The 72089-nt window shown below is 41.0% G+C and overlaps 3 protein-coding genes and 1 long non-coding RNA gene across 4 annotated transcripts; 1 reads left to right on the top strand and 3 right to left on the bottom strand.

Annotated features, from left to right (window-relative positions):
* The first annotated feature begins 7827 nt into the window (after positions 1 to 7827).
* On the top strand, positions 7828 to 9045 carry LOC134220583 (uncharacterized). Its single transcript, XR_009981965.1, has 3 exons — positions 7828 to 7968; positions 8045 to 8320; positions 8402 to 9045. It is a non-coding gene; the product is annotated as an uncharacterized LOC134220583 (long non-coding RNA).
* Positions 9046 to 42996: 33951 nt separating this feature from the next.
* On the bottom strand, positions 42997 to 45117 carry LOC134221526 (uncharacterized). The gene has a single exon (XM_062700716.1). It carries the CDS (start codon positions 45115 to 45117, stop codon positions 42997 to 42999), a length of 2121 nt encoding a protein of 706 aa, XP_062556700.1.
* Positions 45118 to 45125: 8 nt separating this feature from the next.
* Positions 45126 to 48197, bottom strand: LOC134221525 (uncharacterized). Its single transcript, XM_062700715.1, has one exon. It carries the CDS (start codon positions 48195 to 48197, stop codon positions 45126 to 45128), a length of 3072 nt encoding a protein of 1023 aa, XP_062556699.1.
* Positions 48198 to 48316: 119 nt separating this feature from the next.
* LOC134221524 (uncharacterized) lies at positions 48317 to 49642 on the bottom strand. The gene has a single exon (XM_062700714.1). The coding sequence runs from the start codon at positions 49640 to 49642 to the stop codon at positions 48317 to 48319; it is 1326 nt and encodes a 441-aa protein (XP_062556698.1).
* Positions 49643 to 72089: the final 22447 nt, after the last annotated feature.

The following is a 72089-nucleotide window of genomic DNA, read 5'->3' as shown; positions in this document are numbered from 1 at the left end:
CCTTCCAAGGGTGATTTTCCATTTTCTTTCTTTCGCCATGTCGTCCAAAACAAATTATTTCCATGGCTTCCTCCATCCGTTAGAAAATGGACACATCCGAAGAGTAATCGTTCCATTTTCTTTGGGATTAATTGTAATCACCTTGCTGATGGTTTAATTGTAGGAATTTTTCAAGCCTGTCGTGATTTTCTCTCATAAAACAAAATTCAACTTAAAGTAGAAACAATGAACAGTTACTGTTCTATAAACGTCCTCTTATAACAAAAATATGCGAACATACCTTCGGTACTTAAAACAAAAATGATGCTTCATACGAATTAAAATTACCCTCCCTCGTTTGCACTCGAATTTCAATTCGAGGAATTTTGTAGATTCGAAAATGTAGGTTTTGAGCGGGGACCCGAAATATCAGAACGAAATGGCTCTTTGTCATAACACTAGATGCATTTTACACCAAACCATTACTTTCAATATGTGGCAAATCTATCGAATCTTGTCAGATAGCAAACCAGTACTTGCGCCCAAAAAATTACACAACCTGCTTGTCTCCAGTTGAATCTGTGGAAGTCACCAGATTGCTTTTGTTTATGTTGATTTTTTTTCGAATGATGGTGTAATGTCATAATAGTGATTTTTGTTAGCCGTGCGGTGCAATAGACCAATGCAAGATCTTGATCTAACCTCACTTATTTGACAGTTCACAGAGCTTGTTTACAAGGTGTTAGAAGAAAAATCGATGAGGAGAAAATTAAAATTCATATTTTTAATTTAAAATTGCTGCGATCCGAATATTTCAATGATATTCTTTGCATTCAGCATGAAATCAATCGCAAAGGACATCTACATGCGAATAAAATGATGAAACAATTTTATCGGAAGCTTCGCCAGAGGCTAAGTCCCGGTGAAAAAGCTCTGTGAACTGTCAACCTACGTCATCATGCACTGGTCTATGCGCGGTTTCAAAGCAAGACCATGCTGAAGGTGGCTGTGAGCAAATGTGGTAGTGTGATTATGATTGCTGCGAGGCGGCAATATCATATATAATAAGAAAAAAATAATATAGTTAAACATTTGAGACTGACATGTTGGTCAATTGTGTAATGCATTGCTTCAAGTAGAAAAAGTGAACTCTAAACTGCGAGGCGGCAATGCTGAATACCTCCTTTCCCTTGTAGAAATATCGTGAAAGGTTTATGAGACAAGTAATTGTACTAACTTCAAACAGTGGCGTAGCCAGAAAATTGGTCTTGGGGGGGTTTTCTGAACATTTTTTTTTTCGAAAAAAAAAATTTCTTACAAAAATTTTGTCTTTGGGGGGGGTTTTATACCCAAAACCACCCCCGTGGCTACGCCACTGACTTCAAATATTAATGACGTATATTTACTAGAGAGCAGTGTATTGTTTTCATACCTACTCGTTCCATTTCCCGACATTTTTCAAGTGGCAGTCAAGCGATTCGGCTCGACAGCATATTGAGTTTCTTATCGTACGACGGTCGATTAGGAACTGAGCAAACCCGTAACCATGGTGGTTTTATTCAACCCATCGTCAACGCCACCACCACCGCCATCGGTTCAGTCACTGAACGATGGGCATTTGAGTGGGTACTTGAAGCAACTGATGGAAGATGTGCACATTTTTTCTCAAACGTAACGACCTGGTCCTATACCGGCGATAAATGATACAGATGAGAAACTTTACGGATATTGCTACAGTTGCGATTCGCTAATTGGGCTATTTTCTCTCATATTCAACTAGGGGTGGCATTGTGCATCTCGATTCGAACGAAATTCTATCGAGTCGAACATGTTTGGCATTACGGCTTTCGATTCACTCTCGAAAACGACTTAACGTTCGAGTATGCTCGAGGAGGTACAAGAATAACGAGATGTTTTGGCAATATGGATACCCGATAGCACACGGAAAAACGACTCAAGTCGAATGAAAAATGCTCGCCACCCTAACAGCTTTCGAATGTTGTTCGAGAGTCATTTTTTGCTTAAACTTTTTGATTATAGGGAAACTGCTCCTGAAGGGCTTCGATATTTATCCCATCAGAAACAAAGCAATGGAAAGGAATTTGGTATGTTTATAATTTTTGTGATTTTTTTCAGCAGTGAGCATGTTGACAAAAAGAAATGGATATATGTTCAGTGAGATGGAGATCGGATCAGTTCCCCTATTTGTTATTATTTCTGTACGTGAAAAGAGGGGGCAGCAGGGACTATGTCCAAGGGCTTGACGATCCCTCCCCAGGCCATCTGCGAGTTGTGACGCCTGCCTAGGATGTGGTGGGGTTTGACAGTGGGCCCTGTTAAACCTCTATAAAAAGCTGCATGTATCCGCAATCAGGCTCCGCCAAAGCGACCGTGTGCTAAAGTGGGAAGCTAAACAGCCGTGACACGACGGCCCTCCGACTAGACAGGAGGTTTGCGCAGGCCCAATAAGCCGCCTTTAAAAACAAACAATACCGACAAAATAGAAGATAATACGACTCCATAAAATCGGCAACGACCTACACGGAGAAACACGTTTACTCATTAATGAGTACTTTTTCTTTGCTATCTCTTTCCCTCTGCTGAAAAATTTACCCATTTTGAGAGAATAAGTGGATCTACTCATTTAAATGAGTAAATCCACTTATTCTCCCGAAATGGGTAAATTTTTCAGCAGGGAGAAAGAGATAGCAGACAAAAAGTACCCATTAATGAGTAAACGATTTTTACCGGGTAGGCGACGAATAAAGGATCACGATTGGAAGCTTGGAACATGGAACTGCAAGTCGCTAGGCTTCGCAGGTTGTGACAGGATAATCTACGATGAATTACATCCCCGCAACTTCGATGTCGTAGCGCTGCAGGAAATCTGCTGGACAGGACAGAACGTGTAGAAAAGCGGGCATCGAGCGGCTACCTTCTACCAAAGCTGTGGCACCACCAACGAGCTGGGAACCGGCTTCATAGTTCTGGGAAAGATGCGCCAACGCGTGATTGGGTACCAATCAACGCAAGGATGTGCAAGCTGAGGATAAAAGGCCGTTTCTTCAACTATATCATCATCAACGTGCTCTGCCCATACTAAGGGAGACCCGATTACGAGGAAGAAGCATGCTATGCACAGCTGGAGCAGACATACGGATGGACACATGGATGCCCACTGCGGGACGTCAAAATCGTCATCGGTGACATGAACGCGCAGGTAGGAAGGAAGGAAATGTATAGACCGGTCATCGGACCGGATAGTCTGCATACCGTATCGAACGACAACGGCCAACGATGCATAAACTTTGCAGCCTCCCGCGGAATGGTAGTCCGAAGCACTTTCTTCCCCCGCAAGAATTTCCACAAGGCCACATGGAAATCACCTAATCAAGTAACGGAAAACCAAATCGACCACGTTCTAATCGACGGCAAATTCTTCTCCGTCACGAACGTACGCACTTACCGCATTGGGCGGCTACAAGACGGTAGGCTAGCCCAAGACTACGCGCAGCAGCTGGAAGTGGCACTCCCAACGGAAGAGCAGCTAGGCGCAGCATCTCTTGAAGATGGCTGGAGAGAAATTCGATCCGCCATTGGAAGCACCGCAACCACAGCACTAGGCACGGTGCTTCCGGATCAAAGAAACAACTGGTATGACGGCGAATGTGAGCAGTTAGTTGAGGAGAAGAACGCAGCATGGGCGAGATTGCTGCAACACCGCACGAAGGCGAACAAGGCACGATATAAACAAGCGCGGAACAGACAAAACTCGATTTTCCGGAGGAAAAAGCGCCAGCAGGACGATCGAGATCGTAAAGAGACGGAGGAACTGTACCGCGCTAATAACGCACGGAAGTTCTATGAGAAGTTGAACCGTTCACGTAAGGGCCACTTGCCACAGCCCGATATGTGTAAAGACATAAACGGGAACCTTCTTACGAACGAGCGTGAGGTGATCCAAAGGTGGCGGCTGCACTACGAAGAGCACCTGAATGGCGATATGGCAGACAACGGTGCCGGTATGGTAATGAACCTAGGAGCAAACGCGCAGGACATGCGACTTCCGGCTCCGAATCTCCAGGAAATCCAGGAGGAGATCGGCCGGCTGAAAAACAACAAAGCCCTTGGAGTTGACCAGCTACCAGGAGAGCTGTTTAAACACGGTGGTGAGGCACTGGCTAGAGCGCTGCACTGGGTGATTACCAAGGTTTGGAAGGATGAGGTTCTGCCGCAGGAGATGATGGAAGGTGTCGTGTGTCCTATCTACAAAAAGGGCGATAAGCTGGATTGTAGCAACTACCGCCCAATCACTTTGCTGAACGCCGCCTACAAGGTACTCTCCCAAATACCAGGCGGGATTTATGGGTGAACGCTCCACCACAGACCAGGTGATCGCCATACGTCAGGTATTGCAGAAATGCCGCGAATACAACGTGCCCACACATCATCTATTTATCGACTTCAAAGCCGCATATGACACAAACGATCGGGACCAGCTATGGCAGCTAATGCACGAAAACGGATTTCCGGATAAACTGACATGGTTGATCAAGGCGACGATGAATCGGGTGATGTGCGTAGTTCTTGTTTCAGAGGCATTTTTGAGTCCCTTCGAAACGCGCAGTGGGTTACTGCAAGGAGATGGTCATTCGTGTCTGCTATTCAACATCGATTTGTAGGGAGTAATACAAAGGGCAAGGATTGACACGAGTTCCGTCCAGTAATTTGGTTTCGCCGACAACATTGATATTATGGCACGTATCTTTGAGAGGATGGAAGCTGATCGAATTGGACTAGTCATCAACACGTCGAAGAGGAAGTACATGATAGGAAAAGGCTCAAGAGAGGACAACGTAAGCCACCAAACCCGAGTTTGTATTGGTGGTGACGAAATCGAGGTGGCTGAGGAATTCGTGTATTTGGGCTCACTGGTGACCTCCGATAACGATACCAGCAGAGAAATTCGGAGACGCATCATGGCAGGAAATCGTACGTACTTTGGACTCCGTCAGACGCTCCGATCGAATAGAGTTAGCCACCGTACTGACTAACTACAAAACGTTTATTAGACCGGTAGTTCTCTAAGGACACCGAGCAAGTAGTGTCCGCATATGTAGTCCAGTTTTCTCCGTATTTTGGTATTCTGTCCACCTACTGTGTAATACGCAGCCAACGCTATCTTACTTGATACTTGATGGGCTACAGCTCTACGATGAACCTACGCCGAATGGAGTATCCTTCTGCACTGGACTCGATCCTGGGCCTATCGCTTCCAGTCGCCCTGAACATTGAGCGCCCTCAGGTCCTCTTCAACTGCAAAAAGCCATCGTGTACGCGGCCTTCCACGGAGCCTGCGGTCTCTTCCGGGTTCTTTACTAAATATTATCTTCGATTGACGTTCTTCCGGCATACGAACAACGTGACCAGCCCACCGTAGTCTGCCGTGTTATATAAGATTAATAATATCCAGCCCTTTATATACCTGGTACAATTCGTGATTCATGCGACGCCGCCAGATACCGTTCTCCTGTTTACCGCCGAGTATTGTCCGCAGCACATTACGCTCAAAACTACGAGAGCTCTCCAATCTGCCTCCTTTAACGTCCATGTCTCATGGCCGTATAAAGCCACCGGACGAATCAGAGTAGTATACAGCGCGAGTTTTGTTTTCGTTTGCAGACTACGGGACTTAAGCTGGTTACGAAGCCCTATTTGCAGCTGCAATACGCCTTTTCACCTCGCGGGTAACATCATTATCGCACGTCACTAATGTTCCAAGATACACAAATTCTTCTACCACTTCAAATTTTTCACCATCCAGCACCATTTCGCTACCACCACCACTAATGAACCCACGTTGATTGCCAGCGACCATGTACTTAGTTTTGCTGGTATTGATCGTGAGTCCAATCCTCGCTGTCTCCCTCTTGAAAGGCACAAAAGCCTCTTCCACGGCACGGCGATCAATTCCGATAATATCGATATCGTCCGCAAATCCCAGGAGCATATGCGATTTTGTGATAATGTTACCGCTTCTTTGCACACCAGCTCTCCTAATCGCTCCCTCGAGCGCTATATTGAACAGTAGATTCGAGAGTGCATCACCCTGCTTTAATCCATCTAAGGTAACAAATGACGTCGATATTTCATCCGCAACCCTTACACTTGATTTCGATCCGTCGAGCGTTATACGAATTAGCCGTATCAGTTTCGCCGGAAAACCTTGTTCAAGCATAATTTTCCATAATTCATTCCGTTTCACTGAATCGTACGCCTTGAAATCAATAAACAGATGATGTGTCCGCAAGTTGTACTCCCAGAATTTATCAAGGATTTGTCTCAGGGTAAACATTTGATCCGTCGTTGATCGGCCCTCACGAAAACCTGCTTGGTATTCGCCGACGAAGGACTCTTCAAGCGGTCTCAATCTGTTGAACAGAATATTGGACATAATTTTGTACGCCGAATTAAGGAGGATTATTCCTCTGCAATTGGCGCACTCCAGTCTATGCCCTTTCTCAATGAAAGGGCAAATAAGGCTGTCCAAACAGCTAGCAGGCATTTCCTCGTCTTCCCATATTTGCGACATAATATGGTGCAGAGCTTCATAAAGCTGCTCACTGCCATGTTTGAGAAGTTCAGCCAGGAGCTGTGACTTTATAACGTATTGAAATTTCAAACAGCCATTTGTTGATTTTTTTAGCATTGAAATGTTCGTTAAATTAGTATAACGATTTTTTACAGATAAGGGGGATCCCGTAGCGTAGTTGGCTACACGTTCATCTTATAAGCGAATGGTCACGGGCTCGATTCCCATCCCTCAACCAAACCCTCGTCAGTCGCCAGATGCGCAGCCCATTCAGTGGCGTTTTGGCGCCTTAACGTCACGACTGTCTGATGACGACTGATGAAATATTCTAGTCAGAGGTAATCCTCCAACGTACCCGAATAAATGGCAACCGAACAATGCCATTCGACTCACGACTAGGACAAAATACAGCAATACGACAACAATAATCAGAATCGGAAATCTGACAATAGATACTCTCTGTAACACAGAGTGCCTACCAAATAAAGAATGGAAGTTTAAGACCGTTCTCCTTTATCCATGTTCCCCGTCAATCAATACCACCTATGCCTTGGATAAACCAAATGGATCGGTAGAAACTGATAGAGTAAAAGTATGCGATAATTGACTGATTTTGTGTGATAGTGTTTGAGAATAGAGCACATATCAGTTATTCCCTATTAAAAATAATAAGATTGTAATTTTCAAATTCTCAAATGTACACCATACCTACAGAAAACAAAGACGTAGTCCTACGTCAAAAAAAATGTTCATAGTTCAAAGTAAAGGTGTCAGTCTTGTTTCAAATTGAGCACAAAATATCGTGTTACTATAGCAAACAGTTGACAGTTGTCAAAATGACAGATCTGCCGTAATCTGTGAAAATGACGTAAGCGCCAAATTACAACATGCATGTTTTCCATTTTTCTGTTAAAAAGCTTGATGAATACTACTCGATAACACTATTTTTTAAAAATGGCGTGTACGTCACTTTCTCAGATTACGGCAGAGCAACTAGTTTCCAAAAACTTCGGAAAAATATTTTTTAAAAAACATTACATCACTACAAAAAATCCAATATTTGTAAATATATGTAACGACACATAAAATAGCCAGAACGCCTCATCCATGAAGTTTATTTGGTCTTCATGGATTACAAAACCACGCATATACCCTTAATAAGGATAAATAATTATTCTCATTAACATTACGATTCGAAAATATGTGTCTGGACTAATGGTTAAAATCCATAACGTCTCACACATAAAATGAACAATTTATGAACATAACGATACGGATACGAATCATGCGAGAAAGCACGACAAAGTGAAAAAAAAAAACAAAATGACAGCACTCGTCAAAGTGGAGATGTTTTAGTATTTTTGATCAGACTTTTTATCCGGAAGATTTTAACTAACGTGAGTTGTTAAATTCGTAATAATAGCCCCAATTAATTAGCTCTTATAATTTTCATATTTCATGCATTCATCACAGATTCAACTTGGAAGTATCCAGCTGCTGCTCCAGAACCCAAGCGTTCAAGAGTGGATGACGTCGATTCAATTGCCTTATCGGTGCATCTATTTGGGAAGTGGCAATTACCGAAGTTCCAAAGTTCCATTCGTCTTGATCTCTTGATCAACAATAATCGCAGGATCAAATTCAGCAACAGACTAGCCAATAACAGCATAATATCTCGCAGCCTTTAGCTAAAGATGGTTTTATGGAGCCGAAATAAGAAGGTACTTTGGGACCCGAAAATGAACGACGGTAAGTAGATTGCACTATACCAGAAAGCAGTTTTTTTTCTATGGTTGACCAAATTTTAACCGCTAATGTTTTGTTTTTTAGACAACGAAGATGCTTCTGCAACAAAGTTTATACAAACACGAAACTGAATGTTTTTAGCTAGGCATGGCACGCATATCAAGCACGACCGCTTCAATAATATTCCAATATGTGTGTCATTCCAATAATTGCTCCGTCAAGTAGATTGTAAAAAAACACAGTTAAACAATGAATTAGTAGTATCTAGATACCACCAGGCAACTGTATGCAGTGAATCAAAAAAAAAACCTAAATAGCAGTACCGCAAATCTGCTGGAGAACGTCGACGAAAGTCTTCAACCGGTGGCATCAGGAAGGACCCAATCAAAACCATCACTTCAAGCGAACACACAGCGAGAGATCTTCATAAATAATAGAATAAATATTGCACAAAAGGTAGCTCACCAGGTGCTGGCAACAAAAAATGACGATGCTGTGGGAACTGGATCAGAGTAATGTCCGGTTACAAAGCTACGACTGTAAGAAAGCCATCGACATTGACGAAAGCCATAACGTTCTACCACACCGTAGTTGGATACAGAATATGATCGCGCTGCCGCATCGCGAAATGGATGGTCAATATCTTTCAGGAGGTTTACGGCAAGGAACCACATCAGTTGCAGTACTAAGTTCATTCGTGCGATAAAGGTGAGATTTTCAATGTTTATGTTATTAGCTTACACAACATATAATTTCATTTTTTTTTAACTATTCCTACTAGGCCTACAAGAGAAGAACCATCTTCAGAAAACAGGAGCGGTACTATAAAACTGCAGACGTTGAATGCTGTTGAAAACCCGCTGTGCATTTTCCATCACCGAAACCGAAACCGTAGCCGCCGAGGCTACGAAAACTTAACATCCGGTGATAATACCATTTTGTATTTACCAATGAAAAAACCACCACCGCAAAGCCATTATCAGCTGTTATGAGGATGTGCTGCACATGTATAACATGCGTTACTCATATTACGGAATATGATTGAAGTTCGACGTTTCGCGAGTGATTTTCTTCAATTCGTCCGTGATTGTTGAAATAGTGCATTCCGGCAGTATTAGGCGATTATTTGTACCGGTCAGAACAGTAAAGTCGACAACAAATGTAAATTTTAATAGTCAGTATAGGAACTCCATTTCATGAAAACATTGCTTGTAAATACTATTAGTACAATTTATATGATAATAAATTCAAACTGATGAAAACAAAATATTTCACGCATGATTTAGTTTTAATGCTTTCATAATTATATGTTTCATTGAACAAAATTCATGTTATTTATGAATAAATTCTTTTAGAGTTTATGAATGTGTCTAATAAGGCATATCGCGGACAATAATGCATTTTATGTTTGAGACTTTACATTTTTTTATAAGGCTCACACATAAAATTTATTGTTATGGTCTAATTGCAAATATCTATTGACCTCACACATAAACTGAATATGGATTTTTCTGACAGTGATCAGTTATCAGAATGTCGGCTCAGGAGCACTTTCACTTCAATTTGTGAAGTTTTTGCCAGCGTAAACTTAAACTTTCTGCCATCCTCAGGCGATTAAGATTTGCACCTTGAGGAGAATTCGTCTCGACCCAATTTTCTCTTGTATAAAACTGTGGTCCTGGAAAAATTTGATTTATTTTTGTATAATTTGCACTTCCATTAGTATTTGGACCATTGGACAGCAACAATTCTATAGTTTGAATTTTGTAAAAAAAAAATGTGACTTGAGAGCTGCTTCCATTGACGATGGTTTTTCAGACAACACCGTTGCGAAAATGACATTGTCATCGCTGCGGCAGCTGTTGCCGATACCGATACCAGACGCCGGCCATTGTCCACTTTCCGTGAAATTATGCATGCGCAGCGCCGTAGCGTGTGGTTGGCCGGGTTGGCCTCCGCCAAGGACGCCTGGCCTTAGGGGGGCGCCAAAATCCAGAATTCCGCTATCACTTTGTGTATGGTGTTGGAATGCAGGGAAATAATTTGTCAAGTTAGTGGCTAATCGTAATTTTAAGGGGGGCAAAGTGGGTGGCAAATGAATACGGATATCAAAAATATGTGCTCCAGAGTCTTCGATGAAGAAATGAATAAAGCGATCAGTCGAGGTACGAGATACTAAGAACCTACAGCCTACGAGCCATCTTGCAAATCGGCGTCCTGTTGCTGGTAGTTTTCCGCGTGTCTAAGTGCACATCCGGAACGAGGAATTACCATTTGGCTGGCCAACGTTTGGTTATTCGTTTCCGGGGTTGACAACTGTTGGCCCCAGTTCTGCGAGACGACTTTCGTGGACCAAAGCTATCCGGTCGGCAGACGACTTCCAGTGAGCGGTGCGTAGTGAAGAAGCCGATCGTCCCCGAGCTTGGCAAGATCACCGAGATTGCTAACATTCTGCCCAGAGGTGCCGGGACTTCACGTATTCTCGTATTCTCGTAAGGTACTTTCTCGCCCGAACCGACGGGCGGTTCGACGACCATCTGATCAAAGACCATCAAGCTACACGTCGCGCCAGTACCTAACGCCATCTGCGATAGTGCCCCTGCTAACTGACCAAGCCATTGCCACTGTATCTCATCGCCGCCCATACCGCTGAATAAACCATAAAGGTAAAGTGTAAAGAATAAAGTCCTTGGGACCTGGCAGATAGGAGGCATTTTGCGCCCACCCCGGAAGCTGCCGTTGGTCAGATCAGCAGCTTGGAGTCTAGGCTAATCCCTTTCTGGGAACTCCCGGGGTCATAACATTTCAATGTATCAAAACGTCGGCATTGTCGGCATGCTCCCCTAATTTAGGAATTTCTTTTTCATTATTTACTTGATGGAAAAGAAAGTGGAAAGAAAAGGAAGGAACAGGAAATGCAAATGGAAAGGAACATAAAACAAGCTTCTGTGGAAGCAGCCCCAGATAAGGACTTCAATAAGCCAAAAGCGAAGCGTAAATCAAATACATATAGTTTGTGTTCGCGACTAAAAAATTCAAACCGTTATCTAATAATAGATGTACGGAAGTACTGATAAGAAATTTGGGTGAATTTGAGATAATTTCCTCATTTTATGCCGACAAACTATGCGATCGCATTTGATCCAGTGTAATCTTTATAAACTGGTAAAGCTTTCAGCAGGGAAAAGTATTTGAAATGATGGTATGCTGAATATGAGAATATTCATCGAGGGATTTCAGTAACGATGGCTATATTTTTATAGCAAAATTCTTCAGACCCTGCCAGCAAAAAATAATAATAATTTAAATCTCCCTGCTCGTTGCCCAGAGAAAATAAAGCGGTGCGCTCAAAGTCCTGTAACTTACATCAATCTGATGTCCGTGTTGGGAATGCATGAGCGGAATTGGTTGGTTCTGAAATTGTACTCAGTTTGGAAAGAATTGAACTTTTCAATAGTACCTATAACGTTAATAAATCTAAAGTTGCAATGAAATTGGAAAATTGGTGGAGAGTTTACGAATCGTATGGTAAATAAATCTTCAAAATCCATCGTAAGATAAGGGCGCTATTAACGTTTAAAATCTTACATAATGTCATGACGGACCCCGATTTTATATTTTGATTTGACACCAACCACCCTCGGGAAGACGTTGTCCAGCGTCAAAAGATATGAATGTGGATAAGAGGAAAAAATAAAGCTTTCAAAAGGGGCGCATTAGCGATTCAGATTTCTGAGGTCAATTTTACTTAATTAGTGTTTACCAAATAATTGTAAATCCAGTTGTGCATAAACTTTATAGTTACATTTGAGATGACACAGAGTTCAGTTTTCCAAGCATTTCAGACAAACGAATCAACGCATTGAATATTTGTTAAGTATGTGATAGTTCAGTCGGTAGTAACCTGTCAATGCTGACACCAGGGATTGAACTTATCATTTCATTATCATTTAGTATTCAGCCAATAACTCATTCCAGAGGCGGAAATCCAAAAAGTGTTGTATGGCGGACTTCTAGCGCTATTTCCTCTCTACGACTTTGTCTAAGGGTATATTGCTCTATGTCTCATATTTACATCGTTAAACGCTAGTATCCCTTAATATACTAATTGATAATAAGTCTTATTATCATTTAGTATGTTTAATCATTCTAGCGTCTCAAGCTGTAAACATTACACATAGAGCAATGTACCCTTAGGCAAAATTGCAGAGGGGAAATAGCGCTAGAAGTTCGCCATACGACACTTTTCGGAATTCCACCTCTGATATAAGTTATCTGCTGAATACTAAATGATAATGAAATGATAAGTTCAATCCCTGGCTGACACTGCAGATTCTTTATTCTAAACTACAATAATCATAAAACAATACATCATTGAAAGATGGGGTTAAGTTTCTTTCACACATAAAACATAGTTTTTCGAAGAGGATATTCACTCTGATGAATCACACGATGGCGGACGTGATGCCATTACCGGATGGGAAATCAACTTAACTATACGTTTCTACATGCTCTTTTGGCGCAGGAAACCCAAAGATATACTGCCCCTCCAATGATAACCTGTATGCTGGGAGGATGGAGGATGAAGGTCGCATTTGTACTCATATTACATAAGTTCGAACCAATGTCGCTGGTGCGGTGAATGCTCCCGGGACATTAGTTGTGGTAACCGAATGAGCTATAATTTACATAATTTACCTGTTCCATAACATCGGCTCGGCACCTAAACAACGGTAATGTGGTCATAAATTTCCGGCTACTTCAAGCGTTGTTGGTTCAGCTTCGCTCCTGGAGTCCCTTAGGTGGACATGGAATAAATCTTGTATTTATGAGGCAGGATTCCCCTCCGAAGTGCTCCGAAATGAAAAAGATGCCGATGAATGACAAGCTTATTTAAACACAAACTTTCATCGTTCATAAAATTGAACGGGTAACGGGTAACAGGATGGGTCCTTTTCGGATAAATAAACATCCCAAATTGGACACTACCTGCATTGAGTAGCACACCGGGTTGGAGCCCATCTCAGTCCGTGATAGTTCTTCATGTTTAATAGATGAGCTGCCACCCCAAGCAATTCACATGAAATTGGGGTGTTTATTTTGCATATTGATGAACCCATTTGAGATGATGATAGGAGGAAATTTACCTTCCTTCGAGTGAAGCCTAAATAATCCTATTGATTGATTGTGCAAGTGTAAGTGTGCTGCGAGAGTAGCAGATGACAATGCTTAATTCTAAGACATGTATTTTCTTAGAACAGATAATCACGTGTTTCTCAGCCTGTGCTGTTGACAAAGAACTCCAACCTGGTAGAATGAGTCGTATTACAGAATGGTAACCACCACACCAACTTCACAAGAAACCACCCTTCCGAAAAGCGGCGTGCAACCACAAGAGAAGTTTGGAATTCTTTTACCTAAGAGCTTATCGTATTTTTGCTTCCCTTCCTGTTAACCAACATGTATGCGGAGAGGGTTTGAATTTCACACCAGGAAACAAATCGAGTGCCCTTTCATCTTCCGCTAGGTGAAATTTCAAATTTGTTGGGTCGAGCACTAATTTGCTTGTGCGTCGGTTGTCGGCTACGCAAATATTAATTATATTGATTTATAGAGTAGTTACTTCAAGTTTAATGCAAGTATTCAATGGCAATCTATTCAAGTAACACTGGTAGAGCGATTCCAATTTTGACTTTTTCGCTCCTCTATACTTCAACGAAGACATTTGCTAGTATTCCTTCCAAATTTTTAGCAAATTTGGCTGTTAATTGAAGTCTGTTCGCATTGCCAAAAGTCTGACTAAATCGTATAAGTTAACATTGGACAGGGAAAAAATATTATTTCCAGAACTGTAGTAGATGCAACAAGAAGGCTCAAGACTGCGACATAGCGTGTACTGTACATTAGACGTGTCCGATAAAAAACTCACCGAACTGTTGCTACATTTCATGAAAACGAAAATTTTATCCCAACGGTTTTTGTGGTACCTCTGCACAATTTATGTTTTCGTTAAATTTGATAAAAAATACAGCGCGAAAAATGTTGCATATCTTTTTCAAAATATGTATTGTTAATATTCATAATTAAAACATCAATTGAGGTTCTTTAACTTTTGAGGATTTGTTGATTTTTTTATTCATTCGGAAGAATACCTTTTTCTGAGTCAATTCTCCCAATTCTCCAGATGTACGACCACTTTAATAATATTGTAGAAAACTAGTTGACCCGGCAGACGTTGTCCTGCATAGTAGGCGAGAATGTGCATTCCGAACTGCCCATGTAAAGTTCGCATAGGAATCACAATTTTAGTTATTCACGGTTTGCTCACCTTTACTCGTAATTTTCCCATTAGGAAATATCATATAAACCCGTCGGAAACTATAACGAATGTTTCTGCTGAAGAAATGAAAAAAATCCATCCAGCCGTTTTCGAGTTATGCGGATACGAACACAGACCATTTCATTTTTATATATAAGATTTGTCCTTTCTCGAATTTTTGTCAAATAAAAATGTGGCCCATTCTAGTGTTTACCGCACATATGCGGTACAACGGATATTATGCTCGGTGCTTGCTAGCTAAACCTGTTTCTCGCTTACCTTCCCTTCTATGGAACGATTCTTTTAGCTACTCTAGCAATTGTTGCTCCGCCAAGCTCCAAAAATTTCATCGGTATTAATTTCCGCATTGCACCGCCGCGTGCACAAAGCTCGTAAAAGCGAATAGATCTGCGGGGAATCCCGGGTGACGGGTTATGGTGGAATTGTACTTCGCTTTTGGAATGTACGCCAGGAAAAGCAACAGTCTTGCAATAAGTATGTTATTTACGGAAGCGGTTGAAATGGATTTATTGCTGCACTTTCAAGCATTTCCCCTAGCTATTTGGGATCATTTGATTTTGTTTTGCAATTTATAATAATGAATGGGTGTGGTATTCGTCGGAGAATGTGGATATGAATTGCACATATTAACAACTTTAATTTTGGGGGAAAAATATGGATATTAGATGTTTTAGCAAGCTTTTGTCAAAATATTGTAGGACTATCGTATAAGAGAACAGCATTACGATATCTGTTTAAGTCACGTCTTCGCAGAGCATTATAAGGAAAGTAATGATATTTAGCTGGACATCTACTTTCACTTTGGAAACATGCCAAGAACTCTACGGCTACTAATGAGCTTTGGTATTGCAAATAGGGTATTAATACATAACATATTTCTACATTAAAACCATTAAAAAAATGGACTATTTCGGCTTGATCTGATCTTGATCTCAAGTCCCGATGCCCACGAAGCGTCTTTCCAACGCTGCGTTTACATGGGCAGCGTTAAAAAACGGTGACGCATTGTTGTATCGTTAACAAAACGCTACGTGGTCTTTGACTCAGAACTAATTTGGAAATGCTCAATCTATTTCAAATATCGGAGACGTTCCCGAGGATTATGAACGGTGTTGATTTTGTTTAAGTATGTCATTCATAAACAGCTTCTCAAAGCTCCTACACTTGTTGCGCATTTTAATATTTTGCATGGCAGCATGTCGATTTAGTTATGTTATGATTATGTTATCATCATTCCCTATATTGACATGAAATTCTAAGAACCTTCAAAATGAGGTATGATTAATTTCTGTTGGGGAAACAATTCTTTGTGGGAAAATTAAAACAGAGGATCACAAGGCACACTCGCTCATGTCCCTTATTAGATTCACACATCAAAGAAGTTGTTATCATGTACACAGAGCTTTGACGTTCAGCCCATGATGACATGGGTGAAATGCGGCGGTTCCCGAGAATGGCTTATTAATCAAATTCACAAAACCATACATACATTTGCCCCCTTTCGTAGCGTATGAAACCCATACAGCAGATAGCATTTTCCATTTCAAGTGCGTGTTTGAGATGCAAATTCTCATAGCATGCTTTGATCCTTTTTTTCACCAGACTTAATTCTCGTCATCAAAGGATTTCGATGATGGTTGAGTTTTGACGTAGAACTACGTCTGTCTTTTCAATATTGGGGTACACTTTACGATTTCACAAAATCGAAAAACGTCACGAAAATATGATAGACTTTGATCGTTAATATCTCAGCCGTTTCTCGATGGATTTTCAATTTTCTTGGACCATTCAATCAAGGAAGAATCAACGTTTCATACCCAATGTACACTGAATTCGTTTTCTACGCGGTTATTTTTAAACAAATAATTTTTTATGCGATTTTTTTTCACACGAATTTTGGGAGTTCCGCGATTTATTCAGATTTATTATGGAATTTAACCAGTTTTGCCTTTATCGTATACTAAGTATACGGTAAAGGCTATATGATCGCTCCAAAAACAAACTTTTTATAGAAGGCCCGGAGACCCATAGTGTTATATACCGATCGACTCAGCTCGACAAATTGAGGTGATGTCTGTGTGTATGTGTGTGTGTGTGTGTGTGTGTGTGTGTGTGTGTGTGTGTGTGTGTGTGTGTGTGTGTGTGTGTGTGTGTGTGTGTGTGTGTGTGTGTGTGTGTGTGTGTGTGTGTGTGTGTGTGTGTGTGTGTGTGTGTGTGTGTGTGTGTGTGTGTGTGTGTGTATGTGCGCATTCAACCCAAAAATGTCACTCATTTTTTAGGTACTTATCCTTAACCGATTTACTCGCAACAAGTTGCATTTGACGCAGAATCCTGTCACATTATTTCTTATTTGAAATTGGCCAGATCGGACTATGGGATCGAAAGTTATGGCCAAAATACAAATTCATACGAAAAAATCATGTAAAAAATGTCACTCATTTTTCGAGCACTTATCCTCAACCGATTTGCTCGCAACAAGTTGCATTCGACGCAGAATCCTGTTCCATTGTTTTCTATTTGAAATTGGCCAGATAGAACTATGGGATCGAAAGTTATGGCCAAAATACAAATTCATACAAAAAATCGCGTAAAAAATGTCACTCATTTTTCGAGCACTTATCCTCAACCGATTTGCTCGCAACAAGTTGCATTCGACGCAAAATCCTGTTCCATTATTTTCTATTTAAAATTGGCCAGATCGAACTATGGGATCGAAAGTTATGGCCAAAATACAAATTCATACGAAAAATCACGTAAAAAATGTCACTCATTTTTCGGACACTTATCCTCAACCGATTTGCTCGCAACAAGTTGCATTCGACGCAAAATCCTGTTCCAATATTTTCTTTTTAAAATTGGCCAGACCGAACTATGGGATCGAAAGTTATGGCCAAAATACAAATTCATACGGAAAAATCGCGTAAAAAATGTCACTCATTTTTCGGGCACTTATCCTTAACCGATTTGCTCACAACAAGTTGCATTCGACGTAGAATCCTGTCCCGTTGTTTCCTATTGAAAATTGGCCATATCGGACTATGGGATCGAAAATTATACCATTTTTGCCTTTCTCGTATACAAAGTATACGTAAAGGCTATATGTTCGCTCCAAAAACGAACTTTTTATAGGAGTCCCGGAGACCCATAGTGTTATATACCGATCGACTCAGCTCGACGAATTGAAGTGATGTCTGTGTGTATGTGTGTGTGTATGTGTGTGTATGTGTGTGTGTATGTGTGTGTATGTGTGTGTGTATGTGTGTGTGTATGTGTGTGTGTATGTGTGTGTATGTGTGTGCGCAAAATAATCTCACTCATTTTTCAGGCACTTATCATTTACCGATTTACTCGCAACAAGTTGCATTCGACGCGGAATCTTGTCCCATTGTTTCGTATTGAAAATTGGCCGAATCGGACTATGGGCTTCGGAGTTATGGCCAAAATATATTTTTTTACAACAAAAAATCTCACTCACTTTATAGACACTTACTCTTAGCTGATTTACTCGCAACAAGTTTCATTCAACGCAGAATCCTGTCCCATTGTTTCGTATTGAAAATTGGACAGATCGGACTATGGGTTTCGAAGTTATGGCCAAAATCCACTTTTTCACATGATAAACACGTACAAAATTCTCACTCATTTTTCAGGCACTTATCCTTAACCGATTTGCTCGCAACAAGTTTCGTTCGACGAGAAATCCTGTCCCATTGTTTCGTATTGAAAATTGGTCGAATCGAACTATGGGATTCGAAGTAATGGCCAAAATACATTTGTTGACAAGAAAAATTCTCACTCATTTTTAGGCACTTACTTTTAGCCGATTTGCCTGCAACAAGTTGCATTCGACGCAGAATCTTGTTCCATTGTTTCGTATTGAAAATCAAACAGATCGGTATTAAACAGATATGGCCAAAGTTTATTTTTTTGCCTTTTTGCCTTTCTCGTATACTAAGTATACGGTAAAGGCTATATGATCGCTCCAAAAACAAACTTTTTATAGAATGCCCGGAGACCCATAGTGTTATATACCAATCGACTCAGTTCGACGAATTGAGGTGATGTGTGTGTGTGTGTGTGTGTGTGTGTGTGTGTGTGTGTGTGTGTGTGTGTGTGTGTGTGTGTGTGTGTGTGTGTGTGTGTGTGTGTGTGTGTGTGTGTGTGTGTGTGTGTGTGTGTGTGTGCACAAAACGACGCAAAAAATGTCACTCATTTTTCGGGCACTTATCCTCAACCGATTTGCTCGCAACAAATTGCATTCAACGCAGAATTTTTTCCCATTGTTTCCTATTGAAAATTGGCCATGTCGGACTATGGGATCGGAAGTTATGGCCAAAATACAAATTTATACGTAAAAATCGCGTAAAAAATGTCACTAATTTTTCGGGCACTTATCCTCAACTGATTTGCTCGCAACAAATTGCATTCGACGCAGAATCCTTTCCCATTGTTTCCTATTGAAAATTGGCCAGGTCGGACTATGGGATAGGAAGTTATGGCCTAAATACAAATTTATACGTAAAAATCGCGTAAAAAATGTCACTCATTTTTTGGGCACTTATCCTCAACTGATTTGCTAGCAACAAATTGCATTCGACGCAGAATCCTTTCCCATTGTTTCCTTTTGAAAATTGGTCAGGTCGGACTATGGGATAGGAAGTTATGGCCAAAATACAAATTTATACGTAAAAATCGCGTAAAAAATGTCACTCATTTTTCGGGCACTTATCCTCAACTGATTTGCTCGCAACAAACTGCATTCGACGCAGAATCCTTTTCCATTGTTTCCTATTGAAAATTGGCCAGGCCGGACTATGGGATCGGAAGTTATGGCCTAAATACAAATTTATACGTAAAAATCGCGTAAAAAATGTCACTAATTTTTCGGGCACTTATCCTCAACTGATTTGCTCGCAACAAACTGCATTCGACGCAGAATCCTTTCCCATTATTTCCTATTGAAAATTTGCCAGGTCGGACTATGGGATAGGAAGTTATGGCCAAAATACAAATTTATACGTAAAAATAGCGTAAAAAATGTCACTTATTTTTCAGGCACTTATACTCAACCGATTTGCTCGCAACAAACTGCATTCGACGCAGAATCCTTTCCCATTGTTTCCTATTGAAAATTGGACAGGTCGGACTATGGGATCGGAAGTTATGACCAAAATAACTTTTTTTTTATAAAAATCACAAAAAATGTCACCTATTTTTCGGACACCTTACCTTAATCGATTCACACGCAGCAGTTTGCAGTCGACGCAGAATCTTGTCCCATTATTTCCTATTGAAAATTGGCTATATCGGACTATGGGATCGGAAGTTATGGCCGAAACACCATTTTTGCCTTTTTATACGAAAAGGCTGTATGTTCAATCCAAAACCAAACTTTTACAGAAGGCCTGGAGACCCATAGTGTTATATACCAATCGACTCAGCTCGACGAACTGAGATGATGTCTCTATGTGTGTGCGCGCACGAAAAGTGCGAAAAGTTTAGCTCACTTTTTTTGAACTTATCCTCAACCGATTTAATTCCAACAAGTTTCAGTCGACGCGGAATCCTGTCGTATAGGGCACTGCACGGACTGCTTTGTCTCTTTTTCGCTGCAAAGAAATTAGAAAACAACAAGGCCAGTAAACGTCAACATTTATGAGGAACGAAAGAGAAAGAGATGTTTCCGTGCAGTGCCCTATTGTTTTCTATTGAAAATTTGGAAGATCGGACCATGGGCACAGAAATTATGGCCAAAATATACTATGTGTTATAAAAAAGCGAGTAAAAAAGTCTAGCTGTCTTTTAATGGACTTACCTTCAACCGATTTACTCACAACAAATTGCATTAGACGCGGAATCCTGTTCTATTATTTTCTATTGAAAGTTGGCCAGATTGGACTATTACCTTAGAAATTATGGCCAAAATACTTTTTGCCTTTCTTGTGCAACAAAGTTGTACCGAAAGGCTATAATTTCTTTCCGAAAACGAACTATCGGATGCTTCCACACTGATACACTTCCCTCCCTCTTCATACGGGAGTTTGGCAGAAAGACGGTCATGAGATTTATATCTTAACAAATATTGCCCTCCGCTCGCTTGATGGGAATGACATTTTCGTTTTCTTTTTGTGTAGTCGGAACTTCAGTTCAACTAACATCCAAAAGTGATATCCTTAAAATATATGACTGTGTAAAATAAAACAGGGGTATGTACGTCAAAAGATTGGAAAAGAAAACAAAAATGTCGAAATTCTTATTAGCATATTGTAGATCAAGCTGAAAACCGAACCGAGGTCTCGCGACAATCGCATTTTCTCGCATTTCCGGATGTTGCAACTGCATCGCGAGTAGTGCGCAACTGTGCCATAGTCGGGCACCACTCGCGATGCAGTTGCGGCATCCGGGAATGGGACAAAATATGATTTTCGGTTTTCAACTGGATCTACAATATCTTTGCCATAAATAATCTGATTTTCATAGAAAGGACAAAGAAATTTGTCTTTTTTACTCCTAGCTACTAGCTCATCTATTTTCAAGCACACACAATTTACGAAGGTCGAGAAAGGCACCATCACCGCTAGGTGGATTAATCTGGGTTTTTATGGAAAAATCGCTAGAGAAAAAGTCACATATTTTTCAGGCACTCTTCCTCAACCGATTTGCTCGCAACAAATTTCATTCGACGCAGAATGTCTCATATTTTCTTATTGAAAATTGTCCAGATCGGACTATGGGCTTAGATGTTCTGGTCAAATTACTATTTATTGTGAAAAAGAGTTCAAAAAAGTCTAGCTCACTTTTTTAGCACTTGGACTTCATCTATTTCCCAAGCAACACAAGTTCAACAAATCTGGTTGCAGTAACCATAAAGTGACTGAATCCGGTCATATATAAGTTACTGTGATTGATGTGCAATATGTGTGCTTCTCAGGTCGCTCGCAACAGATTGCATTCGACGCAGAATCTTGTCCCATTGTTTCCTATAGAAACTTGGCCGGATCGTACAATTGATTCAAAAGTTATGGCGAAAATACCAGGGGGGTAATATGCGGTGCATCGCGCCTTCTCTGCATGTAGTATGAAGCAAATGTAAATAAACAATCCCACATTTTTTTCGTTAGTCAGCAGTAGTGTGGGTTAACCAATATCCTATAAGATTCCAGTTCGAAAAATGTTACACTTGCCAAGCGGGGTGGCCCAGGGTGGCCCGCCTTTCCCAAGCGGCGAGGCCCGGATAATACATCTTACACGGTTAGATCAGACAACCCAAAATGAAGTTGAAACAACTCAAAATTAAGTTCATTTCACTTAATTTGGACCGTTGGTGGGGGAAGCCAATTTTGAGTTCGATGGCCCAACTCGGATTTGAGTAGTTTCCGTTTGATCCCGTGTGAAAAAGTACCTAAATATTAAGTTGTTTCCACCTAATGTCAAGTTCAAATAGGTTTAAACAACCTAAATTTGAGTTCAACCCCTTTAACCTAGCGTTGGCTTCCCCCATCGAACTGCTATCGTTGGGTGGTTTTCTTTCTCTGTTTTTGACATCAAAGGATGGAATGAAAGAGATGCCAGATCGAAAACAACTCAAAATTTGGGTTGTTTGATCTACCCGTGTAGGTAGGCTTGATTTGTTCGTGGATGACAGGCTTACTCCCCCCCTGGAAAATACTAACTTTAGAACTACAAAATAAAATGTCATTTTTTGCTCTTATGCTCATCCGATTTGTTTGCAACAAATTGCGTTTGGTGAGAATTTTTTTATGCATATAAACAAATATGAAAAATAAGACCAATCCACATATTGGAGTTATTTTAGATTTTTCCAAACCTTTTGAACGAACGAGAAAGGCACCATCACCGCTAGGTGGATTAATCTGGGTTTTTTTACTTTGTTTTAATTCACGCGGCCCATATCCTCCGCGTAAAAACCGACTCCAGTGTGTTACAATATTTATGTAAGATAATATTTACTATTGAAAACTTGCTAACAGTTTAGCAATCGGTTTCGGTGAATTAGTTAATCTTGTAAGTGCAGCGCAAGCTTCTTCTTCCATAGCACTACATTCCAACTGGAACTTGGCCTGCTTTTTAACTTGGTAATCTATTAGAATTTCTTTAGTTATTAATTGAAAGCTTTCTATGTCCACCATTGCATTAGTATGCATCTTGTGTGGCAAATACAATGGATACACTATGCCAAGGGTGTCGAGAATCTTCCTCACCCGAAAACATCCTAGATCGGATCGAGAATCGATCTCGCCATCTCCAGATTTTTCGCCTTTGTTCGCAAGGCTAACTGGAGACCTCAAGCCAGCATAGATGTCAAATAATGTTACAGGGTTTTTAATTACAGGGTTTTTAGTTGGTGCAGTTCGTTTCTGCTAACTTACATGCGCATTTTCTCTCGAAAGCCGGGGGCGTTTGACGGCAGCTTCCCATTTACGTCTATTGATGCCATTAGAGGGGCTCGTAATCTTCTTCGCTGCTGCAGTGGATGCGTTCTGGGAAACTTTCTTCAGCTCGTTTATGCTAATTCTAATTGTCTGCCGGAGTAAACGCAAAGCCCGACGCAACTCACGTGAAGGAATAATAATTCTTATGAATAAACTGTCAAATTTCTTTGACGCGTCTACTCTGTCTTCCTCCAAAGGGTGACCATCAAACGCCGTTGGCAGTCCAGCTTTCACGATGGGCTTTTCTGTAATGAGCCACGGGGTGTTTAGACAGACTTAGTGGCGGGTGCTTAGTCTAAGTATCTGCTCCAGTTTGCGTCGGTTACGATTGCAGCAGTACACTATAAGCCAGGGTTGTGCAGAATCATTCTCATACGGTAATTATTGGATTTATCATTTGATAACTTCTCAGGTGTGAAACGTAGGCGAGTTGTTATCGGCGATAACTTTTCAAATTTTGGAATCGATTCATTTTAATGTAAACTTAACTAAAAACAATTTAATGTGAACAATGAAGTTCAATTGGAATCGGATGATTGGCATTGTGTTTGTGTTTTTTGTGTGAGATTCACCCAGGGCTTGAAAAATTCTTGCTTTGGTCTCATCGAACGGAAGAGTCGAAAACCTGTACATTACACACAGCTACGTAGTTCAACGTCACCTTTGCGTATAACCCGATTGGGCTGGACCTTGGAGTTTTCCAACGCGTGACATACGTTCTAACATGGTTTCAAACGATAATTTAAAACTCAAAATATTCCATGAAAAAAGCACTACTCGAGCTAAACATAATTTTTATTGATATCTTTCAACTAGGGGAACTGTTCCGTTTTCCATCTCACTGAACATATATTCATCTCATCGCGAACCAAAGAAATACGGATTTTTGCTTACATGCGTGATTAACTTAAGCTCACTGCTGAAAAAAATCACAAAAATAAGAAAAAAAACAAATTCCTTTTCAATGCTTTCTTTTCTTGGGATGAATATCGGAGCAATGAGATGAAGTCCAGGATCGGTAACGCTATCATATTTAATTATTATTGCAATTAGTGCAATTTCGGAAAACTATTTTATATAGAGCAAATTAATTATATTATGACCATGATATCTAAATATTTCTATACCCCGCAGGCTAGAGTGATTCAAATTTTGACTTTTTTGCTCCTCTATGCTTAAACGATGGCATTTGCCATTTTAATAAGCGTTCTAAATTTTCTAATTTGGATGTAATTTGACTGAGAACAAGCAGTTTGAAGCTTGTATGAAAATTACTATGAAATCAGTAGCTTTTGTGAAAAATCGTGCCCCATGTTTGCCCATTAAGCTCTAAAAATAAATGAATACGTTAGCAACATAGAAAATTTAACAAGGGAAAATATCGTCGTTGTTGCTAAACGATTTGATGCTGGCAACAAATGTTATTAGGGAAATACTGAATTGTGGGAAATTCAATTTAACACGTAAAAGAATAACATCAATATCAATAATGAGCATTTCTGTTTTCTTTACAATTTTGCTCACAAAAGTCAGATTGCTTCGCAACAACAACTGACTTTCAGCTTAGGATCTATTCTATGATGGCGATGCGTTAAATATATTCAACTAGATTCTGGGCTGCTTCACGGAACGATCCTTTACATAAGTGGCAATTCTCATAGTAATTTTCATATAACCTTCAAACGGCACGTGCACAATCAAATTACATCCAAAAAATGTAAAAATTGGGAGGACTATTAAAATAGCAAGAACAATCGTTTAAGGATAGGGGAGCGAAAAAGTCAAAATTTGAATCATTCTACCGCAGGCCCAGGAGCTGGTTTGTTTTTCTGACGAATGTTGAGTAATGCCTGTGTCAAATAGACCAATCCATTTAGTTTATTTGTTCTCAAAAGATTAAATAAAAAGGCAATATGACCAACACCTAAAAAGTACAAACCACGAAGCAAAAACTCTGAAAATTTTGAAACGATCACCACTGTAACCATGACAGGGCAGGTGCCATCTGTCCGCCATGGTAGGTAATTAATTTCGCCCATCTGTTTCCGAATGAAATAGTTTTTCTTGGGGTTGTAGATTTTCCGTGCCAGGCCCGGACACATAAACTCGGGCATTACTGACAGAATAAAAGCTACAGAGAAAAAAAAGGTTTTCATGAGAAACATGTTGGCGGTTGAACAAGACGCAGAAGAATGAATAACATTTTTCATGAGACTTAGTTACACTTTTTGTGCTTGAGTTAGAGGTGATTAAATAATAGGCCAAGTTAAAGACTTCTTCTTCTTCTTATTGGCATTACATCACTGGGACAGATCCGCCTCGCAGCTTAGTATTCATTAAGCACTTCCACAGTTATTAACTGCGAGGTTTCTGAGCCAAGTTACCATTTTTGCATTCGTATATCATGAGGCCAACACGATGATACTTTTATGCCCAGGGAAGTCGAGACAATTTCCAATCCAAAAATTGCCTAGACCGGCACCGGGAATCGAACCCAGCCATCCTCAGCATGGTCTTGCTTTGTGGCCGTGCGTCTTACCGCATGGCTAAGGAGGCTAAGTTAAAGACTAAAAACCCAAATTAATCCACCTAGCGGTGATGATGCCTTCCTCGCTCATTATAAAATGCATCGAGAAAAGTTCCCTAGAGAGGTCACGGTGTCTCTATGGGGAAATATTATTTTTCAAAAATCAGTATCTCTGAATCACACATATTGCGAAAGTTTCTGCTCTATTTCAACGATGTGAATTCTGTTATCGAAGGTCCACCTCATAATTTATCTGAAGATCCGCTCATATGCAGATTGCGTAGACCTGCAACGCCAACTAAACGCCGTCGCAAATTGGTGTTCATTGAATCGAATGGTGATCCACTCGGCAAAGTGCTCCGCTATCACTGTTTTTTGAAAGAAAGAGCCGATTATGTTTAACTATGAATTGAGAGGAATGACAATCAAACGCGTGAATCACATGAAGGATCTCGGGGTAATCCTGGATTCAGAAACTGACTTACAAGCAGCACATCGCATACGTCGTCGATAAGACTTCAAGAGCTCTTGCAGTTGTGTTTCGAATCACGAAAACTTTCTCTGACATATATTGCTTGAAATCGCTATATTGCTTTTTAGTGCGCCCCACTCTAGAGTACTGTTCAGCCGTTTGGAGCCCATACTACAACAATGTTGCGGAACGATTGGAATCCGTCCAACGTCTTTTTCTTCGGTTCGCACCTCGGAGGCTGCCCTGGAGTGACCCTTTCCGGTTACCAAGCTACGAGAGCCGCTATTGCCTGATCAACCTAGGCACTTTGCAAGTTAGAAGGAACGTCACCAGAGCATTGACCATTGCTGACGTCGTATAAGGCAGGGTTGATTCAAAGGTTCTTCTTGAGCTTATCAACCTGAACGATCGTCCGAGAGCTCTTCGTAATTGGGGTAGCACACCATTGGGGTAGCAAGAAGCCTGTTGATGTCCCAGTAAACCACATATCGTATAACAAACAGCAAATAAAGTCGAATTTGCGTCCATCAAAAATCTGAATCGCATTGTATATCAAACTTTGTCAGATTATTGTCAAAGGATGTTGTATTGAATGCATCGTATACGATAATTTTTACCGTAGTGAGAATCAATCGTAATTGTGTGAATAAAAACTCGTAATGACTTATACTCCTTGCAATATCCTGTATGAGTGCGAGTGAATGCGTGTGTGAATCGTAATACAATCGAAACCACTTCAGTCCAAACGGCTTGTTGATGTTTCAAGCAGTTGTAAAGATATAAATTGTGTAGCTTATGTTGGACAAAAATCCGAATCAGTTCAAGATGTGCAGTATGGTGCAGTGGTAGAGTATATGCCTGCAAATTCAAAGATGGCATGTTCGAGACTTGGGTGCTGCTAAGATTTTTTTTAATTTTTCATATTTTTATGTGAAATCGTAATACTGTTCTCAAGATGTCGGAAAAAATCGTATAATAAAACTCGTATGTACCTATATCGCCTCCACTTTGGTACGTATATAGCCAATGTGTGCATTATATACGATTAAGTTGGTTCTTATATAATAACCTATATCAAGAGATATAGATACCAAAATGTTGACTGGGGTATGATAATAATAATAATAAATACTATAGATAGTAGAATCTATAGATGAGCGAAAGCATGGCTGAGTCGATTTTTTTGCCCGTGCACACGCGCGTATGACGTCACAGCCCTTAACGTTTCCATTGAAATCGTGACGTCATGCTCGTTTGGAGACACGTTTGACAGTTCGTTTGGAGACAGAGGATTTATCTTCGCTCATCTATATATTCCACTATCTATAATAAATACATGATCTCCTCTCTCAAATGACAGCCGACTAAACCCACCAAAAATGTATGGGAAAATGACCCCCGATAGAACATTTTAAAAATGCACCTACGTGAAAGAGGAAAAACTATGCTTTCGTGTAGTGGATGTTTTAGAGATACTGATTTTTTGAAAATAAGCTTCTTCGGACAAAGACACCGTGAGGTCAAAACAGCACCAATAAATAAAGCAATCGATGGATTAGCGCTGAAAATGTATATTCGGTGCATGTTTTTGATTGTCATATGGTCGGGGTTCAGCCAAACCGCACCGAGCGGCTTTTCGACTGACTTGTGATATTTTGATCGTACAAGGACAACGGAAATAGTTTTATATCAATTTAAGCGTACATTTGCAGTAGGATACCTCAGTTATGGGGTTGAGGGATATCCGATACGATTTGCGTTCAAATAAATCTGCTAAACGAAACTTTTAGCAGAAAAATCGGTAATTTTTCGTTGGCGCTTGGTGCGATTTGGCTGAACCCCGACCTTATAGACATCCGAAATATTTGGAATAATTTTTCATCGCATTCTTTTTTTAAACTTCCAAATTTATTACAATCATTATTTGTTTTCAATATTATTTCTGTAAAAATGAATGTTGCAGAACCGTGAAGAAATCGACAGGCTCAAAAACTTGTTTGACCGAATGCCATGTGGCCGAAAGGTTAAAAAATAGCCCTGTGGTTGCGTGTAGAGAAAAGTGAAAAATTGGAAGTGAGTGACGAGAAACACATTTATCCTCGGCAGCAGCGTAAATCAGCGTAACGATGCTTTTCTTGATTTTTTTTTCGTAAAATGCTCAAACGAATTTTCTTAGTTATTTTTTTTTAATTTGCCCAGAAAATTGTTTTCTGATTTTCTTCCTGTTTCTCTCCGATATATGTAGCTTATAAACTAAATTTATCTTCTAAACTTTAAACATATGGAGTGGATTGGTACTGTTGATGCGAGGCTGGATGATATGCGAGTCGGTTGGATTAATTGGCTAGACGATTCATCGATCGACAATAGCGAACGGGATTCTAAGCATACAGCGTGCGGAATTTTTGGATATCGGTTGGCGGAATTTAAAAATAATACAAGTTCTATTGATGACAGACCTCAGGTGAGTGTCTGTCCAATATTTTACATTAGCTTTTGAGGTGTTACGTGGTTCTTACTTCTATGCACGTTGCTGGATCGATATCGTAAGCGTTTCGCAAGGATTAGCTAATACTGTCAAACTGGATCGGTGGCTACTACGGTTTATACTAGGAGGAAATTCATCGGAAAACGATCTACGGCTTTCACAATCAGGATAATCTCGGAGTCGGTGCTGTTGCCACTAATCGCTGGTGGCTTTCAATTGTATGGTGTTGTTCCACCAAACAAACTTAAGGAGCAAACTTAAAAATACAAGGCCTATACTCGGTAGGCCACAGGTGAGTGGCCTTCCAAACAAATCATATTGGTGACTGGTGCGTGTAGGATACTTGTCAACAGGGATGGGCTAAATACTAAATTTATAGTTGAAAACTAATTACTAACAAAAATGTGTTGAAATAATTATGTTTTCTGCATACACAAGAAAATAAAATTTATTATTTAATATGGGCGCTAAGCAACACTTTAATTTTATATAGGTTGATTCGTATGATCATAAATATATAAATGTATATATCTAAATAAGTAAAACATTGATTATGAATTAAATTAATGCAAATAAAACGATATAATAGACTTCAGTAAGTTTTTGAAATGTACTAGCAACATAAAAACATTAATTTCAACATTGGAATTTGAAATAGACATTTTGGTAGTTTGACTACCATAATGAATGGCAGGTAATAATAGCGAATCTAAAATTTCAATCGCAGTTAGCATGGAGAATGCCAGCATGCAAATAAGAGCAAATTTTAATTTAAACACAGTAGGCTGACGGGCGCCAGTATACTACAACGCAACATCGACAGGAAAGGTCTTCAAACAGATGATTCATGCAGCTACAGGAAATGAACGAGAACGGATGTCTGTATCGGTGGCGTGCTCATGCTGCGGGGAAAATCACTACATGGCTCGATGCGCGAGTTCATTAAGCTGGGTCTTGAGGAGAAATTGGATTTGGTGAACAACAAACGATTATGTAGCAATTGTTTTCGGACTGGACATTGGGTGCGGGAATGCAAGTCTACTTTCAACTGGAAGAAAGCATCATTCGCTGATTCACCCTGGATTTCCTCCAGGTAACAGTAAACCGAGCCTTATGGAACAACATCAAACATCGTAATTAACGAACAATCATCTGAGAATTGCGAGGTGGCGTAAGATGACCCAGTTGGGACGTATAATGTAGGAAGATCAGGAGCAACTTCAACTGTCTTCTTGTCAACTGTAGTACTGGTGATTCGGGATCAAAGCGGAAACAAGCAATTAGCTAGGGCCTTACTCGACAATGGGTCACAAGCGAATTTAATGAGCAAGAGAATGTGTCATATTCTGAAGCTGAAGCGACGTTCAGTGAATGTTCCAGTTTGCCGAGTTGGTGAGTCTGAAACGAGGGCGAAACATGCAGTTAGCACCATCATCAGTTCTAGAGTGACAGAATTTTCGGTGGGTGTGAATTTCCTAATACTAAAACGGGTCACTTCTAATCTATCTGCTGCAACTGTATCAACATCACAATGGAAGATTCCAGAGCATTTACGCTGGGCTGATTCAAATTTCAACGATGCAAGTGGGGTCGATCTTTTGATCGGAGCGGAACATTTTTATCAATTTTTCTATGAACGTGAAATGAAGCGAGTCTCTCTGGGTCCAAGCCTTCCCAATTTGGTACAGACAGTCTTCGGCTGGGTAGTTTCAGGAAGGTATTCAGCACGAGGTAATCAACCGATCAACTGTTGTCTAGCAACATTGCAGGATATTTTAGAAATCGCACTTCAAAGATTTTGGAAAGTGGAGAGTACGGAAGATCAACCCCTGTGGTCTAAACCGGAATAAGACTGCGAGACACATTTCTTGGCAACTCATAGCCGTTTGGAGGACGGTAGATACAATTGCCGTGCTCCTGATCAAAGAAATCGCTCTCCGTGTTTGACTGTAGAAGAGATTTCTGCTGCTAAATTAGCCTTGGTCAAACTAGCCCAAGCTGAGAGTTTTGAAATCGAACTTGAACATTTGGAGAAACATCGGAATGTCAATCGCAAGTCTTCACTTAGACGTCTCTCACCTTTTCTCGACAAAGACAGAGTGATTAGAGTTGGAGGACGTTTACGTCATGCAAATCATCCTGCAGTTCTTCCAAGCATGCATCCCTTAACAAAGTTGCTCGTCGACTATTATCATCGGCAAACAATTCATGGAGGACGCCAGTTGGTCGGGGTTCTGCCAAAACACACCAAGCGCCAATAAAACAAATTTTAGACAAAGTTTTCGTGTAACAGATTCAATTAATCACAAATCGCATAAAACATCGTTCAATGCCATAGCTGAGGATATTCTACAACAAATGTACGCATGATTTGACATAAAATACTTTCCGTTTTCCTTTTGCGAACAAAATATCACAAATCAGTCGAAAAGCCGCTTGGTGCGGTTTGGTTGATCCCCGACCAGTTAACACTCTCTATAGTGACAATGAGGCAAGAATTCTGGCCTATTCATGGAAAACGCGTAGTCGAATGCGTTCTACGAAAGTGCTACAGCTGCTTCCGCATAAACCCCACACCGGTACAACAACCAACAGGCCAGCTTCCGGGCACGCGAGTCCGTCCAAGCAGGCCTTTCTCCATTATAGGAGTGGACTATCGCGGTTCATATTATTTGAAACCACCGCACCGTCGTGCAGCAGCGCCTAAATCATACATTTCATATGCTTTTCAACCAAAGCCATACATTTGGAGATCGTGAGCGATTTCTCCACAGCCGGCTTTCTTTCAGCCCTTCTTCGATTCTCAGGACACCATTGCATTCCAACTGAAATTCATTCAGATAACGCCAAAAATTTCGCCGGTGCCAAGAACGAACTGCACGATTTGTATCATACCCTGAATGATCCAGTCCAGTCAAGAACGTATCGACAACAAACTCTTGAAAGGAGGTTTCCAGGCCTCTTGCAAGGAGGCTTCCGGCCCTCTTGAAAGGAGGCTTCCAGGTCTCTTGAAAGGAGGTTTCCGGGCCTCTTGAAAGGAGGCTTCCGGGCTTTATGAAAGGAGGCTTCCGGGCCTCTTGAAAGAGGCTTCCGAGCCTCTTGAAAGGAGGCTTCCGGGCCTCTTGAAAGGAGGCTTCCGGGCCTCTTGAAAGGAGGCTTCCGGGCCTCTTGAAAGGAGGCTTCCGGGCCTCTTGAAAGGAGGCTTCCGGGCCTCTTGAAAGGAGGCTTCCGGGCCTCTTGAAAGGAGGCTTCCGGGCCTCTTGAAAGGAGGCTTCCGGGCCTCTTGAAAGGAGGCTTCTGGCCTCTTGAAAGGAGGCTGGGCCTCTTGAAAGGAGGCTTCTGGGCCTCTTGAAAGGAGGCTTCTGGGCCTCTTGAAAGGAGGCCTGGGCCTCTTGAAAGGAGGCTTCCGGGCCTCTTGAAAGGAGGCTTCTGGCCTCTTGAAAGGAGGCCTGGGCCTCTTGAAAGGAGGCTTCCGGGCCTCTTGAAAGGAGGCTTCCGGGCCTCTTGAAAGGAGGCTTCCGGGCCTCTTGAAAGGAGGCTTCCGGCCTTTGGGAAGGAGGCTTCCGGCCTTCTTGAAAGGAGGCTTCCGGCCCTCTTGAAATGAGGCTTCCGGCCCTCTTGAAAGGAGGCTTCCGGCCCTCTTGAAAGGAGGCTTCCGGCCCTCTTGAAAGGAGGTTTCCGAGCCTCTTGAAAGGAGGCTTCCGGGCCTCTTGAAAGGAGGCTTCCGGGCCTCTTGAAAGGAGGCTTCCGGGCCTCTTGAAAGGAGGCTTCCGGGCCTCTTGAAAGGAGGCTTCCGGGCCTCTTGAAAGGAGGCTTCCGGGCCTCTTGAAAGGAGGCTTCCGGGCCTCTTGAAAGGAGGCTTCCGGGCCTCTTGAAAGTAGGCTTCCGGGCCCCTTGAAAGGAGGCTGCCGGCCTCTTGAAAGGAGGCTTCCGGCCTCTTGAAAGGAGGCTTCCGGCCTCTTGAAAGGAGGCTTCCGGCCTCTTGAAAGGAGGCTTCCGGGCCTCTTGAAAGGAGGCTTCCGGGCCTCTTGAAAGGAGGCTTCCGGGCCTCTTGAAAGGAGGCTTCCGGGCCTCTTGAAAGGAGGCTTCCGGGCCTCTTGAAAGGAGGCTTCCGGGCCTCTTGAAAGGAGGCTTCCGGCCTTCTTGAAAGGAGGCTTCCGGCCTTCTTGAAAGGAGGCTTCCGGCCCTCTTGAAAGGAGGCTTCCGGCCCTCTTTAAAGGAGTCTTCCGGCCCTCTTGAAAGGAGGCTTCCGGCCCTCTTGAAAGGAGGCTTCCGGGCCTCTTGAAAGGAGGCTTCCGGGCCTCTTGAAAGGAGGCTTCCGGGCCTCTTGAAAGGAGGCTTCCGGGCCTCTTGAAAGGAGGCTTCCGGGCCTCTTGAAAGGAGGCTTCCGGGCCTCTTGAAAGGAGGCTTCCGGGCCTCTTGAAAGGAGGCTTCCGGGCCTCTTGAAAGGAGGCTTCCGGGCCTCTTGAAAGGAGGCTTCCGGGCCTCTTGAAAGGAGGCTTCCGGGCCTCTTGAAAGGAGGTCTTTAAGTGTTGCTTCAACGCGACATCCTCTTCGGTCTTAACTGTCTTAACTAAATTCCCTTCTTGGGCGTTGCACAGAACGGGAGATGGGAGATGGGCTGTAAAATGGTTTCATCTTACACTTCCACGGGTCGACCAATGACAAAATAACAATGACAATGACAAAGGGCTGCTTTCTTAACTGGTAGTGCACCCTGGACACTGTTGTCCTTATGACATTAACTAGAGTGAGAAGACCGTTCTGAACGTCTGTCCACCACGAGATGCAACTCAAACATCGTTTCCCTGGTTAATCCAGAGGCGGATTATTGGAACGCTGTATTGCATCAGCTATAACTTAACATATTGAACAAATAATAGGAGTAACAGACAAAAAAAAACAAACACCGCTTCTGAAATTTAAATAAAAGTTAGCTTCCCCCTAGAATTTTTCTCTGGTTATGCCAATGGATGTAGGTGATGCAGCTCGGTGAGGTAGCTTGCTGTAAATTACAGATGGGGAACCAAACTATACGGCTATCAAATCACAGAATCTGACAAAGTTTGCATTCCGTATGCGATAGAGATATACTAACCCATTTAAAAATGTGTTGCATAAATTTATGATTGCAATTAACTTCACACATGCTGAATGACTGGAAGTCTATCACAAGAGGTGTGTGCCGATCCTTAAATCCTCGGTGATGGTGTTTGTCTTATTTTTATTCGGAGGTAGCGTAAATCAGAGTAACGATTCTTTTCTTAATTTTTTTCACGTAAAATTCCGAAACAAATTTTCTAAGTTATTCTTTAAATTTGTCCAGAAAATTGTTTTCTGATTTTCTACTCATTTTCCCAAAGAAAATTCTTTGGTTTTCGCTGGGAATTCTTTTGATACTTTACAGAAATCTTACACAGGACCTGGTAGTTTCTGTTATTTGATATTGCATAATGACACCTACACAGATTTTGAATAGTAGCGCACCGGTAAAAAAATCAACGACGCACAGTGGCTAAGATCGTGTTTTAAGCGCGATTGATCAATAGTACCTTTATTATCCATTCTAGCGTAATGGTGTCTTTCATAAGTAATTTAATGCGCTTCTTTGGAGGTATTCAGCTTAATGATCAATCCCCCCAAAACTGAGATGAAAAATTTAATTTTTCCGCTTCACAACTTATCAGGTTTGATTCTTCATAAAAGTTGTAGCAAAAGTTTTCCTGAAAAACTTTGTCGAAGACACCAAGTTCGTAATTATGTTACTTTTGGAGATTTTTTACGTTTTATGCTGACAAACCCTTAAAAATGTTTTTTACATCATATCTTTTTCACTTGAATTTCTACATTTTTGCAGGTTCTAGAAATTTTTAGATAATATTAAAATACGTTTTGCTGCTATTGTGACTTAAAAACTGAAACTGAAAAAGTTATGACAGTTTTGTTGGATTCTTTAGTCATATTTTATTTAGTTGCTAATTGGCAACGGACAAATTGTGGTAGTGTATCTACGCATAACAAAGTACAAGTAACGAACTTTAAATTAATACCTGAACTGTTTAGTTGTAAGCGAATGTAAGGAATGTTTCATCAAAAACCGTTTCCTACTATGCAAGGTAGAAATCAATCACCCATTACAAGGAGTTGATTAACCAATACACCATGCGTCTCCATATGATTGTATGCTTGTTGGCATAAAATGCAATAGGGTGGGTGTACCAATTGTCGCCATACTTAAGAACAACTATTTTTTTTTTAAATATTTAAAAGACATGTGGGTGGACTTTATATATCAAGCGAAAGGTTTTGCTTCATGCTCCTTAGAACAGCTGTGAAAACCACAATAAAATTTGTTATTGTCCTCAAAATTGATTAATCCATAATAGGAACGCATGCACCAGTTGTGGCACTATTCTTAATTTTGGTTCCTTATTTGGCAAATCCCATTGTTTTCTTATGGGACTGGCCAAATTGGGACCACTAGTGCGACAACTGGTGCAAAGGACGTCAAAAATTAAGCAAAATCAATTTTTACAATTATGCTTTGCTTGTTTTGAAGGAAATCAAAGGTGTTATCGTATCATATGAATATGCTTTATCGATGTGAATTTGGTTTGCGGTGATTTGATTGGTTATTTGGCATATAAAGCACTAGTGCGACAACTGGTGCTATAGCCACAACTGGTACATATAGCCTAAATCTTTAAAAGAAGCGCGTCGATGAACTGATAAAATGTCTCGAAGACGCCATTATGATAAATCACATGATAAAGATACTAGGCGCTAAAACACGATTTTTGCTACTGCGCGGCCGTGATTCCAAAAATGTCGGTGATAATGGCGTAGCGGCGTATACCTCTAACCGCCTCTTCCTGACTCAAAATCAGTTAATCTCCAGCATAGAATAGACTCTTGGCTAGTTTGGTGAACGACAAACTTTATGGGAGACCGGACTAAATTGCGTGTTCAATAATTCAGTTTTGGGTCGAAGTATACATAGTGCGATAATGATTTGTTAAATAATTGAAGAATAGAAGATACGCGGTACATATACGAAGTTGTGGTGATTTTAAAGTTTAATTTAACCAACACCTGGCAACATTATAGTTCCAATCTGCTAATATTCAGATGTACTGGACCTGGACGTTCAACTGGACTACAAAAACCGATAGAGGCTCGCTGTAGCATAGTCGGCAAAGCACCTGTCTAGCGTACAGAAGTCGTGCGTTAGATTGATTCCTATCGGAGGATATTTATTCGAGCTATTTATTTATCCCAAGCGGCTTGTGGCTTTTCCTATGCATCTAAAACGAAAATATATGTCAAACATAACATGCTATCAAATATTATAAATTTTGTGTAAAAGTGTATGCGAACGATAGATTTGTTGAACACATTCAAATAAGTACTCCTTACAATAGCAACAACAGTTAACCACTTCAACATTCTACACTGTTCGACTCAAAAATAAGCCTTCTGAAATTGACCGCCCTACTACCATATGTAGAACGACCCCGTTTTGGTGTTGATGGCCCAGAAGCGTGACCACGATGTAAGATGGTGCGGTTTCTGCCAAGGGTTTGCCATGCTGATGGTGGAATTCTCGTGAACTCATGAAATGTAGCTCGTCCGGCGAGAGGTCGAAAGCCATTAATCACGTTCTCGTCTGGAAACAGAATGTTTCTCGTTCACACGGGGCGATAGGACGCACTTGCTCTGACCACAATCTAATTATCTGGAAGCGGATTTGGTTTGATTGCAAATTGATTAACAGCGCGCCGCTACAGGTTCGGCCGACTGTTGGATGACGTTGCTGGAGGATAGCTTGAATTTTGAAATGGTTGTGATCTCAAACTTCTCACGTTATTAAATTCGACGATTTTAAGTAAATGTGTGCTGCGCCATTTTCTTTAAAATCTCTTTAGCTTAATGGATCACACCAAAAAGTAATGATTCCCGATTATCGGTGTATGTATGCGAATAAGCGCAAACGATTGCTTCCTGCCATTGCTTCCATGTATCGCACGCAGCAAATCAAATTCAGCCGGTATCAGCGGGGGTGCTACACGATGCTTGTTCAGAGATCATACAGAGCATTTGAACAGCCCCTCTTCGCTTGAAACAGGGAATCAAGTTGTTTGCCTGGTACAAACATACCTCCAACTCGTTCATATCCATTGCATCCATAGCCGGGAGAGCAACTGCATACATGTTTGACTTTTCATTGCCTTCGGAGCGGGTACCTCCCTTTGATGCTAGTTTTTTGTTGGTGCTCCTGTGAAATTTTGCTATGGGTCCTTCGTGAAAATTTATTGATATAATCCTTCACATTTATGATCTGATGGGAACAAATTCATAAGAATTTATTAAACATTCTGTTTCAATTTTTACGATTTTGATAATATGTAATTCTGCATTCAATAACTGGAAGATGGGACAGAGCCGCCTCGCAGCTTAGTGTTCATTAAGCACTTCCACAGTTCTTAACTGCGAGGTTTCTAAGCCATGTTACCATTTCTGCATTCGTATATCATTAGGCTAACACGATGATACTTTTATGCCCAGGGAAGTCGAGACAATTTCCAATCCGAAAATTGTCTAGACCGGCAACGGGAATCGAACCCAGCCACCCTCAACATGGTCTTGCCTTGTAGCCGCGCGTCTTACCGCACGTCTAAGGAGGGCCCCTTCTTGCACTTATATTTATTTTCTCAATCAAACGAGACAGTCCGACAGCTGGGGTTGAAATTTCCCATTTTGAAGACTTCTGTCCAAATTCCATGCCGTGGCCCGTAGTGCTATGACATGATTCGCATACCCACCCAATCCAGCATGGGCTTCATCTTTTTGCTGCAGCACCGATTCAGGAAAACAATGACCGTTGTCGATTATAACCAAATGGGATGGTCGGTTTTCTATTTCCGTTCTTTAGTCGTGGGCAGTTTCCCATGGTTTCAATGCAACGAGAAGCTCAGAAAAAAATAGTCATGCGTGTGTTATCTTCATTATTAAATTTATGCCGATTGTTACCCAATAACTTCTAAGCATTTTCGTAGCATATTGTTGTACCTTTGAAAACTCGATTTTTTTAAAATGAGGTTTTCTGCTATTGCATTGGATGACTCTCGTCAAGAACATTTGATGTACATAAGTACACAACACAGCATGTGGATACATTGAATCGAAAAAAGTACTAACTGCTATTTTTTGGATTCCTGCCGAAAGCGAAATGGTACTCTTCAATTTATTTCTCGATGAAAATCGACTATATGCTGTGCATATCAATATCAATTTTTCGAATTTATAAAACGTTACGGCGGCTGATCAATAATTGTGAGGGTGGGCAATTAACAATGATCTATTTTTTATTTTGGTTTATTTTTTGCCTGCAATCTGAATAGGATGGATTGAAAGTTCTGTGACATGGGTACTCGAAAGATTCGCATTTGTCTAACGACTTCACTTTTGTAATTTTCAGTAAAAAAAAATAGCAGTGATTAAGTACGGTTTCAATTCCAGGTGATGCATCCCTGGAGGTCATTATCGAGGTTTTAAAAAGAGAAACGTTGTACCGGGAAATTGCGCGTAATTCCACCATCATTAGTTGACCACGATTTCGCCACATCATATGAAGGAGAGGACGATAACGAAATTGCTTAACCCTTTTTTACCAAAAGGTAAAGTATCTAATAAGCGTGGTCTCACATCATGGATATATTTGCATTTATTTTTAAGCTGGCCTAATGTGTGATGACAGCAGGTGTTAGCCTAATCAGAATACTTGTTTATAAAATGATAACATACGTGGATAAAAATCTATTCACCGCACAGTACCCAATTACAGTACATTAACAGTACCACCATTTTCTAGGAGTTTGACAAATTACATATGATGTCCTTCTTGTGGAAAAATTAGTTCGGGGTGAGGTATTGGAACCAAGTTTATTTAGGCTTCAGGATTTTTCAGGATAGTTCAAGAATGTTTCCTTTGGAGAATTTTCTTCAAGTGGGTAAACGATTTTTACCGGGTAGAGCTAGTCTTAGAAAGTAAATTTAAATCATCGAAACCAGGAGCCTTTGCGACGTGAAAGGTTATAAGTGAGAAGTTATGAGTGACGTGAAGTAAGAAGTAAAAATCGGGAATTTTAAACAAGAGCAGAGCATAAAATATTTAACTTCACGACTCAATTTTAGCCCGAACTTTGACAACTGTCGCATGCAAGCAGCAAAATAAAATTTCCATAAAAAATTAGAAATTTTCCATGAACAATTAGGAAATTGCCAATAAAGAAATCAGGGTATGAGCAATAAATAAATATAAAATTTCCACAAATAAAACAAAATTTCCATAAACAATTAAGAATTTTCCACAAAACAAAAATAAATAAGCAATTTTAAAAGCAAAAATTGCAGTTATAAAAGAAGTATTTTCCTTAAAGAAATCAAAATGTTCCACAAAAAAAATACAAAATTTCCATAAATAAATCAATACTAGCAATGAACAATTACAAAATTTTCCACAAAATAAATATTTTTTTCCATAAAAATATTGAAAAATTTCCACAAAATAGTCAATAAAGAGCAATAAAAAAAATAAGAAATTTTTCATAAAAACTCAAAGGTGCAGCCCAATCGGGTTGTACGCAAAGGTGACGTTGAACTACGTAGTTGTATGTTATGTACAGGTTTTCGACTTTTCTGTTCGATAAGACCAGAACAAGCATTTTTCAAGCCCAGAGTGAAACTGTTTTCGTTGTTCATCCTGTGCTCCTGAGATTGAGTAAGCTTTACGGTTTTGACTCAAATTCCTAACATGACTCATATTCTGAACATTACCTTTTTAATGGCCATTTTGGCTTCATTCGTGTAATTTTCTCCACAGGAGTCTAAATTCGTTTTAAATCGTGATCATCAGTGAAGAAAACCAATTTTAGGGCGCTAAAACGCCAGTGTTCGGAATATGAGTCATGTTCGGGATTTGAGCCAAAACGCTACGAACCCTGGTGATGTATATTATTTTTAGCCCAACATTTGAAAAGGATGATAAAAATAAAGTTTTCAAATAAGGATGAACAACACTCGCAAGCGATCACATATCCAGATTATCAATTGATAATCACTCGCTAGAGAGTAAGAATTGTTCGATAATGAATTATTGGCAGTGGCTGATTTTCTACCCACCGCTTCCACATGTTACATTTCCAATGTTCCATAGTAGTTTAAATAAAACCAATTATTAATAGGAGCTAGATTTATATTTATTAAATCTGCCCATCGACACGCCGTCGACAATTCGCAATGGTTAAAGCACCTTGACGTGATATCTGGCGACAGGGTAGAAGAAAAAGAGGAGACGAGTCCGGCTTCCTACTGAGATGTGCTGATCGAGGTCGGGCTCTTGTGTCGTGGCTTTCGATAGAAGCAGTCGATTCCCGCGAGTGAGAAATCCAAAAAATTAAACTGTGAACTCGGTGAAAAAGAAACAACTGTCTAATTCCCCGAAAGGACGATTCTGTGGTGTCGTGTCGTGTCTGGGACTTCCGTGAAGGTCGAGGGTTGTGCTGCAGTTATTCCGGTTTTAACGGGCGAACAATTAAAAGTTATCCGTCCTCCGGACCGCGTGTGATTAAGTGAGCCCGAGGTTGTCCCAAAAGAACCCATGTGAATAACACGACAATTGTGGCCAACGTGCGTTTAAAGACCCGCCGATTAAGAACCCGCGAGTTCTAGCACCCGTTTTCAAGGGCGTCCGTCTAAAACCCAGTCCGAATCCTCTAGTGTTACCCATATCGCGTGTGCACCGCGTGGAGGCTGTGGTTAACCTCCAAAACCCGCCCCAGCTCAAGGAGTAGAGTGAACCAGGCGTCCAGCATTCGACGGCGTAGGGCCATCGTAACAATAATTTGTAGGCTAGGCAGCCCCTGGGATGAGATTCCGGTAAGTCTGCATGCTTTGTTTTAGCCTTGGCAAACCCCTAACTTATACACATCCAGGCGTTATCGTATATGCGCCAATAGCCAGCATGAGTTAACTGCCAGAAATTTGGATGGTGAAATAGATCTAACGCGGGTTTTCTCAAAATTAGGATCTTTTCATGAAAAACTATTTGGTACCGGTTATGTAGGAAAGTGTCCGCTACAACGCGTACCAAATATTTTTCGATGAAGGTGCTTAATTTTGAAAAATCGACCTTTAGATGCCTTTCGCCATACTGATTTCCAAAAGTTAACTCTTAGTGTGGCGCTGTAAGCACGCTCAAAGCAGGCGATTCATTCCAATAATTATCGTATGAGAATGATTCAACACAACCCTGGCTGATAGTTTACCGCTGCAACCATCACTGACACAAACTGGAACAGAGACTAAGCACCCGCCACTAAGTCAGTCTAAGCCCCTGGTGGCGATTCTTAATCGGATCAAGGATATTTTCGGGTGAAAAACATTCTCGACACCCAGGGCATATTATATCCATTTTATTTGCCATTCTCGATACACTGGGCATATTATATCAATTTTATTTGCCACACAAGATACATATTAATGCAATGGCGGTCATAGAATGCTTTCAATGAATCGACTGCTTTGAACGTGCTTACAGCGGCACACTAGGAGTTAACTTTCTGAAATCAGTGTGGCGAAAGGCATCTAAGGTTCGATTTCTCAAAATTAAGCACCTTAATCGAAACAATATTTGCTAGGCGTAGTAACGGACACCACCCTTCATAACCGGTACCAAATAGTATTTCATGAAAAGTTCCTAATTTTGAGAAAACCCGCGTTAGATGTCTTTCGCCATATAAACTTCTGGCGGTTAACTCATGCTGGCTGTTGTTGCAGTTGAAAAGCAGGCCAAGTTCCAATTGGAATGCAGTGCTATAGAAGAAGAAGCTTGCGATGCACTTACGAGATTGACTCATTCACCGAAACCGATTGCTAAACTTTTAGTTTTTAGTTTTTCCAGAGGTGAACCAGTCAAGAGCTGAAAGCCTCTTTAATAAAGAAAAAAAAATAGTTTTTAGTTTTCAGTATTTTAACAAACTGTAGTCAGTTTTTACGCGAAGGATATGAGCCACGTGAATCCAAACAACGTAAAAATCGCGTAAGTCCTAAAATATGTCTGAATAAACTGCGGGAATCCCGAAATACGAGTGTAAAAAAATCGCGTAAAAAGTGATTTGTGTAAAAAAAATCGTGTAAAAAACGACTTTAGTGTACATCGGGTATGAAGCGTTGACTCTTCCTTGATCGAATGGTCCAAGAAAATTGAAAATCCATCGAGAAATGGCTGAGATATAAACGATCAAAGTCTATCATATTTTCGTGACGTTTTTCGATTTTTTGCAATCGTAAAGTGTACCCCAATATAGAAAAGACAGACGTAGTTCTACGTCAAAAATAAAAGAAAGCAATAAGGCCGATACAAATATTAAAAACTATCTTGTCTACCACCACCCCTCTCTCCTCTCGCTCGGATTTTTTTCCCAAAAAATAATAATTTGCAGGGGCAACAAAATAAAATTCGGATAATTTTTAAGGTTGTCCAAAACATAACAAGTCCGAAGAGTTTTTTCGATTTTTTCCAATTTAATATTTTTTTTTTATTATCCCCCCCCCCCCCCTTGACCTTTCGGAGACCAGTGGGGCAAAATGTTAATCAAATATTCATTTATTTATTTATTTATTGTCGTCAATCATAATTGTAGACCTATTTACATTTGTATTCTTAACTATTCTAAATAACATTAAATAATGTTGATACTGTTTAAACTTATTGTAAAGTGTCATTAGCTTATAATACGAGAGAAGATCTGTTTCAGCTGTGTTTTGGACATCGATAAGTCAATAGTGTCACAATGTTTATTATAAGTGATCATCATTTGATTCATTGGGCCATTTTTTGCATAGTTTGTTCGATGATAATTTACGAAGTGTTACGAAGACGGTCACGTTTCGGACTCTTAACCAGCAAACTCGTTATTGCTTTGAGTAGGCTTTAAGCTGAAATTGTTATTTATTGTAATTTCTTTTTGCATGATTAATTTTAAGCTAACTTACATTTGTTGTCTTCTACGTTAACTGTCCGTCTACTTGTAACAAAGGTAATTCGTGGTTGTGAATGTCCCTATTAAGTTAAGTATTACAATTAAGATCAAATTCATAATTTTAAGCATCAAAGTACTTACTTGTAATATTAGGAACAAATTCTAGTTTACCACTTTAGAATATAAGATTTTAGGATAACTTTAACTTTAGAATAATTGTTTTAGGTTTAGCGAATCTAATCTTCTCTCTTGACTATTATTCTTCGTATTGGATAGCTATTTCTGCCAATCATTTCCCGTGACGTTTACTCTTGACGTTGTCAGTTTATCATTCGCTCGGTTGATTTCAGGGATGAGCTAAACGGTTTTAGCTGATGGCGAGGGGTCTTGAATCGTTGTGCACATACCCGGACCCGTATTGCTTGAAGTTCTGTCTTCAGCCATACAATCTTCATCTAGCACGTCCAAGACCGCCAGCTTAGTTACTGGACGAAGAAATACGCCTGCCTTCGATTTCACATCCGCGCTCCGTATGCGCCCGTCTTTTCCAAGGTTCACCTTCACAACTACTCCTCGTTCCCAGCTGTTCCTTCTTGCCTCATCCACCACTATCACCAAATCTCCCACTCGTACGGGCTTAGTTTCCCCGAACCACTTCGACTGCCTTGCAATGACCGGTAGATACTCGGTAACCCATCTTGTCCAAAAACGGTCCAGCATTACGCGCACATGGTTCCAGTTGGCACGAAGCGTGGACTTCACTTCGACCGGATTAGCGACTGGCTGGCATACTCCATTCGAGCTAAGAAGCAGGAAATGATTAGGTGTCAGCGCTTCACTCTCTGCGGAATCCAAGGGTAGATATGTAAGCGGCCGTGTGTTTACGATGGATTCAGCTTCTGTCAATGCGGTTTGAAAGGTTTCATCATCAGGGTTTCTCGATGTCTCCATGGCTGCCAATGCCAGTTTCACTGAGCGTACTAACCGCTCCCATATACCTCCCATATGAGGAGCATAAGGCGGATTCATCTTCCACTGTGTGGCTGCGTTTGTGAAGGTTGAAGCCAACTCTTGATTCAGCTTTCGAATTTCTTCGCGCAACTCCTTCCTTGCTCCTTGGAAATTTAGTCCTTGATCAGAGTATATCTCCAACGGTGCACCACGGCGAGCTATAAACCGACGAATGGCAAGTTTGCATGATTCGGTCGACAACGTAAAGGCTACCTCAAGGTGAATTGCCCTTGTTGTGAGGCAGGTAAATAATGCTGCCCATCTCTTCACGTTCGTGCGCCCTACTCGTACAGTTACGGGACCGAAGTAGTCCAACCCGGTAAAAGTGAACGCCCTGATATAGGGAGTTAAACGTGCTTCCGGGAGAGGGCCCATACGAGGTGGTCGTGGAACCGCTTTGCGTACCTTACACAATGTACAGGACTTCGCTACTTTCCCCACAGCTACTCTTATCTCCGACACATGGAATCGTTGCCTGAGCTCATTCACGATGGTTTCATTGTTTGCGTGTGCAAACTTTCGGTGATATCCGTCGATAATCAGCATTGTTACGTAGTGGTCTTTCGGTAGTATCACCGGAAATTTTGCGTCATCTGCTACTGCGGGAGCTGCACCAATTCGCCCGTCCTTGCGGATCAATCCATCTGCTCCGATGAAAGGATTCAACTTGTAGATACGGCTTTTCTTCTCGATTTGTTTCGGATGATGCGACGAATCTTTCTGCAGCGCTTCAAGCACAGCAAATTCTTGCGGGTAGACCTCAAGTTGAACCAATTTCAACACCATAATCTCTGCTTCCTGCAACTCTTTACTGCAAAGATTCTTTGAAGTCAGGCACGGCAAGTTGTTTCTCTTTCTAAGACAGTTATTTAGGAATCGTCGAACATATCCCATGGCTTGCACCAATCGTTCCCATTTGGAAAAACGCTCAAACTGCACCGTTCCGGTTACGCTGCATCGATGGATCGTTATTATATTCCGCATTTCTTCTGCTGTACTCCATTCTTCTTCCTTATGACCTGGCCATTCTGCTTCATCTTGGTAGAGAAACGATGGTCCACGAAGCCACCGGGATTCTTCAGAGGCATCTGGACCATTACCCCATTTTGTTGCTTCGTCGGAAACATTCCATTTTGAGGGTACTTTCCTCCAATCGTTTACGTCGGTGGATTCCAAAATCTCTCCTACCCTGAACGCCACAAACTGGTGGAACCTTCGTTGATCCGCTCTGAGCCAGGCTAACACGGTGTTAGAATCAGTCCACAGTATTTTCCTTTTTATCCGAAGGGTATGACTTGACGCAATTGTCTTCATCAACCTTGTACCGATTACAGCTGCTTGGAGCTCAAGCCTTGGCACTGACAGTTGCTTAAGGGGCGCCACTTTGGTTTTGGACGCTACAAGAGTACACCGAACGGTTCCACGGTCCACAATCCGAAAATAAGCAGCTGCAGCGTAAGCAGCCATACTTGCATCTACAAAACGTGCAATTCTAGTGTTTTCAAGGCTTCTGGACCATATCCGGGAAAATAACATCTTTGTATTCGTACTTGCTCCAGGCTGTGTAGTGCCCGTACCCAACGACTCCACGACGCAAACAGTAACTCTGGAATTTTGTCGTCCCAAGTGCTGCCGGATCTCCAAACTTCTTGAACAAGAATTTTTCCGTGTATCACAAAGTTAGCTACCAATCCAAGAGGGTCGAAAATACTCATAACCAGGCTCAACAACTCTCTTTTGGTGGGATACGTATTCCCGTCCAGCAACCTCTTCAGATTTTCGCGGAACTGTATTGCGAACGTAAAGATGTCTTCGTGCGGCAACCAACTCAACCCCAATACTCTCTCAGTCCCAACGTTCTTGCCCATCACGAAATTTTTCGGAGTTTCTGACGGTTTTTCTCCGATTTGCTTCAACACATCCACACTATTGGACAACCAGTGTCGGAGTTCAAATCCGGCGTGTTGATGTAACGTTTTGACTTCTCTTGCAAGCTCCACTGCTTCGTAGACGCTATCGACACTATCGAGATAGTCGTCCACATAGTGGTTCTCCAAAACCGCGGTTGCAGCTCGAGGAAACTCTCTGGACAATTCAACTGCATTTCTATTCTTCGCAAACTGCGCAGAACTTGGGGAGTACGTAGCTCCAAATATGGCGACGTCCATAACAAACACTTCCGTTTGCTCCGACGGATTTTTCCGCCACAGAAATCGTTGTGCCTGACGATCCTCCGGTCTGATAATCACTTGGTGGAACATCTCCTTGATATCCGCATTGATGGCCACCTCCCTCTGTCTAAATCGACAAAGTACCGTTGGTAAGGACTGTAGAAAATCCGGCCCTTTCAGCAGAACGGAATTCAGCGAAACTCCTTTTACCGTTGCTGCAGCGTCCCAGACAACTCGAACCTTTTCCGGCTTTTTAGGGTTTACTACTACACCCAATGGTAGATACCATGTCTGATTTTGCACGGTATCTTTCAACTCCCGTTCTGTTGCTTTATGGGTGTAACCCTTGGACAGATAGTCATCAATTTGTTCCCTCACCTTGTCGTACAACGTTGGGTCCTTTGATAGTCGTCTTTCAAGGCACTGCAACCTCCGCTCCGCCATTGGTTTGCTGTCCGGAAACTCCACCAAGTCGTACCTCCACAACAGCCCTGTTTGAAACTTTCCCGACTCGGTCCGAACCGTGGTATCCTCCAATATTTTCCGTGCCCGTTTTTCGCTAGGTGATTCTACCATTTCGTTAGATTCTACACCAGAACCTTCGACAGTGAAAAACGATTTGACGAGCTCATGAAGGTCTTCATTCGTTGACCGATTGCATGCGTGCAGTACTCGGTGGACCAGTTTTAAATCCGATTCTCCAGACCTTCCGTACAGCAGCCATCCTAGACGAGTTTTCGCCGCCACAGGTTGACTTCCGCTTCCTTCACGAAGCTTCAACGTCGTCTTCAGCTTGGTGTTGTCCAGTCCAATTAATATTCCCGGAGTAGCATCATCATAACTTGCGATTGGGAGTCCTTTCAAATAAGGGAATTTTGTTTGAAGTTCTTCGAAGTCAATTGTTTGTCGTGGCAGATCTAAACTAGAGACAGTGTGGACATCTTTCATCATAAAACGATTGCCGTTGTTACCGGAAATCTCCAGCATCACTCTTCTTGATTCTTCTTCAGTACGCCTCACACCATTAGTCCACTGCATACAGAGAGGAAACACAGCTCCAGTGACCCCAAGTTTCTTGGCAATGGAGTCTTCTAATAACGTTGAATCCGAACCGCCATCCAAGAAGGCAAAGGTATGCACCGATTTCCCATGGGCGTGAAGACTGACCGGAATGACGCGGAACAGGACTCTGTGCTGCATATGTTGATGCACCGTTACTACCCCTGTAGTCGAATTTGATACATTCTCACTCGAGCCATTTCCGACGTTTGGATTACCGGGATGGAGGTATTTGTGGTGATTTTGTTGGCATCCATTTGTCCCACAACCAGCAGCCTTGCATGGCCACTTTCCATGAGGGTATAGACAACGTTTGCACAGATGTGCATCTTGCACGGCCTTCCAGCGTTCACCAAGTGTTTTCGCCTTGAAGATCGGACATTCTTTTGGTTTGTGCCCATGTACTTGACACACTGCACAGGGGCGCACTTTAGGAGGATCCGTTGACTTTGAATCCATCACACTTTTACCCCTACCAGTGACCTTTTCGGGATGACGTTGATCATTCCGACCACAAGATTCCGAACGAACGGAATTGACGAACGCCTTCCCTTTCTGTCGGTCCGCCTTGGTACTTTCTGTAACCCCACTCGATACACTGCTAGCTGCACTGATGATGACGTTCATGTAATTTGCAAACGCTCGAAGATCTGCTACCGCTATTGACTGCTTATGCATCGCCCACCCCAATTTGATATTGGCCGGCAGTTTGTCGACCAGCTCTTGGAGCAGAATCGGGTTGGCCAAATGCATTTGCTGCCCAGTTGACACTAGATGTGCACAGAGATTGCGAACTACCAAACCAAAGTTTACCAGAGAATCAAGTTTTTCTGGTTTCGGCGTTGGGGTACTCCTGACATCGTTTAACAGCGTGTTAATGATGATATCGGGACGGCCATACAATGTGCTTAGTGTCGACATAATATCACCCACGTTCGAAGGGTGTAGCAAAAAACTGTTCACTGCTTTTCTTGCTTCACCTTTCAAACTGCGTTGCAAACGGAGGAGATTTTCTGCTTCGGTGTACCCGCACATCTGCGTTGAAGTATTGTAGCTACTCCAAAACAGGGGCCATTCCGCAGGATTGCCTCCGAACACTGGAAGCTCTTTTGGGACCACATGACGAGCTGCAAGCTGCTGAGCATTTGGACCCAGTTGTAAGTCCGGGTGCGCGGACGTAAACGACACTGCAGGCGCGTACGCATTCGATTGAACACCACTTATTGACGGTGGAATTTGATAAAATGGGGAAATTGTATTCGGAATAATTGGCACCTGATTCCCTGACTGTCCTACGTACCCACCCGAAGATGACATTGGCAAATAACTAGCTATATTATCTTGCATTTGGGGAATCTGATTATCTCCAACTAACCATTGATTTTGAACATAGTTTCGGTACATATTTGGCAAATTAGCAATCCCATAACCACTACCTACCCCATTGGAGCTTGTACATGCTGACTGGCAGATGAAACATTCTCTTTCCCACCAAGATTCATACTGGTCATACGGGTCGAAACTGAAGTAGCATTTACCTGAGAGCACATCGGTTGTGTGTTTGCGTATTGTACCTCAGCTGGACGTCGACCGCTAGACGAACTCGTTGGTGTTGAGTGGTGTGTTGGTGGTTGCCACATCGATGATATACCACTCGCTGGTAAACAAGACGGTGCGGCAGTGTGCGATACGATGGGCCGGCACGACGATGTTGATGTTACCGATGATATACCTTGCGCTTGTGGTGTGTAGGTTGCTAACGACGACTGTGGCAGAAATGAGTTCCCGTATGATGGCATGAAACTGACCGGCTGTGTAGTGGTCAGTGACGGCAACGAAAACGAAACCATCGACGCTGTTGTTGGTGAAATCACAAACATATTGTGTGCATCGACCGACGCAGAGGGTTTAGGAAACTGTTGCACGCTCGCCACCGTTGTGACTATTGGCATCACATTGTTCCCTTGCATGGTACTCTGTGCTATAGGTGGTCGTTGTGTAGTAGGATGCGAGATCGAGGCGTTTGCAGAATGGGATAATGGCAACGAAAGAGTAGCTAACATACTCGAAGTGACCGCAGAAGCTGAATGTGGATTCACTTGGCCTACTTCTTCAATAGTTGCTGTTGCCGTTCCTGGGGCAGAACTCGTGATTGGTTTCAGCTGCGATGTGAGTCCAGTGGGTTTGTTTCCAGAATTGGCACTCATGGTCACAGCCGGGTTACGGGTGATCCAATCCTCAACTTTCTCCGCTCCACGGTTGCAACGGCTACGAACGCTAACTGCATCTCCATCGTCATCCAATTGGGTATGAAGCAGGTCGTACTTTCGTTGGATGTATTCCTTCTCCAAGGCAAACATCTCCCTGATGGCCTTGTCTCTCCGTTCTCGTTCCAAACGCAACGTCATCTCCTGAATAGCTTGCTCCTGCTTTCCTCGCTCTTTTTGCATCTTCTCCTGTAGCCGCTTCTCCTCGGCTAGGCGTTGCACCTCCAACTGTATGCGTGCTTCCCGCATACTTGCTGAAGTCGATACTGTAGAGGCTGGTGGATCGGGAACAGAACACGCTGTGCATCTAAAGCTTCGGTCCTCTCCTTCGATGCTGTCCTTCACACCGACGCACCTGAAGTGGAACCAGCGATCGCATCCGTCGCACTGGACCATCTTGCGATCTGCATGGTTTGGTTCGTTACACACGATGCATTGATTTTGTCCATCAGAACGATCGTGTGTGTCGGCGGCCGCTGGATCACCACTAGACATGGTTATGTTTTCCACGCCGAACGATACAAACAAATCTTAAAGATTTTGTTACGAAGACGGTCACGTTTCGGACTCTTAACCAGCAAACTCGTTATTGCTTTGAGTAGGCTTTAAGCTGAAATTGTTATTTATTGTAATTTCTTTTTGCATGATTAATTTTAAGCTAACTTACATTTGTTGTCTTCTACGTTAACTGTCCGTCTACTTGTAACAAAGGTAATTCGTGGTTGTGAATGTCCCTATTAAGTTAAGTATTACAATTAAGATCAAATTCATAATTTTAAGCATCAAAGTACTTACTTGTAATATTAGGAACAAATTCTAGTTTACCACTTTAGAATATAAGATTTTAGGATAACTTTAACTTTAGAATAATTGTTTTAGGTTTAGCGAATCTAATCTTCTCTCTTGACTATTATTCTTCGTATTGGATAGCTATTTCTGCCAATCATTTCCCGTGACGTTTACTCTTGACGTTGTCAGTTTATCATTCGCTCGGTTGATTTCAGGGATGAGCTAAACGGTTTTAGCTGATGGCGAGGGGTCTTGAATCGTTGTGCACACGAAGAATATTTGACGATGTCGTAAAGATCGTAATGGAACATAAAAATTAAGTTTTGATAATAGCTCCGTTGAGTCAATTCTGTTTGAAACAATATTGTTTATAGAAGTTATTATTATTATTTATTCAGACTAAGGCCGAAGTGGCCTGTGCGGTATATAAGAGTCTTCTCCATTCGGCTCGGTCCATGGCTACACGTCGCCAACCACGCAGTCTACGGAGGGTCCGCAAGTCATCTTCCACCTGATCGATCCACCTTGCCCGCTGCGCACCTCGCCTTCTTGTGCCCGTCGGATCGTTGTCGAGAACCATTTTCACCGGGTTACTGTCCGACATTCTGGCTACGTGCCCGGCCCATCGCAGTCGTCCGATTTTCGCGATGTGAACGATGGATGGTTCTCCCAACAGCTGATGCAATTCGTGGTTCATTCGCCTCCTCCACGTACCGTCCGCCATCTGCACCCCACCATAGATGGTACGCAGCAATTTCCTTTCGAAAACTCCAAGTGCGCGTTGGTCCTCCACGAGCATCGTCCAGGTCTCGTGTCCGTAGAGGACTACCGGTCTAATTAGCGTTTTGTAGATTGTCAGTTTGGTACGGCGGCGAACTCTATTCGATCGGAGCGTCTTGCGGAGTCCAAAGTACGTACGATTTCCAGCCACTATGCGTCTCCGAATTTCTCTGCTGGTGTCATTTTCGGCAGTCACCAGTGAGCCCAAGTACACAAATTCTTCTACCACCTCGATTTCGTCACCACCGATGCAAACTCGCGGTGGGTGGCTCACATTGTCTTCTCTTGAACCTCTTCCTATCATGTACTTCGTCTTCGACGTGTTGATGACTAGTCCGATCCGCTTAGCTTCCCTCTTCAGTCTGATGTAGGCTTCCTCCATCTTCTCAAAGTTACGTGCCATAATATCTATGTCGTCGGCGAAACCAAATAGCTGGACGGACTTATTGAAAATTGTACCACTCGTGTTAATCCCTGCTCTTCGTATTACACCTTCCAAAGCGATGTTGAATAGCAAACACGAAAGACCATCACCTTGCCGTAACCCTCTGCGGGTTTCGAAGGGACTCGAGAAAGCCCCTGAAACTCGAACTACGCACATCACCTGATCCATCGTCGCTTTGATCAACCGTGTCAGTTTATCCGGAAAACCGTGTTCCGGAGCCGGTAAAATTATGTCCTGCGCGCGTTCTCCCAGGTCCATCACCATACCGCCATTCAGGTGTTCTTCGTAGTGCTGCCGCCACCTTTGGATCACCTCACGCTCGTTCGTAAAAAGGTTCCCGTTTATGTCCTTACACATATCAGGCTGTGGCACGTGGCCCTTATAAAAGTTACCATTGCTAAATCTCGACGCACTTTCAGTGAATGAATATTGATGAGCTTACAACGAGCTACATATGGTGGCAATGGAAATTCGGTCCACCCTAACTTTCGTAGTGCATATAATAAAAATTGTTTTTGAACTGACTCAATTCTGTTGGCATGAATAGCTGAAAATGGGGACCAAACTATGCTGCAATATTCTAAGATTGGCCTTACATAAGCTGTATATAGTGTTTTTATTGTGTATGGGTCCTGGAAATTGTAACAGAATCGTTTTATAAAACCTAACATGTTGTTGGATTTGCTTACAATTAAGTTATAATGATCGATGAAAGTTAGTTTTGAATCCAATATTACTCCCAAATCTCTTACTCTATTGCTTCTTACTACGTTCTGATCATCAAAACTAATATTTGCGCTGAGTATGTTTCTGTTTTCTGCTGAAGGTTATTGAGTTGCATTTTTATATTCAACTGAAGAAGACTTTTTTACACCATGTATGGAATACCAATATTTCATCCTTGAATGTATCGATATCCTCGACAGTTTTGATTTTTAGGAAAAGTTTCATGTCATCTGCATAAATTAGGACATTCAATTTATGAAGCACAAGAGGGAGGTCATTTACAAATAGAATAAAAAGTAACGGACCTAAATGAGATCCTTGAGGAACTCTAGAAGAGGCTTGTATTGGGGTTGATAATTTTCCTTTGAATCTTACAATTTGAACCCGACTTGTTAGATACGATTCAAGCCAATGAAGAAGTTTTGGTTGAATTCCCATCTTTTGCAGTTTGAACAGAAGCTGAACATGGGTAAATCAACGCGATCAAAAGCTTTGCTAAAATCTGTGTACAAGGCTTCTACATGGTGACCACTATCCATTGCATCCAAAGAATAATTAACGAATTCTGTTAGATTTGTGGCTGTCGAACGACCTTTAAGGTCACTCCTCACAGAATCCAAGTTTCAAAGTGCTAGCGTTTTCGGGGGCACACCACTCGAAATGGAAGCAACGCACAACTGTCATTTTTATTATTTCACGCATGCTGCGACGCAGCAAAGCTAAATTAACAAAAATGACAGTTGTGCGCCGCCTCTGAATCGAGTGGTGTGCCCCCGAAAACGCGAGCACTTTAAATCTTGGATTCCGTCAGGAGTGACCTTAAAGAAACCGTGTTGCTTAGATGTGATTCGATTTTTAATTTGAACAAATATTTTTTCATTAACAATTGCTTCGAACAATTTCGGTATGCAAGATATAAGAGCAATACCACGATAGTTACGAACATTGGATTTTATACCAGATTTAAAAATTGGAACTAAACATGATTTTTCCATATTAACGGAAAACATCCTGATTCCAGTGACATGTTGAAAATCCAGAATAATGGAGCAGTAAGTTCAATTGCTAGAGTCTTAATAAACACTGGAGGTATCCCATCGGGTCCGGAGCTCTTAGACCCATCTAGATGTTTCAGGGCATCACAAATTTCGTGTACATTCAGATGGTTGACGCAAACGTCATTTGAAAACTCAGGGTAAAAATCGAAAAAGTCGCGATCTCGATCATCTTCTGAGTGGGTAGTGTATACTTCTTTAAAGAAATCGGCAAACAAATTACATATTTTCTCTGAATCATTACCTGTTCTACCATCTAAATAAAGTTTCGATGGAAAATTGGCTGATTTTAATTTAGTGTTCACATAGCTGAAAAAATGTTTTGGACTAGTCTTGATTTCACGTTCAGTTTTTTAATTATATTCATTGTATGCGATATTTATAGCACAGTTCAGTTGATCACAAATATTAAGATTCTCCTCTAAATAATGTTGAAGATTATGCTTCTTGTAGTTTTTATGTGCTTTCTGCTTGCGATTTTTAAGATTTCTAATATCTCTTGTAAACCAAATTGGATTTTTCGATACAGCATGACTTCTCCGTCTTTTAACCGGCACTTCTTCCATTATTATATTGTGCAATGTGTTATAAAACTTTTCTGTCGCTTTATCAACATTTTGTTCGTTCCTTATAGCAGTTTGCCAATCTATATTCTTCAGTTTATGCTTCAGTTTCCGTAGTTGGCTGATTGATAATCGAAGATTTCTTCAAACTCACATTCGATTGGTACCGTAATCCGGGGTATCATTGATCAATTTTTTCAATGTTTTGTAAATATTTCCTCCGTAAATTAAATGATTGCTTTTTTCATATTTTTAAAACGAGTACTGCTACGTGTAGAACGTTTGAGGCTATTGTTCTTGATTATTTGATAATTATAAAATTGTTTTAAAAATCTGTTTTGTCTAGTTTTTCGAATTTCCAATTTGGGGTAACTTTGATCATCAATCATTTCACTTTGTTACGTCTATAAAGCAAGCGTTTGTAATCGCCTTAAGGTAGGCAATTACTTTTGAAATCCTTATACTGAGGCGAAGCGTATTGATTGTTTCGAGTAAGGCATCATGACCGCTAGGTGAATTATCTGGTTTTTCAACAATAAAAATCAAAATTTTGAAACAAAATATGGATAAACAAAGAAAATAAGATTACTTATCACCCAATTGTAGGTACGATCTCAATTTTTGTTATTATGCTTGTTTTGAGTGCTTTTTGGCAGCTTACTGTGAGTTAACAAAATGATGTTTATTTTATTTTTCAAACTATGGCAAAAATTAAATGCAAATTCTAGTGGCGATTATATTATTCGGTAGCAAATTTAGTCAAGATTAAAATACCTAACTCATAATAAGTAATCGTAATAACAGAAAGTAATACTTTATTCATCTTTTGAAAATGGTTCAACTGATCAATGTTACCCCGCTGATCAATGTTCCCCCGGATTACGGTATATCATTAACGTGTACAAACAAAGAGCATTCAATTGCTGTGTGGAATACTTCATTTCGCCAAAGAGGAGCTAGTGATTCATTTACACAAAAATCTTCATAACAGTTAGTCAGCAGTAGATCTAGATAACACTTTTGGATATTCTTCACATGATTGATTTGATTTAATCCTAAGTTAGCAATTTTATCGAATACAAAATGCAATAGCTCATTTTCCCCTATGACTGGAAGTAAAATGCTCTCATTGTCACAGTCCGGTATGAAATCTACATTTCTTTGGTTAAAATCACCATATATATGCACTTTTACTTCAGGAGGCAAGCCAGATAAAACATTCTCGGCGATACCAAAAAATTTATCATAAATATCTCTGCGAGCATTATTTGGAGGAATATAAACTGAAGCAAAAACATGAGTTTCACCTGAAATTTGTACCTTGGCCCACACTTGTTCAAAATCATTGAATTTATCCGTTTTAATTATTTCTGAATTGAAAATTGTGGATACTGCAACCAAAACACCTCCTCCTGATTTTTTCCAGACCGTTCGTAGTCTCGGTCATCTCTGTAAACGTTGTAACTATTACCAAAAACTTCTTCATTTTTAACACTATCGTCCCAACTTGTTTCAGTCGCTAAAATCACTTTGAAAGATGTACTTAAAACATTATTTTGGATTTCAGTCATTTTAGCAGCGCTTCTCATCCTATTGAAATGTAACGGCCTAAAGCTGAAGAAATTTTACATGAACTTTGGGAAAAAGCACGGAATGATTGCTTTTTTATAATTCTTTATGGAAATTTTCTTTTTTTTATTGCTCTTTATTGACCATTTTGTGGAAAATTTTGTAATTTTTATTGCTAATACCATTGATTTATTTATGGAAATTTTGTTTTTTTTTCGTGGAATATTTTGATTTTTTATGTAAAATTCTTCCTTTAAAATTGCAAATTTTGGTTTTAAAATTGCTTATTTATTTTTGTTTTGTGGAAATTTTTTAATTGTTTATGGAAATTTTGTTTTATTTATGGAAAATTTATATTTATTTATTGCTCATACCCTGATTTCTTTATTGGCAATTTTCTAATTTTTTAGGGGGAGTTTTTATTTTAGTCGTCGCATGACTATTGAAAACATAGAATGGCTTACTCAGTTTTCTTCTTCACAGATTCATTCATATGATAGGTACTGAAAATGGTCATTGCGTTCGAAGGAAACATAATTAGCCTTCATTATATTGACTTTTGGCGCTAAAAGTGTCCCGCAGTTTAACGTTTGGGTCAGATCTATGTGGGTAATTATTAAAACCATCATATTTATAAATATTCAGTTTAACAGTAATTTATTAGTTTAAGAAATCTGAATAAATACTCAATGACTGATATTTGATCGGAATTTGACAGTGTTCAACCGAATATGAAAATTTTACGAAGTGAGGGTGACAAAGAAGGCCGATGGGCTTCAACAAAAAAAAAAATCTAGGAAGTTTGGATCTTCATCAGGGCTCGAAATTATTCAACCTGTCTATTGGAGTGTTGGTGGATGGATTGTCAAATGGGGTGAGGTTAAGTGCACTAGTCTCACCCCACTATTATTGGATTAATTTTGGAAACAAATTTTAGTTAGAACAATGCGGGAAATATTAGAGAATTTCTAACACAATCAGGAAACTTTTAAACATGAAAAAAATTAAACAATTTAAGAATTGAACACGTATGGATCGTTGTTCCGATCTATGGACAAAAAAACGTTTATCCAGCTTCGAGGGAATTTCTGGATAATTCCCGATGCAATACCAATACCAAAGAAAGCTAAGAATTCATTCGGTAAATTAATTAGGTTTTGCTTGTAAAATCTTTTGAGAATTTGCTCGGAAATTCTTCATGTATTAAAAATATGTATAATAAATAAGGATTTCAAGGCAGTTTCGTAATGATAAGCGTAATTTTCTAAATTATTTCTGGGGGAATTTCCAAGATGAGTCCCCGAATGAATTCTTGGAGGATTTTCAAGAAAAAAAAAACTTAAGGAAATTGTAACTTCTGCTAAAGGAATTTTTGATTGAATACCGAATGGATTTTCCAAGGAATTTTCAAAGTAATTTCTAAAGGTATTCTCGAACGAATTCTCAAAAAAAAATTCAAAGAATTCCTTAGAAGGATTCCAAAATGAATTTATGAATAGATTCCTAAAGTAATTTAGAAATCAATTTCTATGGAAATTTTAAGAGAATTTCCGAATGTTTAAAAAATTTGTAGAAGAGAAATGACCGTCAAAATTTTCGAAGAAGTTACTGGAGGAATTCTCAAAACAAATACTGAAAAAAACCTCCCCTAAGAATATTCAGAATAATTCTTGAAGGTGTTTTCTCAAGTTTTCGTAAATAAATTTTCGAATACATCCCTAAAAAATTCCCAGAGATTCCAAAAAAATCCGAAGCATTTTTCAAATGTATTCCCAGTAGAAGATAAGTACTAAAACGTTAGTGGCGCTGTAACCATTAAAATTAGTTAGCCATTTAAAATTATTTGGATTCAATAAGCATAACTTGGCATATGTTGTGTATCATGTTTTAGTGTATGTTTGGTTGCATATCGCTTTGACACTTAGGGTGAAGCCAGAGTAAACGCGACGGCGCGATGCGACGCGACGCGACAGTGCAATTTGACAGTTCATTGATAATAATTGTTATTCTTTTACGTGAGTCGCGTCGCGTCGCATCGCACGTCGCGTTTACTCTGGCGGCCACCTTATACTACCGTTTTTTTAGCTGCTATGTTTGAGCACAATACTGCCCCAACTCGCATAACAGTCCCATTTGACATTTCGTCTCTTTTGAGTTAACCCAATGGATAGGGTTCATTTCTTATGTACTTCCAAAATTCATAATAAAAATTGCGGTTTTGTATGCCCATGAGAGAAAAAAATACCAAGTCATAGTCCCATATTGAAAGTACCCGCATAACAGATCCACTAAGAATTTACATGAACTAATTGCTCAAAACTAAACAATGTTTCGATCGAACTAAATCGCTTTACGGTAATCCAGCGAATGACGAACAACTTAGCAAAATTTCAGCAAGATACTATTGTTACCGAACGGTAACATTTACTTATTATTTGTATAGAGTGGAAAGATAGGGAAAAATGATGTGAAGTTAGATTCAACCGCCAATTTAAATTGGGCGGGCGATGAATATGTATGTGGATGAACCAGATGATGTGGTCTTGTTGGTTGCCAAATTTGGCTACCAAAGTGAGCAACAATATGCAGCTATAGAGGCGGAAATATGGGCCGTTAGCCTGCACTGGAAAGCCGATGGGGTAGAAAGAGAAGCAAAAAAAAGGGAGGCCATTCGAGACACGTTCGTCATTCGAGGAAGAAGTGCTCCGTTTTCCCAAGAATTCGCTAGTCCGCGTGTGAAATCCGGTTTTGGACCGGGAGTGGAGATTTTTTTAAAGTTATTAGCCGGCGCCGTCCCACTACTAGCCGCCGGGGAATTCCGGAATAAGTTTATTACTCATCCACCAAGGTATCCGACCGCCATCCTGTCCGTGGTGTTTGGTGACGCAGCCCAGCGAATACTCAACGCTGCTCGCCGTGTTGGCCCTTCGTGCCACCTGATTCCAATCACCGGCCTCCGTGCATTATTATCTCGGCAAAGCAAACTCCATCTCGTAGACCGCCCTCCTGCCACCCGTCATCATTGTATGTGCTGGCCATTCCCGCCCATCGACCACCTCGTGGGATCCGGCGCTCGATTACCGGTGCCCGAATTACCGGCGCTCGGTTACCGGCGATGATCTCCGACACAATAACGCTGGACTCGACGACATAAATCATCGCGCAATTGCCGACCGGCACCCCGCATCATCCGCAACACGCTACCTTTCTACGTATTCCATCGTGGTGCCAGTACCGGTCCCGGCCTTCCCACTGTACCGTACCGCCCGCACCGGTCATCGTTGAGCTTTCGTCTTCGTGTCAACCATCCTTAACGTCCCACCAACGTCGGGTAATTTGTCGCCCTGCTACCGGCTGAGAGCTCCGACGCTACTCCCAGTATCCCCGTCAAGACAAGTCGTCGTGCCAACCTTCCGCATCAGCTGCAACGCGGCGCCTGACGCCTCACTACGTGCTTCATCGTGAGGCTACTGCTGGAATCAGTCGCCCCACTGTACTCAATCGCCCGCCCCGATCGGTCAATAAACCAGAGAGGTAAAGTTCAATTAAATTTGATTGTTCTAGGATTTCTACTCTTCGAAAACTCCCCACGCTCACACACCCTGGGACCCGGGATAAAAGAGGCCTTTCGTGCCCACCCCGGAAGCTGCCGTTGGTCAGACCAGCAGCTTGGGGTCTAGGCGAGTCCCCTTCCGGGACAGCGAGGAATCCCGGGGTCATAACGTTTCACTATGATGTTTCAATTTATTAGATTTTTTTAAAGTTTCATATGGAAGATGTGATTTGGAACCTCAATGGCTATTAGCTCAGTGCGCGAAAAAAAAAAGGCCATGGCCCCCCCGGCCCCCCCCTAAATCAGGCCCTGGTCAGGGCTATAAAGCAAAACCATGCAGAAGGTGGCTGGGTTCTATTCCCGATCAGGTCTAGGAAATTTTCGGGTTGGGATTTTTTTTGACATTCTTGGGCATATAAATGTATCATCGTGTTGGCCTCACGATATATGAATGAAAAATGGTAACCCGGCTTAGATAAACCGCGCAGTTGACCACAGTGGAAGTGCATAATTAACACTATAAACGGCAAAACATACTTTTGCATATAAACAATAAAGACGGATCCTTAAAAAAACAAAAATCGATCCATAAATAACTTCTGAATGTTCCATAAAACGCTACCATAAATCCATAAAATAGTTCAGGAGATCCCATAAAGAATATTTTTTCGATCCATAACTAAACTAAAATTTAGCAATTAATGGGAAAATATGTTCCATTAACATAGTCAAGAAAAACAATACAATTCCTGCTATTTTACCATGAACGAATGACAAATGATCCATACATCTTTGGAAAATGATCAATAAAAAACTATTTTTTGATCCATAAAACTTCAAATTTGCGCATTTTTGTATCGTAATGATGATCCATAATTTCAGTAATATGATCCATAATTTTAGTCATATGATCCATAGCTTTGTTCAAATGATCCATAGTTTTGGTGATATGATCCATAAATTTTGGCAAATGATCCATAGATTTTATAAAATGTGTGGATCAATTAATATAGTTTCATTGGCCTTCTTTCCAAGCATTATGGATCATATAAACAAAATTATGGATCATATGAACAAAAATTATGGATCATATTACTGAAGCTATGGATCATCATCAGGATAAAAGTTGCGCAAATTTGAAATTTTATGGATCAAAATATAGATTTTATGTATCATTTCCAAAGATTTAAGGATCATAAAATTATTCTTTATGGAATCTCACGAACTATTTTATGGATTTATGGTAGCGTTTTATGGAACATTCAGATGCTAATTATGGATCGTTTTTCATTCTTTTATGGATCGTTTTTGCACATTGAACGGTGCAAAGTAAGGGCTGCCACTATAAACGGCGGCAATGTGCTAGAGGGATATGCAATGCTGGCAATAAGAAGTTTGTTTTTACTTCAAAATTAATGTAGAGTACCTGAAAAAAAAAACAGGAAAAATTAGGGAATGTTTTGTACAGTTGAGTAGACACCTTGTTCCACTAAAATTTAAAATTTATAAGTGAAATTTCCGAATTTTCACGAAAATGTTCGTAAATTTTATCAGAAGGATTTTGGATTTATACGGAAGATCTTTGTATTGTCAATAAAAAAATCTTCAAAAGTTCCATTGGAAAATATTTAAAACAGCAAAAGGTCGTCGACCAAATGACATTGTCGGCCAAATAACTTTGGACTAGATGGACTTCGGTCAAATGATGTGCTTGGTCAAACTACATATTAGGCCTAACAACTTTCGGCCTTGTGGCTTTCGGCCAAATTACTTTCTGCCAGACGACCCTCCTAGGTTCAAAAATTCTTTTTCAGCGAGACATTATTCGGAATTTCCACTCACAGTTTTTCTAAGTTTTCTTGGTCTAAGTCTAAGTCTTTCGGAGAAAGGAAATTTTCACGAAAAGCTCTCTGGGGTTCCAACGTGATAATGTGGGGATCATTCGGGAAATTCGACTGAATCTTCAAAATTTCTACGGACAATTCTGCGGACTTCTTCAAATTTGAATCGGCGTGGAAAATATAGATCAGCGGTGTGACCAAATTTTGAACGGTGGCGTGGCGCGGCGGCGCACACCTCTATGCGGTACTCTCTTTTAGAGAATGGCGCTTAAGCCACCGTGCTTTTATGAACCTCGAGAACAATTCGCGAACGGTTATAAAATGAAATTAGCAAATTAGCAATGACAACCTCATGATATTTTTTTTGACTTTTTCAACACTGATGAGAAGCGAGACGTGAGGAATGCATAGTGGGAAGCGGGAAGTAAAATCTGAGAATTCAGAAATGGAAAGTGAGAAGAGAAAAGTAAAAAATTTTAAACTTTAAATTTTAAATTAGATATAAGAAGAAATAAAAAAATAAGTTGCTAGACGCGTGAAGTGAGAGTTGAGAAATGAGATGTGAAAAGTGAGAAGCATTGAGAAGTCGAATATGAGAATTGAGAGTGAGAATCGATAAGACTAATGTGGGAAATGGTATGTAGTTAAAAGTGAGAAGCAAAAAGTGAAGTGTGCAACTTTGAAAGTGAGAAACAGGCATTGAGAAGTGAAAAGTAAAAAAGCGAGACTTTAGAAGAGAGAAATAAGAAATGACATGTGAGAAGAAAGAAGAGAAGACTGTGAAATTAGAATCGAAGCACGATAAGTGAGAAATGATAAGCAAAATGATGAGAAATGAGAACTGAGATGTGAGACGTTATAAGTGAGAAGCAAGAAGTATAATGTGATCTTGTGTTAAGTTTTGATATAGAGAAATAAAATGTTAGAAGGGATAAATGAGAAGTCAGAGATTTTTTTTTGTTCGGGATGAACCATTTCATTGAACTTTTGTAACATACCCGTGTCATTTGTTTAGTGCATGTCTTTCTGCTCCATTTCTATTGAGAAGAAGTCGTCGTTTTTTTTATTCAGATATTTTCTCAATCTTAATGTAAGGCCTTTTTAGATTAGGGTACCGCTATTTATACCCTTTGAAAGATGGCTTATACCAACTCTCAAAGGAGTGCCCCTCAATCAGTTTCGGTTCAACAATAAGTGGGATAATACTAATTTTGGCCATGCATCGGTACTGAAGTTCAAACATATTTTTTTTGCTTCTTATTATGAGTTCCGAATTCTTTGTACAGAGATCTGATTTCATTGCGTTTTGGCATTTCTGAATCTCACCTTTACACAGAGCTCTAATCAGTCAGAGGGTTCAGCAGATCCACCAAATTCGTATCCGCTTCTTTCCTAATTAATCAGCGCTCTGGAGCTTGAAGATTCATGTCGTCGGCTTCGAAACCAGCCTAAGATTGAGTTACGTTTTTATAATTTACTCCATTGACTCCATCCAAAAAGAGGAAAAGATGGGTCATCTAAAAGCAAATTATAGTCGTTCCATACTCTTCCGACCATCACTCATAAGTATTAACAAGAATAGTAAGAACTAGAGCACAGTGTGGTAAATCTTACTCCGAAATGCACCACGCAAAAGTATTCACCCAGCAGTACAGGCTCCGTCAACTGCCTGGCTAATTGTTTCACCCCCCGCCATTCATCCCCTTGGCACGGGTCGCCTGACACCTTGTGCTTGTGATTCGGGGTTGGGGACGTCATATTGTCAGTTTCAGTGTTGTACCGAGCCTGGCAACATGACCGGATTTACACCGTTGCGCACTACTTCAAAGTATCCATATCCCAGCGTAACGGGTTTAAAGTCAGAGATAAAAATGAATGCTTGAAACGTGAAATGGGAATGTGAAACATGAACTTGCGTTTTCTGCTTATCGAGCTCTGGGTCAGTATTGCATTTTGAATTGAATGCGAGCTTAAAACCCCATGTTCGTTCTGAAAAGCTGAACTTGATCTTAGCAATCTTAGATCTTCGTTCGAAATTTTCACCCGTCTCTTGAACGCCGCAGTTCAGCAGGGGCGTTCCAATTCACACGCTTCCACAGGACTGCCGATGGCAATAGTTGCCATTTAAAGGTTGCGTACTTAGCTGGTAGTGGGCACTATTGTCCTTCTGACATCATATATAGTGAGAGGGTGCGTCCTGTGGGGTCTGACTAGGACATGGTGGGGTTTGACAGTGAGCTCTGTTAAACTTCTATTAAAAGCTGCATGTATCCTCATTCCTCAACAGGCCCTATCAAAGCGACCGTGTGCCGCTCAAAGCGCACTAGCCAAGTCCTGGAGTTGGGGGACTTTAATCAAACCTGCATGGGCGTCTGTGTCCCATGCTAGAGACGGCTCAAAACAGCGTCTGACCCGTAGCGGGCGGCTGAACAAGAAATGCGGTGTTACGTTAGCTATTTCTAAGATGGCATATCCATCACGTGGCTGGACTGAACAATCGGCAAATACTCGGCAATATTTAACGGAAACTGTTCGGAAACTCGGTACTTTGAACGTTTGGACTCCGTTGGTACCTGCACGAGTTGCCCTTCTTGCTCGAAAGCTGCCTGCAAAATGTGAAGGTGGAGGTTGCAGCACTTCAGGAGATCTGATGGTGAGGATCAGGAGAACGGGAATTTTGCGCAGTTGACCCAATTGCGGATACAAGTATCACTTATACTACAGTGGCGGCGAGAAGGCGGAGCATGGAGTTAGTTTCGTAGTGTTTAATAAGTGATTGCATCTGCGAGTTGAGATTGAGGTCAAGTTTTTCAACTATAGCTTTATTAATGCATACGCACCAACCGACGACAAACCCGATGATGTGAAGGACCCACCTCCAATGTTTATTGGGACCTTACGTAAGAGCGGAAACGAAATCTACTAACAAACGTTAGATTGGCACCTAGCAGGACATAAGAGCATAGGCAGACCCAAAGTCTTGTGGTGGCGTAGCCTCCATAATGCAGTGAACGTAGTCCGCTGAAATCTAACCTGATAGCAGGTTAAAACAATTGCAGGCAGTCGTCCAAGATGTAGAATTTCAAGTTGTCCGTTTGCTACTTACGGCGTGCGCCGAAGTAAGCTAGGCATTACTCATTAACAGTGCCAATGTCAAATGATGCCCACATTCTGGGCACATCCGATATGTTTCCCTAAATCCTCCTGGTTCTGTTTCTGTCTGCCGAATAACCTGGCTCATTGGAAGAATCCAAAATCCAAATCACTGCACACCATGGACTATGGAAAACTGCAACACAGATGGGAAGGAAGCAAATATTCTTAATTTTCAAATTGTCGATATCCAAGGCTGAAAACTGTCCAAACTTGTATGGCAACTCGATGCACAGACGCTTTACCAATGATTTATAGTTCTACACATTGAAATTAGTAAACAGGCTTCCAAATAATTGTCTGCAACATCTTATCAACTCTCTTAAATATCGTAATGTTTGCCCTCTTCAATTCTATTTCTGCAATGAAAAATGTATCACGATTAATGAGAATTTAAATCATATGCAGAAAGTTAAGAGCTTATCGCACCGCAACTTGTGTTTTCTAATTATTCAATGAATATTAACAGTGTTTTCATTTCCTGAACAGATTTGAAGTGGCAGACAATTATAATAAATTTCCTTCTGTTTATAGATTACAGAAATCTATTATTAGTAGCTGTTTTAATCGTAACATAAGGGCAGGTAACAAGACACTGTTATGCATTTGGCAGACTTGGCAATAAAGCTACTCATACGACATTGCTGGCGAAGTAGTATATTCAAATCGTTTTCATTTATAATGCATTGAGTAATAATAACCTCTGCATATTTACCCTGTGTTGAGTTGCTATATGCATATTTATTATCCTTCTGAACAAACTCATGACATGTTCCCAAGAATTATACAAGCGTCGAGAGATTTTATCCTCCTGGATGAGAGATGAAAAAATAATTTCACGAATGTTCAGGATTTCGTTCTCTAGTCTCTCTGATTCAGTGAATCAAAATGGACCAAAGAGCAAACTCCACATTTTGTGATGTGCCTAACAGCACAGAATGAAGGCTCCCCAAATCTAAGCGATCTTGACAGTGGCAGCTAGTCGAGCGACTCTATCGCAGGGTCGCTGCATGTAATATTCCAATTAAGCTTTCATACAAACAGCGTCAGAACCGCAGTCACGTCACGTGTGTTTGGAGAAACCTTAGCTCTAATGAAGCACCGTCTCACTCTAAGGGTAGAATCAGGACTTCCGTATGCTCTAGTTACCGGGAATACTCTTATGATATTCTACATATGCGTTATGGATTGTTCATACCTAGTTGTTGAAAAATGTTTTATTACATTCCTAACAATAATATTATGATAGTCCTGAATTTTCCTAAACTTTGATTTATTTTTTTATTCGAAGAATGTTTGATCAATGATAAAGAACTGAACTTTGCTTTCTATTCTTTCATTTGCTATGAAGCGAAATATGTTCCAAATCTAAACCGTCACCATATGCACTCGGATTGACACATCACGTACCGTCTTCCTTTCTCTTTGAATCCGATACTCTTGAAGGAAAGGTGAATTTTCCGAGCTTGCGTTAAACTCCGAACAACTTTTTCGTATTAACAAAGTGCAACAAAGAAAGCATCGGAGGTTCTGCTCGCTCAACTTCTATCCAATTGACGCAACATCTCTGGCAAACGATAGCACTCACAAGTGAATTTTGATTGAAAGTTTTCCAAGTTTTTACTGAGCTCAATTATCCCACAGTAATTGAATCAGTGTCGATCGCGGTGCTTTCGTTGACAACTGTTTCTTAATTGAAAGCATTGAGCCCCGATTTGGTTATTAATTTTAGAATCTGTGGACTAAAACCGCAGAAGGATTTTCAGAGTCTATCTCGTAGAATCAAGCCGACTTAGGATCCAGACAACCTGCTCTTTATTAAGGCGGCAAAGTTGGTCGGGTAAAAATGTTTAAAGGCCTACAAGCAACAGTTCTTTCGAATGCAAGGATAATGTTTAAATTCCCTTCTCTGATCATATTCTAGATGTATTTGGTATCCTTGAGCAAATATGAATGAAACTTAACAAGGGCTGGAGCATCAGTTTTAATTATAATTGGTGATGCTTAACTTTCCTTTTTATACATTTAATGCTTCATCAAACGGTTCCGAATAACCGTTCGATAAAGCAATTAATCTAAGAAAATGTAACTAATTTTAAAAAATGATGTTAGTATCTACATATCATTCTGAAATACGCTAAGTTTACGCACCACCATTAAATCTTACAACGGGCACTTATAACGCCGCAATGATAATATGACATGGTCGAATAGGACATTACTTTAAATCTTAAAAAAAAGTTTTTTGGTGTTTTTAGTGTTAACGAAATTGAAAATTACAAATTAATCTCATACGTGAGAGCTAAAACTCGTGTCAAATGACACGGCATATTTTGCCTCGGATTTTATATTTGAACGATTAAATAAAATAAAATGGAGTACCCTCTAAGCGCTGATGGTCTATCCAAAACCGTGAATTGCTGTTCGGCTTCTCTGAGATACTGTCATATTCGTATCATGTTGCAAAAATGTGGTTTCCTCTACCTCGTATTGGTTGTGAAGGTTGTGAACGAATGATGCCTTTCTTTTATCGTATCTCATTATCATCAGCGAGCAAACTTTTCAGCATCTGCCCACGCCTTTTCTAACGATAACCATCATCCACAAAGTGCATATTGGCATCTAAGAAATCGGACCCAAATTAAACAAAATCATCTTTCCTGAGCCAGGCTAGTAAGCTCCAGAATCGGACCCTCATCAAAAATTGATGGGAAGAATCATTAGTGGCACGTTTGGGTTAAGAATTTCAATCTTCAGACTTTTTATCCTCAGGGTACTTTGGATCACCTTTCTCACCTGGATTCCCCAACCTACGACATAACAGTCATGCGATATCAGCAATCAAAAGCATCAATCCTCTCAATGTTGATGTGTTAGCTAGCAGTGATATGTCCGGCAAACTTTGTCTACCTTTCAGGTTGGAATGAACTTAATGCATCAAATGAAAGATGATCATTGACCAATGGTGTTTGTTTTTAGATTAATTTATGAAAGTGTTGCATAAACACTTTTTATTGTTAACAACGTATTCCAATGTGATCATATCAATTCGTATATAATTATATTGTGCCATTAGAAAAAAAATGAAGAGGACACAGATCAATTCAATTTTCAGTTCCGTCGCACTTTATCTTCAAGCTTCAAGGAATCATCAATTTCAAAGGTCCAATGTAAAATTAGACCTATAGTGATCTATGACCAATGTATGATTTTTTTAAATTAGCAAACATGTTATTTTGAAGGGTTAAATTTTTTTGATTTTGATTTTGATGGGCTACAGCTCTTCGATGAACCTACGCCGAATGGAGTATCCTTTTCCACTGGACTCGATCCTGGGCCAATCGCTTCTAGTCGCCCTGAACATTGAGCGCCCTCAGGTCCTCTTCAACTGCAAAAAGCCATCGTGTACGCGGCCTTCCACGAAGCCTACGGGCTCTTCCGGGTTCTCTACATAATATTATCTTCGCTTGACGTTCTTGTGGCATACGAGCAACGTGTCCAGCCCACCGTAGTCTGCCGTGTTGTATAAGCTTATTAATATCCAGTCCTTTATACACCTGGTACAATTCGTGATTCATGCGACGCCGCCAGATACCGTTCTCCTGTTTACCGCCGAGTATTGTCCGCAGCACCTTACGCTCAAACATTCCGGAAGCTCTCTGATCAGCCTCCTTTAACGTCCATGTTTCATGGCCGTATAAAGCCACCGGAAGAATCAGAGAAGTATGCAGTGCGAATTTTGTCATCGTTTGCAGACTACGGGACTTATGAAGTCCTGGTCCTGGAAGCTGGTTATGAAATCCGCAATAAGCCCTATTTGCAGCTGCAATACGCTTTTTCACCTCGCAGGTAACATCATTATCGCACGTCACTAATGTTCCAAGATACACAAATCCTTCTACCACTTCAAACTTTTCACCATCCAGCACCATTTCGCTACCACCACCACTAATGAACCCACGTTGATTGCCAGCGACCATATACTTCGTTATGCTGGTATTGATCGTCCAATCCTCGCTGTCTCCCTCTAAAAAGGCACAAAAGCCTCTTTCACGGCACGGCGATCAATCCCGATAATATCGATATCGTCCGCAAATGCCAGGAGCATGTACGATTTTGTGATAATGGTACCGCTTCTTTGCACACCAGCTCTCCTAATCGCTCCCTCGTGCGCTATATTGAACAGTAGATTCGAAAGTTTATCACCCTTCTTTAATCCATCTAAGGTAACAAATGACGTCGATATTTCATCCGCAACCCTTACACTTGATTTCGATCCGTCCAACGTTATACGAATCAGCCGTATCAGTTTCGCCGGAAAACCATGTTCAAGCATAATTTGCCATAATTCATTCTGTTTCACTGAATCGTACGCCGCCTTGAAATCAATAAACAGATGATGTGTCTGCAAGTTGTACTCCCGGAATTTATCAAGGATTTGTCTCAGGGTAAATATTTGATCCGTCGTTGACCGGCCCTCACGAAAACCTGCTTGATATTCGCCGACGAAGGACTCTTCAAGCGGTCTCAATCTGTTGAACAGAATATGGAACATAATTTTGAACGCCGAATTCAGCAGAGTTTTTCCTCGGTTATTGGCGCACTTCTGTCTGTGCCCTTTCTTAAAGAGAGGGCAAATGAGGCCGTTCAACCAGCTAGCAGCCAATTCCTCGTCTTCCCTTATTTTCGACATAACATGGTGCAGAGCTTCATAAAGCTGCTTATTGATATGTTTGAGAAATTAAGCCGAGAGCTGGTTCTTCCGCGCAGTCTCATTGTTTTCAGCTCTTTAATGGCTTTTCTAACCTCATCTAGTGTAGGCGAACCCACAACTTGTCCATCGTCAATAATGTTTATTTTGTTCACCGATGTACTGTCACTTCTACTATTCAACAAAGTGTTGCTTCCACCTGACATCCACTTCGGCTTTTTCTATCAGTAAATTCCCTTCTTGGATGTTGTACATGACGGGATATGGCCTTGTCTTTCTCCGCACGCCACTTAATAGTCTCATAAAACTTCCGCATATCATTCTGCTCCATTTTTTCCTGCGCCTCGCTAATCACTTGTATACTCTTTTTTCTTCCTACGGTGGGTTCGTTTTTCGGCTGCTCTTGCTTCCTTCGTTCTTCTACGTTCTTCTCGTCTGTCACTCTCTGACACTCCACATCGGCGGCGAACACTATTAAATCGGAGCGTTTTGTGGAGTCCAAAGTACGTACGATTTCCTGCCATGATGCGTCTCCGAATTTCTCTGCTGGTATCGTTATCGGCGGTCACCAGTGAGCCCAAGTACACGAATTCTTCAACTACCTCGATTTCGTCGCCATTAATACAAACTCGTGGTGGGTGGCTTACGTTATCCTCTCTTGAGCCTCTTCCTATCATGTACTTCGTCTTTGACGTGTTCAATCCGTTCAGCTTCGCTTTTTAGTCTGATGTAGGCTTCCTCCATCCTCTCAAAGTTACGTGCCATAATATCAATCTCGTCGGCGAAACCACATAACTGGACGGAATTCGTGGAAATCGTACCACACGTGTCAATCCTTGCCCTTTGTATTACTCCCTCCAAAGCGATGTTGAAAAGGAGACCCGAATGATCATCTCCTTGCCGTAACCATCTGCGCGTTTCGAAGGGACTCGAGAATGCCCCTGAATCTCGAACTACGCACATCACCCGATCCATCGTCGCCTTGATCAACCGTATCAGTTTATCCGGAAATCCGTTTTCGTGCATTAGCTGCCATAGCTGGTCCCGATCGATTGTATCATATGTGGCTTTAAGGTCGATAAATAGATGATGTGTGGGCACGTTGTATTCGCAGCATTTCTGCAATACCTGACGTACGGCGAACACCTAATCTGTGGTTCACCTATAAATCCCGCCTGGTACTGCCCCACGAAATCTCTTGCAATTGGTGTTAGTCGGCGGCACAAAATTTGGGAGAGTACCTTGTAGGTGGCGTTCAGCAATGTGATTGCGCGGTAGTTGCTACAATCCAACTTATAGCCCTTTTTGTAGATGGGACACATGACACCTTCCATCCACTCCTGCGGCAGAACCTCATCCTCCCAAACCTTGGTAATCACCCAATGCAGCGCTCTAGCCAGTGCCTCACCACCGTGTTTAAATAGCTCTCCTGGCACTAGCGTGCACAGCGATCATATGAAGGGGGGGCACGGAATGACAAAGGTGCATAATAGTCCAAAGTGGTGGCGTGGTGCGAGGTGCGAAAGGTGCATAATGCAATAAAAGGTATCTGGTAATAATAGCTTATCAGATGGTGTAAAAATGATCACACAGAATAAGGTGCAAGGAGATATTGATGAAAGAAAGAGCTTTTCGAACAAATCACCCCACCGCCAGAGTGTTCTGTTTAGTTTCACAATAATATTAAGGTGGTAAACTCAATCAACCTTGCTAAATATGTACAAAACACCTTCCAAAACACCACCTGAAATGTGAAGCAGCAAAAGTTGGACCGAGGTGAATGCATCGAAGACTAAGTATATGCTAGTGAGCGGAACCAAGTGCGACAGGGCTCGTCTGAGAAACAGTGTTACGATAGAGGTGGTCTTCTTCTTTGGCGGTGTGCAGAAAGGTGTGTGGCGGAAAGTATGAACCACGAGCATGCTCAACTCTACGGCGAACCCAGGGAAGGGTACGATGGGCAGAACATGTTGCAAGAATGCCAGACAGCAACCCTGCAAAGGTGGTGTTTTCGACCAACCCGGCAGGTACTAGAAGGCGTAGAACGCAGCGAGCGAGGTGGGCTGACTAGGTGCAGAACGGCTTGCCAAGCGTGTGGCGCAACCGTGGCCTCGAACCGTGTATCCAATTCTCCGCGAGCGGTAATGGCCGCAAGCTTGCCTGTGGGCTAGTCTCTGGAGAAACTTACATTTTTTTATTAGACACTTTTTCGCGCAGTCTTTTGTACATGCCAAGGTTTTTCTTATAATTGGTTTTGCTCCGTTACACTTTTTGTATTAAACCTTTAAAATTTTATATAAATCGCCACGCTGCTCGGAACACTAACCCCCCTCGCTCCCACTTAGAAGCGTGACGTACTTTGTGGATGATGCCTATTACTTTTTCTGCAGCTTTATAATCAGACTAGAGCATGCTACACAAATTTTCACGGGATATGGTTTATAATTTTCACGGGTAATCTTTTTATTTTAATCAGGAAATGCTTTATTGGGATTTTTTTATATTCACACAAGCAAAACCACAATAGTACTTCTTTGACTTTCTAAGGAAAATTATTTTTCATTTTAACGCGATTTTTTTCTGAATTTCCACGAAAATACTTCTCTGCACGCAGCACTTTCTTACTTGAATTTTCACTGAAAATGAAACTGAAGAAGAGATTCTACTAAAACTCCACGGGATTTTTCTCAAGTTGTCAAGGTGAATTATAACATTTTCAAAGAAAGTTCAAAATTTTAATTAACTTTAACATGAAGTGCATTTAAATTACACAAAATTCATCAGCATTCCTACAGGAAATTAATCTTAACTACCACAGGAAAATATTCTTAATTACCATGAGAAATTCTTATAAATATCGACGAAATATTCTACTAATTCGCCAAATGTCCTATTTGTAGATATTCAGAATTTTTTTCTTTATTTGCATAGGAAATTCTAATCAAATTCGTAAGTTCTGAACTTCTCCGGATGTTCTCCAGACATTTTTTTTAGATATTTTCATGGGCATTTTTTTTCGATTTTTCACACGAAACTTCGATTTTTTTAACGATTAATTTGTATTTATTTTCTAGTATTTGTTTTTAACAATAATTTTACATTATAAGTTGTTGGCCACATGGCCCTTGATCTTAAGAATTATTAATTTCTTTATATAATTAAAGTTTTCGCACCGGGGAAGTTAATCGTACATAGTAGCATGAGCAAGGATTTGTTTAATGAATTATTATTTATTTAATCAGACTAAGGCCGAAGTGGCCTGTGCGGTATATAAGAGTCTTCTCCATTCGGCTCGGTCCATGGCTACACGTCGCCAACCACGCAGTCTACGGAGGGTCCGCAAGTCATCTTCCACCTGATCGATCCACCTTGCCCGCTGCGCACCTCGCCTTCTTGTGCCCGTCGGATCGTTGTCGAGAACCATTTTCACCGGGTTACTGTCCGACATTCTGGCTACGTGCCCGGCCCATCGCAGTCGTCCGATTTTCGCGGTGTGAACGATGGATGGTTCTCCCAACAGCTGATGCAATTCGTGGTTCATTCGCCTCCTCCACGTACCGTCCGCCATCTGCACCCCACCATAGATGGTACGCAGCACTTTCCTTTCGAAAACTCCAAGTGCGCGTTGGTCCTCCACGAGCATCGTCCAGGTCTCGTGTCCGTAGAGGACTACCGGTCTAATTAGCGTTTTGTAGATTGTCAGTTTGGTACGGCGGCGAACTCTATTCGATCGGAGCGTCTTGCGGAGTCCAAAGTA

The sequence above is a fragment of the Armigeres subalbatus genome, chromosome 3 (assembly GCF_024139115.2).
Source record: "Armigeres subalbatus isolate Guangzhou_Male chromosome 3, GZ_Asu_2, whole genome shotgun sequence".
Taxonomy (NCBI): Eukaryota; Metazoa; Arthropoda; class Insecta; order Diptera; family Culicidae; genus Armigeres; species Armigeres subalbatus.
This window is presented reverse-complemented; position numbering and strand designations above follow the sequence as displayed.

Excerpts from the sequence above, each read along its gene's own strand:
- LOC134221525 (XM_062700715.1), bottom strand. The coding sequence starts at position 48,197 with ATGTCATCTTCGGGTGGGTACGTAGGACAGTCAGGGAATCAGGTGCCA.
- LOC134221524 (XM_062700714.1), bottom strand. The coding sequence starts at position 49,642 with ATGTCTAGTGGTGATCCAGCGGCCGCCGACACACACGATCGTTCTGAT.
- LOC134221526 (XM_062700716.1), bottom strand. The coding sequence starts at position 45,117 with ATGGCTGCTTACGCTGCAGCTGCTTATTTTCGGATTGTGGACCGTGGA.